Below are 72,089 nucleotides of genomic sequence, written 5' to 3'. Positions count from 1 at the left end.
GTGGGTGGGGAGGGTAAAAATGGATTAAGGGAAATAGGGAGGACGAGTGTTGGAGAGGAAAGGTAGATAGGTAGGGGAGGGGGAAAGACGAAGGCAGGGCGCCCGGGAACCGCCGGGTACCCGCTACCTAGTAGGTTTTATATATAAATACAATATATAATCACTATACTGACCAATTTGGTCATTAATTACTTTCCTCTAATTATTTTTAGTACTAAACTGTTGTTTAGACTGTTACCCACCTCTTCAATCACTATATTATTTATATATTATTTAGGTATATCTCCTGGGACCCGAAATTATTACTAAACTACAAATCTTATATTCGTGAAGTTATTCAAAGTCAAATACCTTAGTCTTGGTGGCGAGGTGGAGGCAGTCAGCGCTCGATAAGAAGTTGTCATATAATCTGTAACTCAACAGTTGGCATAGTGTTCAGGCCTGCACTATGCCAACATTTACCTGCATATGTAATTTACATGTAAGGATAGCGACTAATAGTTTGACGTTAGACTAAATTTCTTTCAACAGCCAAACTGCTTTGCCACAACTATGTTCACAGACTTAAATTCATTACAACTTTCTTTTCATTCTGATTGTCCTTTCAGATAGGCTAACTTGGTCATCTTGCTGATGTTGGTTTCAGAATCAACCAACACCTTGAATGTGTGTTAAATTGTCATGTTAATTACCCCTGTAATTAGTTACAATTAAGACTCCAAAACTTTTTAATGTATTGATTTATAAAGGAATATTTTAAGAAGCAATATACTTTAACCTTAAGGCTGTATTGGTGTCAGTCTCCAGCGGGCCCGTTGTTAACCACCGTATTGGACTTAGTGGGAAGATTAACATGTCTCAGGAGTTGATAGCTGCTTCTCGTCTGTAAAAATTATTCGCATTAGTTATCTAATTTGTAATTCAGTTATTAACAATGCAGCTACGGTCACTAGTTCTTGTGGTTTTAAGAGAAATCCTAATCTTCTAATAACTATTTTATATACCATTTCATCAAACCTATAAGAGAAAATGTTAGTCTGAGGCCTTTGTAGGGAAAAAGGCTTGGGGGTATGATACGGAAATAGGCTGGTCAGGATAGGCCTAAATTAAATGATTTACCAAAAAAAATTATTCACACCATCCTATTCGTTCGCTAATATTTTGTTATATAAAAGGGAAGAGGCAAAGTGGGGGGGGGAGGGTAAAAATGGATAAAGGGAAATAGGGAGGACGGGTGTTGGAGGGAGGAATAGGGAGGTCAGGTGTTGGAGGGGGAAGGTAGATAGGTAAGGGGGGAAGACGAATTAAGGGCGCCCGGGAACCGCCGGGTACCCGCTCCCTAGTAGGTCTTATATATTAATACAATATATAATCACTATACTGATTTGGTCATTAATTACTTCCCCTAATTATTTTTAGTACTAAACCGTTATTTAGACTTTTAACCACCTTTTCAATCACTATCTTACTTATATATTATTTAAGTATATCTCCTGGGACCCGAAATTATTACTAAACTACAAATCTTATATTCGTGAAGTTATTCAAAGTCAAATACCTTAGTCTTGGTGGCGAGGTGGAGGCAGTCAGCGCTCGTTAAGACGTTGTCATATAATCTGTAACTCAACAGTATAGTACAAATGTTCAGGCCTGCACTATGTCAACATTTACCTGCATATGTAATTTATATGTAAGGATAGCGACTAATAGTTTGACGTTAGAGTAAATTTCTTTCAACAGCCAAGCTGCTTTGCCACAGCGATGTTCACAGACTTAAATTTATTATAACTTTCTTTTCATTCTGATTGTCCTTTCAGATAGGCTAACTTGCTGATGTTGGTTTCAGAATCAACCAACACGTTGAATGTGTGTTAAATTGTCATGTTAATTACCCCTTTAATTAGTTACAATTAAGAATCCAAAACTTTCTAATGGATTAATATATAAATTAATATTGTAAGAAGCAATATACTCTTACCTTAAGACTGTGTTGGTGCCGGTCTCCAGCGGGCCCGTTGTTAACCACCGTATCGGATTTAGTGGGAAGATTAACATGTCTCAGGAGTTGATAGCTGCTTCTCGTCTGTAAAAATTATTCACATTAGTTATGTAATTTGTAATTCAGTTAATAATGCAGCTACGGTCACTAGTTCTTGTGGTTTTAAAAGAAATCCTAATGCTATAATTATTTATGTAACATTTCATCAAACCTATAAGAGAAAATGTTAGTGTTTGAGGCATTGGGGCTAGCCATAACTAAATTTGTAGGGAAAAAGGCTAGGGCGTATGGGTACAGAAATTGGCTGGTCAGGATAGGCTTAAATTAAGTGATTTACCAAAAAAAAATTATTCACACCATCCTATTCGTTCGCTAATATTTTGTTATATAAAAGGGAAGAGGCAAAGTGGGTGGGGGGGGGGAGGGTAAAAATGGATAAAGGGAAATAGGGAGGACGGGTGTTGGTGGGAGGAATAGGGAGGTCAGGTGTTGGAGGGGGAAGGTAGATAGGTAAGGGGGGAAGACGAATTAAGGGCGCCCGGGAACCGCCGGGTACCCGATCCCTAGTAGGTTTTATATATTAATACAATATATAATCACTATACTGATTTGGTCATTAATTACTTCCCTTAATTATTTTTAGTACTAAACCGTTATTTAGACTTTTAACCACCTTTTCAATCACTATCTTACTTATATATTATTTAAGTATATCTCCTGGGACCCGAAATTATTACTAAACTACAAATCTTATATTCGTGAAGTTATTCAAAGTCAAATACCTTAGTCTTGGTGGCGAGGTGGAGGCAGTCAGCGCTCGATAAGACGTGGTCATATAATCTGTAACTCAACAGTATAGTACAAATGTTCAGGCCTACACTATGCCAACATTTACCTGCATATGTAATTTACATGTAAGGATAGCGACTAACAGTTTGACGTTAGAGTAAATTTCTTTCAACAGCCAAACTGCTTTGCCACAACTATGTTCACAGACTTAAATTCATTATAACTTTCTTTTCATTCTGATTGTCCTTTCAGATAGTCTAACGTGGTCATCTTGCTGATGTTGATTTCAGAATCAACCAACACATTGAATGTGTTAAATTTTCATGTTAATTACCCCTTTAATTAGTTATAATTAAGACTCCAAAACTTTGTAATGGATTAATTTATAAAGGAATATTGTAAGAAGCAATATACTCTTACCTTAAGACTGTGTTGGTGCCAGTCTCCAGCGGGCCCGTTGTTAACCACCATATCGGACTTAGTGGGAAGATTAACATGTCTCAGGAGTTGATAGCTGCTTCTCGTCTGTAAAAATTATTCACATTAGTTATGTAATTTGTAACTCAGTTAACACTGCAGCTACGGTCACTAGTTCTTGTGGTTTTAAGGGAAATCCTAATCCAATAATAACTGATATAACATTTCATCAATACCAATAAGATAAAATGTCAGTTTTTTGAGGCCTTGGGAATAGCCATAACCAAATTTGTGGGGAAGAAGCTTGGGGTATGGTACGGAAATAGGCTGGTCGGGATAGGCCTAAGTTAGGTGATTTACCAAAAAAAATTATTCACACCACCATCCTATTAGCTCGCTAATATTTTATTTTATAAAAGGGGAGAGGCAAAGTGGGTGGGGGGGGGGGGGGGTGATGTTGGGTAAGGGGCTAGAGGGGGGAGTAGGGATGTCAGGTGTAGGAGGGGGGGGGGAGTAGGGATGTCAGGTGTTGGAGGGGGGGAGTTGGGAGGACGAGTGGTGGGGGTAATGACGAGAGAAGGGGGGGGGGTCCTCACGGGCTCCCCATAGCCTGTGCTACATGGACACATCGTTCTGAGTAGCTAAATCTAAAGCAACAGAGGGAAGGGCGCCCGGGAACCGCCGGGTTCCCGCTCCCTAGGTTTAATATATTAATACAATATATAATCACTATACTGACCAATTTGGTCATTAATTACTTTCCCTAATTACTTTTAGTAGTACTAAACCGTTGTTTTAAACTTTTAAACACTTCTTCAAATCACTTATTTTTTTATAATATTTAAGTATATTATTAGTATTAAGTATATTAATAAGTATTAAGTATATTTAAGTATATCTCCTGGGACCCCGAATTATTACTAAACTACAAATCTTATATTGGTGATGTTATTCAAAGCCTGATACCTTAAGTCTTGGTGGCGAGGTGGAGGCAGTCAGCGCTCGTTAAGACGTTGTTATATAATCTTTGTAACTCAACACTACAGTCCAAATGTTCAGGCCTGCACTATACGAGCATTTACCTGCATATGTAATTTATATGGAAGGATAGCGACTAATAGTTCGGCGTAAGAGTAAATTTCTTTCAACAGCCAAACTGCTTTGCCACAACTAAGTCACTAGTCACTAAGACTAATTCATAACGAATTTTTTCTTTTCATTCCGATTGTCCTTTCAGATAGGCTAACGTGGTCATGAGACGACTCAAATAGAAAACGAAACAGAACGTCACTTTTGTGAGCCGATTTAATTTCAAATTACGTCCAAATTTAGCCATGGCGCCGCGTATACCAGCCAAAAGTGCCGTTATTTTTAAGAGGACGGGTTGAACACACAGCAATCACACAGACTACACCAAAGGCGGAGGAACTCACGGTACACCTCTTCCCTCACTAATTTGACAATATCCCTGTGATATTGCTCAATATGTGCTCAACTCCGTAAACGTCATCTACCGGGCCACGGAGTATGCCACACATGACAAGCTCAACCACAGGATAACCAACACGGCCTGTAAACTCCAGGCCCACGGAATTCACTCTCACAACAGGGGTAGAAGGGCCTCCCATCGCAAGGTGCGACGTTGACACCAGTCCAGCAGCAACTGTAGGGAAGGTGGAGACGCCCACACCCCCAAACCCCCCAGCCGCTCGGCCAACAACCACCAACTACCGGAGGGCTCAGGCACCTGGTTGATGGGGTTCTGGGAGTTGTTCTACTCCCCAAGCCCGACCCGAGGCCAGGCTCGACTTGTGAGGAACGCATAGGTAACACTTCATTATACCCCACCGCAGCTAGGGCGCAACTCCTTACCACTTTAATTAGTTATCTTGAGGTTATCTTGAGATGATTTCGGGTTTTTTTAGTGTCCCAGCGGCCCGGTCCTCGACCAGGCCTCCACCCCCAGGAAGCAGCCCGTGACAGCTCGCTAACACCCAGGTACCTATTTTACTGCTAGGTAACAGGGGCATAGGGTGAAAGAAACTCTGCCCATTGTTTCTTGCCGGCGCCCGGGATCGAACCCGAGACCACAGGATCACAAGTCCAGTGTGCTGTCCGCTCGGCCGACCGGCTCCCAGTTATTATAATTAAGACCGGTTATACTTAAGACTCCAAAACTTTTAATGGATTAATTTATAAATGAATATTGTAAGAAGCAATATACTCTTACTTTAAGACTGTGTTGGTGCCAGTCTCCAGCGGGCCCGTTGTTAACCACCGTATCGGACTTAGTGGGAAGATTAACATGTCTCAGGAGTTGATAGCTGCTTCTCGTCTGTAAAAATTATTCGCATTAGTTATGTAATTTGTAATTAACAATGCAGCTACGGTCACTAGTTCTTGTGGTTTTAAGAGAAATCCTAATCCTATAATTATTTTATATACCATTTCATCAAACCTAAAAGAGAAAATGTTAGGCGTCCTGTTTGAGGCCTCGGGGATAGCCTAACCAAATTTTTCGGGAAAAAGGCTTGGGGGTATGGTACGGAAATAGGCTGGTTGGGATAGGCCTAAGGTAAGCGATTTACAGAAAACAAAAACAATTATTCACACCATCCTATTCGCTCGCTAATATTTTATTTAATAAAAAGGGAGAGGCAAAGTGGGTGGGGGGAGCAGGCAGAGAAGAGGAGGGAGTGGGGAGAGGAGGGAGTGGGGAGAGGCAGGAGGAGGGGGAAGGGTGGGGAGAGGCTGGGGGGGGGGAAGAAGGGGGGAGTACTGGGGAGGGAAGAGTGGGGGAGAGGCAGGGAGGGTACCCGGCGGTGCCCGGAGGCCCTTCCCTCGTCTTCCCCGCTTATCTACCTCCTGCCCCCCCCCCTCCAACAAACCGACATTCTGACTCTTCCCTCCAACCCCTTACCCCCGTATATATTATGTATATAATATAAACATAATATATATATTATGTATATATTATAATACAATTTTTTTTTTTATCTTTATTTAAAAAAATACAATATAAGTTACATATACATAAGTGTTACAAGGCAATTATACATTACAATTCTTAGTGAACAAGTGTTTCAGTAGTACAGAACAACATCTTTTAGAAAACCCCTATAAACGAGTTACAAAAATTGAATAATAAACTTACATTAAAATACAGGGGAAAATATTAAATATATTTTATATAAGCCTCAGTAAACCAATTTTCTATATCATCAGCGAGCATGAGCCTTAAACCCCAAATGTTATACCTGATCCTGCCTCGCAAGAACTTCAATATTTTGTCTACTGAGTAACCTTCCTGCCTGCCTATCCACACACAAAAAATGTAATCAGAAAGTAACATAATTATTGTATTCCTAATTTTCTTGCATTTTATGTCAATATGAAACATTAAAAACCTCATTAACTCCACTCTAATACTTGGTCCACATAAATCTTTAAGAGTGTCTCTAATCCAGTTTACAAGAACAACTTTCTGCTTACAGAAATAAAATATATGCATATTATTCTCAATTTCAGTACATTGGTCACACCTATTGTCGTCTTTAATGCCCAACATCAACAACCTATCATTAGTAGGAAGGGTCTCATGAATATAGCGATACAATAGCTCACGTTGTTTTGGGGCAATAAATTTAACATGAAGGTTTGCCCATATTACTTGCCAGCTAAAGAGTGGATATGCCTCCTCTACTCTAGGAACTACATTCGGTAGTATAACATCATACACTTGTTTACTGTTCATCATTAAAAAACCTTCAATATTACAAATCCGCCTGAGAACATCAATTGCACATGAATAAAAGTGCGGTGAAATAAAGGCAAGGTCAGTATACTCTGGCATACGTATCAAATAGCTAACACGTAATTTACAATAGTAATGTCCTAGTGCATTTACACTATCCCTCTGCATTATCTCCTTTCTAAAAGTAACACATAAGATTGCCAATGACTTATGGTACACATTCAGTATTCCTATTCCACCGTTTTTCTTACCTTTACATAGGGTAGTTCGTTTAATTGGCTGGTATCTACCATACCATACATATCTAAAAATAGTTTTGTCAATCTCTATAGCACTTTTCTTGTCTATGGGAAAGCTGTGAGACAAATACCACACTTTAGACAAAATTTTGCAATTGATTATTACAGCCTTCTGAAACAGGGTCAATTTCCTATTTGACAACATATTCGTTGCAACTATTATATTCCCACATAGTACTTGCCAATTCGTAACCAATGTTGTTTCATATGTTTTACACCAGCAAATCCCAAGAGCTTTAATAGACTCCACAACCTTGAACCATGAACCTGTCCAGTTAACCTTATTACACCAACTGCCAAGACCCATCATACACGTTTTGTTCTTGTTAATAACAGCACCTGTCGCTCGTTCAAAGTTGTCTAACTCATTCTGAACATTCACCACCGAGTCTTCTGTCGACACAAAAATAGTTGTATCGTCTGCATAACCAACAACAGGAAGTGTCATTGCATTAGGAAGACGAGGTGGAACAATAAAGTCATTGCTTTTTATTGCCAAGTACAGTGGCTCTTGAAATATAACATACAAAATCATTGAAAGGGGACATCCCTGACGTACAGATCGTTCAACTGAAAAAGGTTTACTTAAGACTCCATTGATACAGACGCTGCTCCGACACTCTTTATAAAGCATACGGATCCAATCAATAAATTCTCGTGCCACTCCTACCCTATCCAATATTGCTAATACAAACTGAACATCAACACGGTCAAAGGCTTTCGACCAGTCGAGGTTTATCATGGAGGAAGGAACATTATTCTCAGACACATAATACACAACATCCCTAATTACATTATTACAATTGATTATAGATCTTCCAGGCACACCACAAAACTGTTCCTTTGATATAAGTTTATCCATTGCAATCCTAAGTCTATTTGCCAACAGTTTCGATATTATTTTATAATCCTGGTTTAGTAGGGAAAGTGGCCTCCAGTTCGTTAGAATATGCAAATCACCCGTTTTAGGTATCATCTTAATAATCCCATGAGATTGTGACATGCTAAGCTTCCTATGCTGTATGCTATACTGCACCACTTGTACAAAGTCTTTACCAATGACATCCCATAGATAGAAATAAAATTCCGCCGGGAACCCATCACAGCCAGGTGATTTACCCTTCTTTAAACTCTTGACAACACTCCACACTTCCTGCTTATCTACATCTGCCAATAATGACGGGTTGTCATCCTGGGTTAAAACCCGTGTACATTTTCCAAGGAAATACTCCTGCATACCTTGGTCCACGTTCACTTTTTTGTACAATTTCTCTAATTCACCCCGAACATAATATACAATCCCATCCGTATTTGTCATATCCGTCCCATCACATGCTTTAATACTAGTTACAAGTGCTGTACCCTTGTTATTCTTGACTTTACTTAACAAATAAGGAGAGAGTTTTTCACCATACATCCTATCATTAATCTGGAGGCGAACATTGACTCCTTCAGATATTTCATCCCTCAATTTGTTAATTCTGTCTTTTAAAATGGTAATTTCCTCATACTTGTCTAGTCCCATATTGACCTTTACATAAAGTTGTTTTAGTCTTTGTTGGAATAAGTTTAACAGACCATATTTTTCAGCAGCCTTTCGTTTGGATACTTTCACGAAGAAACTTTTGCATGCAACTTTACACATGTCCCACCACTCCAATAGACATCTGAACTTACGTTTTTGCCCAACCAGATGTTCCCACAATACTTGAAAATTATCAATTACATCTCTACTCTGCAACAGACTGCAATTGAGCTTCCATGACCCTGTCCCCACTTTAACCTGATCGTCAATAACAAGCTTCACCACAACCATACAGTGATCTGAAAAGCTGACCGGAACAGTACTGCAAGAACTAATTTTATCATGGAACGAGTGCATATATAACCTGTCAAGCCTAGAACCATAATTCTGGCGAACATATGTGTATTCATATACACCTCCGTTAATGCTATTTGCATCCTTTAGACCAATACATTTCAAAAGTGTAATTAAAGCAGGAGATACACATGCGTTCGACTGAATGCTACAATCTCTCATAGAAGTGACACAATTAAAGTCGCCACCAAAAATAACGTTACGCGTATCATTTCTGAAAAAATATAATAACTCGTTAGAGAACAAGTCCTCCCTCTCTTTCTTCCTGCGGGTGCCAGAGGGAGCATACACATTAAGTACAGGAATTATTGTGTCAAAAAAGGAAATCCTAGCATATAAAACATTACCATTATCATCCATTTCAGTATTAAGAACCTTGATGTGGGCTTGCTTAGCAATCAATATCATCGTACCACCTTTCAACAAGGTCGTTGGATTTATCAATATTTCAAAGAAATCAAGCAGCACATCAAGTTTCTTAACATCTTGAACATTGTGTTCTTGCACTAAAAGTACATCCAAATTATGATATTTAAACAATGATAACAGCTGCAACTGTTTATTTCTACAATTGAGCCCATTAATGTTCAAAGTAGCACAATTAAAATTAATTGGCTTCACGAATGGAATTTGAAGAGAAACCAAAATTACCCTTTATCCGTCATTATCTCACTTGACACTATCTTAGTGTCATCTTTCCCTTTTCGAAGTTTAAGTTTAATATTTGCACTCGCGTCTCGATTCTGTTCATGTTCCACAAGATCCCACCATGTCTTATCACTGTTCTCTCTACCATGATCCTCACTCACCTGTTGTACTGTGCCCTCGCTACGTTTCGGTGACTCTTCGTGGCCTTGGTCACGGTGAACTTCAACGGCAACAACCTGCTCAATTTTTTCAGAGACTTTTAATTTAGCGGCATAGTCCTTCATACGTTCCAGATCAATACTCCGAGTAAATTTTTTCCGTTTCTTCCCGTGACTGGTTACAGAACCAGCCTTCACACCCTTAGCCTTCACACCCCCAGCCCTCACACTACCCCTACCCTTTCTATCATACCTTACTGAAGAGGGTGGAGTTGCTCTCTGCACAGACATTTCTACATCACTATCCACCATTGTGTCAGCCTCTACATCCAGTTGACAACCAATTACTTGTTCCATCGTCACCTCACCAAGGTCAGCACCACCGCCAGCCTCGCAGCTCTTCGCAGCGTCAGCACCTATGTTATGGGCGTCCACATGTATAGTGTCCAGACTTACCTCACCCTCACCAGGGCTACCAACAGCCGGTAAAGCGTCCTGAGCAGTGTCACCTGCACCCTCCTTGTCTGCATTACCTTCATCGTCCTGATCTAAGTTACCTTCACCGGCCTCATTCGCACTGGGAGTCACTTCCACAGATGTTTCACTTACAGAGTTGTGGGTTACTTCATCTACCTCACCTAGAACTACAGTATTTACAGCAGCGGGTTCATTTCCTGATACACTATCCTCTATTAATGGCGGAAAGTCATGTTCATGAAAAATGTTGATCCGTTCCGATGCCTCCACCTGGTAGGCAGCAGCCATGTGACCAGTACGCCCACACTTGAAACAAGTTTGCATTTGGCCATTGTATATAAACTTAATATAATGACCTGCTACTGACATTGATGATGGAATATTACGGTGAAGTTCCATCTTTACTGTTCGTGTTCCATTAAAACACCCTTTCCCTGGGCCATACGTATATTTATTAAAACGAACATTGTCCACTTTCCCATATTGTTCCAGTATGTGTACAATAGTTCCATTCAACATTTCAAATGGCGCATCCCTCACAGAAACGTATGTAAACGTTTTGCTCAAATTAAGCACTTGTACTGATCCTTTCCCATTAGGTAAACTTATAATGTCATCATCATACTTCTTAAGAAACTCTGAAAATGCCACATTGTTTCCAAATTTCAACACCACCCTGTTCCCTGGCAGTGGTTGGTAACCAAATATTTCTTCCTGCTTGATCTGTAACACTTCGAAGATCGTGGTGGATACAAGGTCGGGAGCAGCATGACAACTAAACTTGAGTCCTATGGACTCCTTGCGCTTTAGTGGAGGTGTGTAGGAGCCCATGATGGCACATATACCACCCCCAGCGTGACGTTATCCGCCCATCCGTCAACACGCCGGCCAACAGCGACGACAAACACGTCCACCCACCAGACGCCAGTAGCAGAGCGAAGCAAAGCACGTCTGCTCGCCACCACGTCCACGACGAGACTCCTCACCAACGTGTACAATTACTGATTTCTGCTGTTACCCCCCTTTTTTTATTTTTTATTCCTTCTTTCAACACAATTTACACCTAATCCCGATTACTATTAAGTTTTAGTCTAAGTGTTTTGTCCCCCACACCTTGCCCGAAATGCTATGAGTATTAGTGGCTTTAGGTATTGTATGTACTAGCTCTGTCTATAAATCCAACATTATGTTTGTAAATCAACTGTATGTACTTTTCCTGAATACAATTTATTTATTATTATTTATTTATTAATCAGTAAGTATTAAAAGAAGGCACCAAGCTGGGAAGGCTATGTAGCCTCATTGTGTGTAACAATAAACCAAATTTTTTTTAACAAAAAATGCACCTGTATGGTAAAACAAATCCTGTCAGCTGTAAAAATAATGATGCAGTTATTTAAATACAAAATATAATGAAAGAAATATTACTGGTTTATTTTTATCCTATCTTTTTGTACTGTACAGTATATCCAAGGAAGTGAAAAATTGAGACATAATGCACAATTTAATGAATGATTAGCATGGATTAGCAGTTCAAAAGAAATATGACTATTACATATCAGTCATATTAGCTATTAATACATTATATTTTAATTATTGCTTATAATTGATTATAATTATATTATAATTAATTATAGGCAATTATAATATAATGAGCAATTAATTAATTTCTTCATGAACACAATAAATATTTAATACAGAACGTAAAATTACAATTAATCAATAAAAATTCTTTCATTAGGCTACTGGTGCACGATCACAGCATATATTGCTCAGAATAATTCAAAATTCCTGCCCATTTTCTCCAAGCTTACCTTCAAATGTGGGATGATTAATTGTGGAAGGTTTGGGCTGGGCGAGAATGATAGATGGTGGTGAAGTTCATCACGTCCCTGGAAGACAGAAGATACCCACATGAGCCACAGAGACATTAGAAAGAATTGTTTCAGTGTCAGAGTAATTAACGGATGGAATGCATTAGGCAGTGATGTGGTGGAGGCTGACTCCATACACAGTTTCAAATGTAGATATGATAGAGCCCAATAGGCTCAGGAATCTGTATATTAGTTGACAGTTGAGAGGCGGGACCAAAGAGCCAGAGCTCAACCCCTGCAAGCATAACTAGGTGAGTATCAATTAATTTATATACTCACCAAGTTGTGCTTGCGGGGGTTGAAGTTTGGTTGAATTTGAATGTTATGTTCATAACAAGTTAAGCCATCGTGTTAAATGGTTTACACATGATAAATAAAAACTTCTAATTCCTTTGGAAATGTAAATGTTTAGTGCATGAAGTCAGCCTGCAAATTTATCATAAGTAATGCAGTTTATGAACTATACACCGAAAGAATGTAACTAGTACTAAATACAAATTATTGATTGTAATGCAAAGAAGTCTCCGTGGTGTAGGTGCAGTCTCCGTGGTGTAGTGGTAAGACACTCGCCTGGCGTTCCGCGAGCGCTATGTCATGGGTTCGTATCCTGGCCGGGGAGGATTTACTGGGCGCAATTCCTTAACTGTAGCCTCTGTTTAACGCAACAGTAAAATGTGTACTTGGATGAAAAAACGATTCTTCGCGGCAGGGGATCGTATTCCAGGGACCATAGGATTAAGGACTTGCCCGAAACGCTACGCGTACTAGTGGCTGTACAAGAATGTAACAACTCTTGTATATATCTCAAAAAAAAAAAAAAAAAAAAAAAAAAAAAGTAATCCTTCCGTATTAAGTTTTTTTTTATTATTATTATTATTTTCTACCACAGACGTGGCCAGACATTTACAATGCTAACCAGCATATATACATTTTCTTCTGTCCTCCATGGACAGGGTTAGAGATCTGTTAAACATATAGATCAGGGATTGATAGAACAATCAACCACAGAAGGTGATTGTAGTGCTTTTAAAATGTTAGGCTCAGCTACATACGTAAATACATAGATTTATGAATGCATTAATGTGAATTTATAATGGTGAAATGTAACCGTGATAAGTATTAGTATAAGGATATATATTAGGCTTTCTGTTGTCGTTGGACATATAAGTCAATAGCCTAAATATATTAATTATATAGCCTGTGGTTTAAATATAATATAGTAATAACTTAATAACAACCTCAGTGTATGACAGAAGGTTCACTTGCCAGTTGACCGAGAGGTTTACAATTTATTAATTACTTATTTAGCAATTATTCTAAATAAGTAATTGATTACTTATTTAGAAGTATAAATCAGTAATTTCTTACAGTTGTTCAAGTGATTGAATCTAGTTTATTTTAATACAACACACACTAGTTGATTTTGGTGATAATTCACATATATAGATAATATATATTAAAGCAAAGAATTCATTCGAACTGATAAAATAAGTATTTTAATAAAAAAAAGTGCCAAAAACTTCAACAGGAAGTTCTTTTGGTTTTTGAAAAGATAGACAGAAGAGTTAGATAAATGTAGAGTGAACAAAACGTTTATTCATATTGGATGATTTAATCTTTAAACTGGTATTTGTGAGATGCGTAATTCATTCTTGAAGGAAGATGAAAAATACCATTATATAATTTAAAAGTTTCTTCTCCGGTCTGTACTGCAGATCTGGCCTAGGCTTGGGAGCCGGTCGGCCGAGCGGACAGCACGCTGGACTTGTGATCCTGTGGTCCTGGGTTCGATCCCAGGCGCCGGCGAGAAACAATGGGCAGAGTTTCTTTCACCCTATGCCCCTGTTACCTAGCAGTAAAATAGGTACCTGGGTGTTAGTCAGCTGTCACGGGCTGCTTCCTGGGGGGTGGAGGCCTGGTCGAGGACCGGGCCGCGGGGACACTAAAAGCCCCGAAATCATCTCAAGATAGCCTAGCATAGAAAAAATATTAACATTCTTCTAAAAATGGAATTAGTGCTAAAAGTCGTACAATACGCCCCTGAACCTTTGCCAGAGAGAAAGAGAGATCTGATTGAAGAGTATTGGCCAAACACGGATCTAAAATTATGGAAGAAAAGATAATTCTTCCAGTAACGGACGCGTTTCAAATATGTAGAGCTTCTATGCCTTAAATTCCAGCCGGTTATGTACTCAGTCAGACGAGGGGGGGAAATTTATATTTTGGGCTCGTTTTTCCGACATGAAATACGACCAAAAAGAATATGTAAATTATGGTCTCATGTAATATAGAAAACGTGTCGCCATAGCTGGTCCCAAGAAATGACAAATGGTTTGCATGTGAGGAAATTTTAATATTCAAAGACCGTTTATACATACCAAATTCTTAATATGTATGTACTTTGTTTTTCGACGTGTTGAATTATATATGAAGGTGATCAAGTAATTCTTGGTTAGTTTCCAACCTATTCTTGCGTTTTCACAGTATTCATCAGTAGGTAATTTTTTGTAATTGACACACAAACGCACTAACACGCACATGCACACAGTAACAGAGAGATATAGAGATACAAAGAGACACGGACAGTGCGACAGAGGCATAAAGGCAGAGGCATAGAGAGAGAGAGAGAGAGAGAGAGAGAGAGAGAGAGAGAGAGACAGAGACAGAGACAGAGACAGAGAGACAGAGACAGAGACAGAGACAGAGACAGACAGACAGACAGACAGACAGACAGACAGACAGACAGACAGACAGACAGACAGAGATATACGGAGACAGACTGACAAACGGAGAGAAAGACATTCTCTCAAATATTATAGATACATGTGTGTGTCTGGTCTGAAGCTCCGATGATCCAAGAAAATGAAATGTATGTGATTCCAAATACTTCCAAGACTCAAGTGGTACTCCAACGGAGGCTCCAGGTCTCCATTGAACACCAGTGGCCTGTTCCTGAGGTTCTCCTTCATTGTGGGTGTTCAGTTTTGAAGTGGAATATATTCTTTTTCATAATGGAGTTCGCGTCGTACTGGAAAAATTAACTTATTTTTGGTTGAAATGTTTCAGATCATAAAAATTACAGAAACTGTTATGTTCAAAAAATGCATAGGAACTTTAACTCGGGATATTTGCAGACTTTTTGGGGCTGATAATTGTTTTGGAAGAGAATTTTCAGTCAGCATTCTCCAGTCAAACCTCTGAACTCTAAAACATTTACATCGAAAGATGTCCTTCATTTCTCTTCATATTTACAATGAATGTATACTTTGTTCCTGTACAATGTCCAGGAAAAATATAGGAGTTATCAATAGTTCCTTGAAGCCTAACGCAAATCAAACGAAGAAACATTACGGTAAATATGGAATTAATTTACATAAACTAATCGTTGTTTAAGACTATTTTGACTATTTGTAGAAGAAAAATATAATTTGAATTCAAATATTTGACTATTTCTCTATAAACTCAAAAAACAATTTATCAAGCATGATAAACATGCATATTTCTAAAAATGACTTAAAGACGTTTTAAAACATCACTCAAGGGATCTATAAGACTTTCTTAGACCGCTGTTTATAAAGTCACTGGTATATTTGGATACAATTAATTTAACCTCTCAAATACGCCGTTAACAAATTAAATAAGAAAACATGGCATATTTATAGCGAAAGTAAAGAAGAGTGTTGTATAAACTTCTCCAGCACTTTTCACCTTTCTTCTCATTCTCTTATGATTTCTTATTTTCCTCAAATTATTTATTTTCATTCGTCCCTAAAATTATCATCCACATCACCTAATCTATTGAAGGAGAAAGTTTATTTCATCCATTAACTATTTTCCGCGTCCTCTCTGCCATATTTCACTCATTATCTTTCCCCCAAAATTTTCGACGCTGGTAAGATTTATCTAACACGAGATTCAGGCCGATTTGGTAATGTGAAAAAAGTCATTAATGACTTGTGAACACGGCAAATAATGACTTGAATAATGCATGACTAGTGAACACGGCAAATAATGACTTGACTTGAATAATGCATGACGTGTTAACACGGTAAATAATGACTTGACTAATGCATGACTTGTGAACACGGCAAAAGCCTAACTTTGTCCAGTTTGTCAACACAACAGACAATTGACTTGAGAATGGTCCAGGACGGACCGAAACGTCGTCGTCCCTTCACCTTCTAGTGTGTGGTCTGGTCAACTATTTGGTAGCCTGGAGGAAGTTAATGACAGCAAAAATAATATAAAAAACACTTACAAACATGATAAGGAAAGTAAACATTCGCTGCTTTATGTGTTTATATGTGACCCTCGTTCTTGTGTAGCTGTGTTAACTGAGATGTGGAGTCCCGTCGTTATTACCTACACTTGTTTTTCTTCTCTAGTGTATCAGTGCAGTGTGTGGGTGTCGAACCTGTAAACCACTCCACCTCCACAAAATTATCCACTGAAACTCCTGTGTGCCATCACTGGGATTACCTTTTGCTGACTAATGACTTTGAATCAAGTGAATATCTCCCTGCAAATCAGACGGAAATCTGCATATAATTGTTTCCATTGGTGGGGAAAAGAGGTAGTGAATAAGGGAAGAAAGGAAGGTTGCACAATCGTACCCAAACGGTTATCAAGAATTATATTTCTCTCAGATATCTTTATCGCGTTACTTTCCTACCTCTTCCTTAGCTGTTATCAGCCTCCACTCGCCAACTACCCCATTCCAGTGTCTTGGAAAATATATTTGAAGCCTCGTTCGCGCCCCTTCCGTAGTCTTTCTCTTATTTTATCTTTCAAGTTCAAGTATGATTATTGAGACAAGAAAAATACATCTCAAAGGGATAGAGTAGTTTAGGCTATGTCTACCCCCCTTTCTCTTTCATGACTTCGACAGCATTCTCAAAGTTTAACTTCAGAGTGAAAATTTTGATGGAGACTTTGTGTGCTGGTATCCACTGCTGTTCCTTCAGCGAGACTTCAATAGCATTGGTAATAATTCCTTGATTTTGAGTGAAAAAAACTACACATTAGTCATAAATGTTGTTTTAAATTTCCTCGCATTGCTAGCCTAGCGTTGACTGTTCGACTCGCGCGGTTCAATAAATGCAACATTCACATACTACACATTCAATTCCTTCTCAACAGATCATAAACATCTAACCTAACTTAATCTAGGCCTTACTATTCACGAAGGAATAATACATAACAGTTATTCTTTATATTTAAAACAAAATCATTTTAATACACAATACGAATTTGACGAAAGTTTGACGAATAATTTGACCAAATTGTCAAAGGTTGACAGCAGCGACGTTGTCATAGACCCACATATCTATGACAGCTGAATGCCACACATGTGATGCTTGACGAAGAGTTCTGACACACCTGTCAAAGTTGCCGTGGACATTAACGCACCTGTGATGGTTTATAAGGCATTCTGACACACCTGCTTTATATCAATCTTCTCTATACTCAGTGATCACTGATCAATCCCTTCGCATCTAGTGATTAATCTCGTCACTACTTACCTAACAACATAGAGGGCCAATAAGATACTAATGATATAAGCCATATAGCAAAATATATTAACTACGTAACCTGTGAAGCCTCTGCAATTAAATTTACAATTGATTTATTATTATCATATCAAAAGTGAAAAAGAATATTATTGCCTAAGTGTAATGTCTCCTTATAGCTCAGCATGAAGCATAATTTTGAAGATACTTTGCAATTGAGGAAAAAACTTTACGTCTGACATCACCAGATATCACCTTGCGTCTGATAACACCAGATGACATCTTGCGTCTGACATCAGATAGCTGAATTCAACACCGATTCGCGACAGAAATTATAGAGAGAAGCACAGTAAAGGTTTTTTGGTTTATGTGTTTATATTTCACACTGGACAATGAGGAATGAGTTTACCAAGCTAGGGGGAGAGAGAGTGTTGACAACGTTGGGGATTTCGTATATTTTAATTTCTTGTGGTATATAGGGATTAGTAGTCGCTTTGGCTTTCTCTTGCCAGGTTCGTCTAGGAACGAGTATATGACTAAAGATCAGCCTGAATTTACAACTAGAAAGTCGTGCCTGATGAACTTAATTGAGTTCTATGACAAGGTTACTAAAAAATTCAGTCTGGGTTGACTGTATTTTCCTAGACAGTCAGAAAATCCTTGACATTGTTCTCTAAGACTGGCATAGAAAAATGAGAGGCAGGCTGGAATAACTGAGAAAACACGGACCTGGGTAAGAGACTACCTAAAGGACAGGTACCAAAATGTCACAGTCATTCAAGGAGGAATGTAAGAAGCGGGGTCCCAAAAGACTCTATCCTGGTACCGATGCTGTTTCTAATTGATGTGAGCAACTAATCTAAGTGAGCTCGTACATGTCAATGTTTGGTGATGATGGAGAGCTGGTTAGAAATGTAAAGCCAGAGAAGGACCTTAGGAAGTTAGAGGAGCACTTAGAGAAACTCCAGAAATGGTCAAATGGTTGCTTGAAGTCAATCCCCAAAAATGTACGGCAATGAAGATGGGAACGGGTGATAAGTTAACGAGGTTTCATTACCATAAGGGCTGTTGATGCCTAATCACCATCACCACAATCACCCCCCCTAGTACCTCCCCCACAACCACCTACCACCACCACAACCACTCCCCTAATACCTCCCCCACAACAAACTACCACAACCACAACCACAACCACCCCCTAATACCTCCCCCACAACCACCTACCACCACCACAACCACCCCCTAATACCTCCACCACCACCACAACCACTCCCTACCACCACCACACACACAATGCTCTCCCCTTAACAATTCTTCACTTGGGTTGAGCTCATTAGAGTTCACACCTTCAATTATCACTCTGTTTACCTCTGTTATTTTGGTCCAGCTCATCACTTCCTTCATCTCCCCTGCTTCTCCCCTCTCTACTTTCCCCCCAGGGAGGAGAGCACCCCAGTGGTGCCACTGGGGTGCTCTCACCTCTCTCACACCGGTGCTCCGGGAAAAACTTGCGTTGTGGAAGAGAGGTATGTGTTTACCTCTTCCTGTGTTGATTTATATGTGGATCCATAGTGTGTGTGTGTGTGTGTGTGTGTGTGTGTGTGTGTGTGTGTGTGAGGGGGGGGGATCGACCCCAGTCGTAGAAGTAAGTAGCCGTGAGCTGCAATCACTGAAATGACTCAAGTTCCCCTCAAGTTATGCTGAAAATCTTGTCACTAGCAAACTTACAAGTCTGTCATAAGCAGTTTTGAAGCTCCAACCTTAAACTGCTTCAGCCCGACGGACAACGTAAAAGAAAATATATATATATATATATATATATATATATATATATATATATATATATATATATATATATATATATATATATATATATATATATATATCACTAAGAACTCTTTGACCCGGCCAGGATTCGAACCCATGCCGTCCAGGATCACCCCTAAACGTACACAGTACCGTGACCACCGCACCAATGATCGTCTATTATTAGACGATCATTGGTGCGGTGGTCACGGTACTGTGTACGTTTAGGGGTGATCCTGGACGGCATGGGTTCGAATCCTGGCCGGGTCAAAGAGTTCTTAGTGATATATGGCTTGCGCGTTCATGCAGCTTTCTCACATATATATATATATATATATATATATATATATATATATATATATATATATATATATATATATATATATATATATATATATATATATATATAGGAACGTGCAAGCCATAGATCACTAAGTATTCTAAATAACCCGACCAGGATTCGAACCCATGGCGTCCAGGATCACTCCCAAACCTACACAGACATGCACGGGAGTAGATACGTTTGTGCACTAAGACATAAATATGGTCTTTCCTCCTTTATTCAAGCACTACGGCATTGTAGTGAGTTTCTCAATGTTCCAATGGTCGTTACAGCGATCGCCTTGAAGTGTTCCAGTGGTCTTCCTGAAGCGTCTAAGGTGTGCTGGGTTTAGATGAAGTGTAGTTCAGAAGAACTTCGGTTTCAACCCTTTTTACCCTGTCGTAGCTCAGTCGATTAAGGCAGTGTCTGGGATGCTCCCGGACGCAGGTTCAAATCCTCGTCACGGCCCTTGTGGATTTGTTCATTAGATGGAGTGTTTCAGTGGTCTTCAAAGTTATTCTGAGTGAAGAACTGTCAGGTAGCGACCTCTGGGAATCAGCCGGTGTGAGCGGGTTGATAAGCGCTCAGGATCACCTGAAATTAACTGATATGATAAAAGCCCCGGTTATCTGCTGATGGATCTTAGTTCTTATTTCTGTTGACCAGACCACACACTAGAAGGTGAAGAGACGACGATGTTTCGGTCCGTCCTGGACTCAAGTCGATTGTGAATGGTCAACAATCGACTTGAGAATGGTCCAGGACGGACCGAAACGTCGTCGTCGTCCCTTCACCTTCTAGTGTGTGGTCTGGTCAACATACTTTCAGCCACGTTATTGTGACTCATCGCCTGCATATTTCTGCAACAGGAGCGATGTTGCGATGTATAGAATTCTATAAAAATTCACCTATGTTAATCGAATGTGGATCTTGCAGCCAGGCATCTGGCCCAGCCAACAAGGCAGTAACTCCTAAGGAAGGCTTATCATCACTTACCCCCGCCCCCCCCCCCTCCACCACAAGGAGAAGTTACCATGAAAAGCCAAACTTTTAGAAATTCTTTCCCAAGAATTTAATGCCTCATAGAAAATGGAATCCTTGGAGCATGTTCTGAGACGTGTTTAAGAGAGCTCTTAGCTTAAGTCAGCCAGCTAAGACTTGTGTGCGTGTGTGTGTGTGTGTGTGTGTGTGTGTGTGAGTGTGAGTCTGTGTGTGTGTGCACTCATTTCAGGCTGCAGGATCAAACTGTTCGCGTTCCGCAATCATTATTACTCCTTGGTATCACGTACGTCGTTATCATGTCTGCTATAATCCTCCATTGTAGTGAATGGCCTTTATCACCCTCGTCTTAATCCCTCACCCTAGTCATTACCTTTATTTTGTTTCCCCTTTCAATTTCAATTTCAATATGGCGTTATTCTTTTGATCCTTTCCTTTATTTGTTTGCTTCTCTCTCTCCCCTAGTTTATCGTCTCTCCCTTCCTCATCTTTCCCTCTTTTTGCCTCTCACGTTTTCATAATTTTCTTCATTAATTTAGCAATTCGTCCTCCTAAGGTTTCCCCAATGTTAAGAAAACGGTCAATTTAAAGTAGTCTCCCCTAACCAGCCAGAGGACCCAAAACAGAAAACGGGGCAGTACGTTATCCACCATCACGGGAGACATCTCCCGTCACGCAGGGTGCAGTCGCGCCTCCACAGATCTCCAGTATCGGCTCTTGATACTGGTAATGGCTCAAAAGGGCCACCACTTACGGGCTATTCATGCCCATGCCACCTCTTGGGTGACTTAATCTTTATCAATCAATCAATCAATCTATTCACCATCCTTCATATCCTCACAATCCCCTCATCTTTCCCTCAGCATCCTACCACTCATCCCGTCATCTCTCCTCAGTAGGGTCTTCCCCTCTATTTTATCTCCGTGAGATAAAGTGTAGCCAAAACGGAGGAGCGCTCTGGCTAAGTAATGGCTGGAGGAATCAGTGCCAAAGTGGCATTACCGAGAGGCCAGCTGATGTGTGAGAGGGAGAGAGCAGTGTGGGGGAGAGGAGAGAGAGAGAGAGAAGGGTGTGGAGAGGAGATGGTGAGGCGTGAGGGAGAATAGAAGCATAAGTAGAGGAGAGGGAGTGAAGCATGGGTATAGGAGAAGTGTGGGAGGGAATTATCACAGGAAACGCCAAGCCAATACGTCTATGTAGCACTGGGAAGGGGTCAGGATAAGGATCTGGAATGGGACAAGGGGAAAGAATGGTGCCCAACCACTTGGACGGTCGGGGATTGAACGCCGACCCGCGTGAATAACATTGAACGGCGACCTTGTGATGAATAACATCACAAGGATTTAAGTATCTGAAGTTCCATCGAGGTGAAAACCACGATATTTAAGGCAATGAATTATTTTTTGAAGTTTTAAAAGCCAGGAAGAAAGGGTCTGGCTTATACACTATATGAGAAAAGATAAAATAATTAATCTTCAACCCACTTCTAAAATCCCAGTACTGATGCAAAAAACAAGACCTGACAGTCTATATGATCAAACTTGTCTGGATCTGCAGGCAATGAGTCACAATAACGTGGCTAAAGTATGTTGACCAGACCACACACTAGAAGGTGAAGGGACGGCGACGACGTTTCGGTCCGTCCTGGACCATTCTCAAGTCGATTGTGAGAATGGTCCAGGACGGACCGAAACGTCGTCGTCCCTTCACCTTCTAGTGTGTTGTCTGGATCATTTTAATATATTCATCTGTGCAGGAAGGAGAATATTATAATATTTTTTACCCCATGTATAATTATCAAAGTAATAACATCAATTGTGCAGAACACTACACAATTAGTCAAACGTATCACACAAAAGTGTTTTTAAAATATCTGACAAACTGTTTCAATCCAGCAAAGCCAAAACTCTTTGCATTAATTGACAGCTAAATATATCAAATAACTTACCAAACGCTGAAATTCTAAATCGTCATAACAGAATATATTGACTAAAAAAAATGGTTAAACAAGCATTTTTATTTAATTGGCTGATAAACTTTCCGGACAGAAAAAAACATAGTTTGGATAGAAGGATAGTTTGAGTTTCTATTTATTTGTAATGTGAATCTCGCTTCTATCCCTCGAAACATCATCCTATGAGTTCTCTTATTCATCTTTTGACGCTGTCCACGACGCCACTATCTACATCCATATTCGTGTAGCTCTATCCTCATCCCTATCACCTCAATTTTCTCTTTATATCCAGCAGCATCATCCCACTAACATCTCTAAAACTTCTCCCATCCTTACCACTAACATCTTCACTACTCCCTCACCTCTACATCAAAATCAAACGCCATCTTCTCCTGAGGCCAGATTCACGAAGCAGTTACGCAAGCACTTACGAACGTGTACATCTTTCCTCAATCTTTGACGTCTTTGGTTACATTTATTAAACAGTTTACAAGCAAGAAAACTTGCCAATCAACTGTTGTTATTGTTATAAACAGCAGTGAAAAATAATAAATCACTGTAAATCACTCGACGGTCGGCGTTCAATCCCCGACCGTCCACAAGTGATTGGGCACCATTCCTTTCCCTCCGTCCCATCCCAAATCCTTATCCTGACCCCTTCCAAGTGCTATATAGTCGTAATGGCCTGGCGCTTTCCCCCTGATAATCCCTCCCCCACACACTTTGAAGATTGATTAGGCAAAATAGTGCACTTAGGCAATGAATAGTGATAATCTTAATTACCACTATGTTTCCTAAGCTCTAAATCACATGGGATGCATCGTTAATTTGCATATATCCAGATTATTACCCCATTAATATTCAAGACACTCTCAAAGATGACTTGAAGCCTTTATATCCTGTTCCTATTCGCGCTCCACAAATATATTCGAAAATTAATATAATATTCGTCTGTTTTGTGAGTTCACTTCAGCTATTGTAGCTTTCAATTTTTTTCAATGAACTGATATTTTTGTCTATAAAATTCCATGAAATATTGGCTCATCCTCTTAAAATGAATAAGCACAAAATAACGATGTGCTCGAGTGTATAAATATAGTGATCATTGACCTTGTATAAATATTGTATAAATAATACAAGAGTTTTGTATTATTGTATATGGACAAAATCTGGAAAGTTGTTTAATATTGTTGTAATCTGACCTAATTGTTCTAGCCCTAATTCAAGATATCTGAAACCTAATTTAACAGCAGTTGGAGATTGTTGACCAGACCACACACTAGAAGGTGAAGGGACGACGACGTTTCGGTCCGTCCTGGACCATTCTCAAGTCGATTGTGAATGGTCGACTTGAGAATGGTCCAGGACGGACTGAAACGTCGTCGTCCCTTCACCTTCTAGTGTGTGGTCTGGTCAACATACTACAGCCATGTTATTGTGACTCATCGCCTGCATTTGTAACTTCTATTGGCTTGGTAATCAAATATGGATTTCTTTTCCCTTAGAGTTTTCTGTCATTTTTGTTTTTTGACACACTGTACTCCCCTACCTATAGTCTAGGGGTAGCTGCACAAATGCAGATGAACCTAATACATTAATAATAATAATAATAAAGTCCGTAAGTTACTAAGACGATATCAACTTACATTCTTTCTCAAGGTACTGAACAGAGACCAAAGAGCCAGAGCTCAACCCCCGCAAGCACAACTCGGTAAGTTCAATGTTGTGATCAAAATTCAAGTTTACGTTTATAAATCTGACGGAGCGTCTCACTTTGCGTCCATTAGACGTCGTTGTTACTTTGTTATCAAGGAATGTCGAAAGTTTCAGAAGAATATTAAGTTATGCTGATTTCTGGGCAGCGTACGGCGGAGTCGCTCTCTCTACGCTGGACATCCCGAGGTCTGTGATTATGTGAATTAAGGAGATTTGTTACTTTTGCTTAAGAATAATTTTACGGTTAATCGGATCTACTTTGCTAAGAAATTTATTGCTCTTTACTGTTTCTATAGAATCTATAGTCATTCTATTAGCCGGTGGCTGAGCGGACAGAACATTGGCTTGTGATCCTGTGGTCCCAGGTTCGATCCGGGGCTTCATCACTACACAATCCCCCCAAAAATGTCCAACCACTTTGGCTGGACGGTAGAGCGACGGCCTCGCTTCATGCAAGTCAGCGTTCAATCCCCGACCATCCAAGTAGTTTGGCACCATTCCTTTCCCCCCGTCCCATCCCAAATCCTTATCCTGATCCCTTTCCAGTGCTATATAGTCGTAATGGCTTGGCGCTTTCCCTCTGATAGTATCCCTTCCCTTCACCATCCTTCAGGCTGTGACTCATACGTCAGGCTGCGAGCAGCCGCGTCCAACAGCCTGGTTGATCAGTCCGGCAACCAGGAGGCCTGGTCGACGACCGGGCCGCGGGGACGCTAAGCCCCGGAACCACCTCAAGGTAACCTCCCTTTCACCCAAGCCACTTTGTAATAAATTCCGAAATAAAATTACCATGTCCGGCCGAATATTTTCTATGAGAAAATCCCAAACGCGAATTGCACTTTGAATAATTTACAAGAAGGATCTGGAATATTTCACGCCTCTTTGAAAACTTGTTTTCGTCATGAAATTTTCATTAATTTCTTTATTTTGGTGCCGAGATATCACCTGTTATCGTGTAGGTGAGGGTGTACCTTGAGTTGGTTTCGGGGTTCAGCGTCCCTGCGGCCCGGTCATCACTCAGGGGTAGGCAATATTGCTGTATCTCTGCTAGGTGGCTTTTTAATCTACGATGCGCTATATAGAAACATGTGACACATGAGTTCCCTTAACCCCATCGACGGTGTCACTTCATGCAGGTCGGAGTTCAATCCCCCACCTGTCCCAAAGTAGTTGGGCACCATTCCCTTCCAACTAGTCCCATCCCAAATCCTTATCCTGACCCCTTCCCAGTGCTATGTATTATTGCAAATGTATTCTGTAGTTTCAGCAGCTACTGTTGTATATGTTGATGTATGATTTACGATGTATAGATAGGGAAGGTGGCGAAGGGTAGGGCAAGTTTTGAGAGGTGGTGAAGGGTAGTGAAGCAGTTGAATGACTGGAAAGTTAGTAAATAGACCCCCCACCCCCTCACCCGGCGGTGCCCGGGATAGTAATAATGACATTATACATAAAAACATTATTTAACGAACACGTTTACAATGATGAAGATAGTCGCATGTAGCGTAGATGGTTACAATGATAAAAACTACGAGCAGGTAGGATAGGCTACAATGATGAAGGTCAGAACATAAATATGTGTATAATGATAAGTGTATAATGAAGACAATGTCACCCCGAGCACACACTAGCTACATATAAACATGCATTTAATAACATTTCCTCTAATTCCCACCTCCAAAAAAATATAATTTTGAATTCATTGTCAACAGGTAATCGAACGTTTGAATTCATTGTTCCTTTGAATGCATCATTCGCATTAATTGCATAACAGACAGACATCATTTATATTCATTGTAGACTAACAAGCATTCATTCAGGGGATAAATTTACTTAATGAAAATCAACAAGAATTTTACATGACAAAGTGTAGTGATGACGAGGACAGGTGTGTAGTTATAGGTGGCCAGGGGAGGGTAGTTATAGGTGGCCAGGTGGTAGTTATAGGTGGCCAGGTGGTAGTTATAGGTGGCCAGGGGGTGGGGTAGTTATAGGTGGCCAGGTGGTAGTTATAGGTGGCCAGGTGGTAGTTATAAGAGGCCAGGGGGGTAGTTATAGGTGGCCAGGGGGGTCGTTATAGGTGGTCGTTCTGTCCAACCACTTGGGCTGGACGGTAGAGCGACGGTCTCGCTTCATGCAGGTCGGAGTTCAATCCCTGACCGTCCACAAGTGGTTGGGCACCATTCCTTTCCCCCCGCCCCATCCCAAATCCTTATCCTGACCCCTCCCCAGTGCTATATAGTCGTAGTGGCTTGGCGCTTTCCCCCCTAATAATTTCCTCCCTCTCTCTCAGTGGTCATGGGATGCAGCAAGATGCTTAGGATAGTCGTCTGATATCTCCTAGTTCTCAAAATTCTATGGTTATGAGAGGAGATGATGAGGCTTCCATGATAACATCTAAATCTGATATAGTATTACATTTATAAACAATTTGTCTTTAATTCCCATCAACCACTTAACACAGAATATTGACCAACGATCAGGCCAAAATATTATGGCCAGAATGGAAATTTTTTTGGATGTTAATTTCATGTCACTTTCTCTAACATTTAAGCTAAGGAACTCTCTCTCTCGTGGCCTTGGGTCAGATTCACAAATGCACTTACGAACGTGTTCATCTTTCCTCAATCTTTGACGGCTTTGGTTACATTTATTAAACAGTTTACAAGCATGAAAACTTGCCAATCAACTGTTGTTATTGTTATAAACAGCCTCCTGGTGCTTCGGAGCTCATTAACTGTTTAATAATTGTAAACAAAGCCGCCAAAGATTGAGAAAAGATGGACAGGTTCGTAAGTGCTTTCGTGAATCTGACCCAATAAGCTGCTTTAGGACGAGTGTGAAGCCTAATGCCTAATACAACTCGACCATAAAATGAGAATATTGGATTTAGTGACTTCTGATCCGTCGAAAATGGCTTCCAATTTACTTACCATGGGATAAAGTAAAGGTAATACTATTAGTGTAATGATAAAAAATAGTAATATTATAATTATTAAATATATTACTTGCGACAATAATTTTAGTTTTATTATTAATGTTATTTTTATATGTTAATATCGTCAAGTTTGTAAGTAGAAATGTATTTTTTTCTGAAAAGTTATTTGTTGCAATTGTACTTTTATACTTCAAATGAATACTACTGTGTCTTTAACAACACGTTTTGTAGTTATAATTTATGCAATAATATGCAAATTAGAATTAAAGTGAGAGCAACTCCATTAATGTTTTAGCTTAACCTTTTATAATTAAAGTTATATGGAAATTATTTCCCTCAGTTGGGTCTTATGAAGGATTAGTGAAATTGGCAACAGCTTATCCTATTAGTTTCAGGATGTCATCAAAGTAGATTAAAATCATTTTGAGACAATGGAGTGACTTAGAGTTTCCGACACTTGTCTTAGGCTACAATGTAGTTCAAATCACTCCATTGCGTCAAAATGATTTTCATTGATTTATCACATCATTCTGATTGCATTGCAATCAGAGTAGCTGTTGCAGTCGAGTGATCTCACACTGCTCTAAGTGCCTCGGAGGTACTGACGTAGAAGTACCGACAGTACTCATGCCACAGTATTATGTCAATTTTTTGTTTAAATAAACCGGAAGCTTCCTTTACTTAAGAAGTTTTTAATGAGGAGCAGAAGTTTCCAGTCTCAAATCTTTTAAGCTTGCACACACCAGTACTTTATGTTATATTCTCACATATAATAATAATTACAATGAAATAAATATTATTCATTATTATTTATATTATTAAGTATTATTTATATAAATATTTATGTAATATAATATATATATTATTTACTTTTTATTTTTATTTATTATGTAAATTTTAATTGTTATTTTTATTTATCACTATGAGAATATTATTACTATTTATTTGTTATTTTTATTTATTATTATGTAAAAATTATTATTATTATTTTAGTAATGATAATGTGTTCTCACAGACATAATAACAAACAACAAAAATTCACACTTGTGTATTTGTAAATTTATGTAAATTCCTTACATAAATTTTACAAATACACAAGTGTATGTGTTTACCCTTTTTTACAATTACTATTAATACTTTCAGAAACATTATCAGCAGCTGTAACAATGATATTATTGGTAATGTGGGATCGTGCGTGTGTGTGGGCGTCAAAAGGTCAAACACATTTACGCTCTGTAAATATAAACCCAAAAAATTCAACCAAGAACGCTGCAAAATAATTGCATGCAATTAATATTTGTTAAATACTTAACCTTCAGCGTTGTTGTACGTTGTGGCTCTGACCTTCTCCATCTCTCTCGTTAATCTGGCTTGATATCAACAGCTAATCGTGTTTAACGATAATTTGTATGTTAGGAAAACGTAGATAAGGCATTTAAGGTTTAACTGCCCTAGATATACCCGTACGGCCATTATATTCCTTATTCACCAATTATATATCCCAATTATATGTGAATGTTGCAGTCACGCAAGTAACAATCTCGTTAATCACGCATGTAACAATCTCGTTAATCACGCATGTAACAACCTCGTTAATCACGCATGAAACAATCGTATTCCTAACCTTCTCATCAACAACTAGGTGATACATGACAATATTTCTTGACTAAATTTGCATAACAACCTTGTACTGGCGGCAGTTGATGGTTGATGGAGTGTCATGTTGGCTTATCTTATAGTGCCAGCCTCTCTCTCTTCTTCATTGTTGTCCCTTCCTTCATTCTCCTCTCTCTCTCTCTCTCTCTCTCTCTCTCTCTCTCTCTCTTCTTCCCTCCCTGTACTTCTCCTTTTCTCTCCTCACTACATGAATTCAAAAAACTTCATGGTAATTTTGTTGATAAGGTGTATTCCACATTCATATCGTTGATTCTATATTATTCGAGCATGTTTTGTCGATTGGGAAAGAGAGAGAGAAAACGAGAAGAGGGTTAAACGGAGAGAGAAAGAGAGAGAGATTACGTGGGAGAGAGAGAGAGACAAACGGACAAAGACCCGGGCACCGCCGGGGTCTCCCCCCTCTAGTTTACAATTAGGAATACGTATATCATCAACACCAATAATCAGGAACATTTATGTAGTCAACATTTATTGCAAAGAACTTATTGCAAAAATATTGAGAGTATTAGGCTTCAACTCTTACCTTGTTTTTGACAAGGTAAGAGTTGAAGAGCCTTATATATATAGAAGATATATATATATATATATATATATATATATATATATATATATATATATATATATATATATATATATATATATATATATATATATATATATTTATATATATATATATATATATGTGCAGATTTAATCTTAGTTTAATAAACAAATTTTCATCACCATACAACAACAAAAAATTAATAAGAAACTAATTAACACCTCTAAGATATAAACACAACTTCAACAATAATATAGATATGAAAAAAGCTGGTCATGCATATAAATCTTTGTTGACCTGAATCTCTATTTATTCTTGTGAAGTAATGAATCCAGTGCAAGTTTACGTTAGAGCATTCAAAACTTTCAAAACCATCAGCATTTATTTCATACAACTCTCAATAAGTCTCAAGGCGTCATACGTATCAACTTTTCCACAATCTTGTGAAATTTATAGAGTCGAGAGAAATTGGACTCATGACTTTCATTAGACTTGTCCTCTGAGTTCCCCCATAAGACTGACGGGAGAATGGCCAACCAGGAGAAGAGTGAGCGAGGGAATACCCAGAAACACCTCCAGTGGCGGACGAGGAGTCACAATAACGTGGCTGAAATATGTTGACCAGACCACACACTAGAAAGTGAAGGGACGACGACGTTTCGGTCCGTCCTGGACCATTCTCAAGTCGATTTTCTGAATGGTCCAGGACGGACCGAAACGTCGTCGTCCCTTCACTTTCTTGTGTGTGGTCTGGTCAACATCTCCAGTGTGGTGGCGCTGAAGGCCTCTGCTCCTAAGGAGCTGTCATCCTTCTGATGCTCGTGGTATTGTGGAGGTTGTGGTGGCGGTGAAATCAGTAGAAGCGCTTTTGTCGTTGTTGTGGTGGAGTTGGTGGGAAGGATTTTGTGGTGAAAATGGCTAGAGGATTATGAAATTTAATTCGGTGTTGGTTCTTGTGGTGCCAGTGGTAGGGATGTTATTATTTGTTTTCAAATAATAACATTTTTCAAAAGCATTTTCAAAACATAGGTGAAAATGCTCACCTATACGGTAATTAGAGCATGGAATAGCCTAATGACTGAAGCCGTCAAATTCTTTCTCTCCGTTGAGACTCCTAAAATTAGTGTTCCTTAAGTAAATTTAAAGTAAATTATGTCTAACACAATGGTGCATTTACTAACCAATAAGTGTACCGCACTTTTATCTTAAACATAGGCTACGAATAATGTAAATTCCCAGTGTATATATAGCGATAAGTGAGTCTGTATAAACATAATTAATTTATTTTTGATGTTATTAAGGGTCTTGTAGTACAGTTGGCTTAGTCCTCGACTCACAAGTCGCTTTAGGTATTGTATGTACTACCTCTATCTTTAAATCAAACTTAATGTTTGTACTGTAACTCTACAACTATGTATGTACTTTTCCTAAATAAATTATTATTATTATATGGGATCCAGGGTTCGATTCTCGTGCAAGACAGACACATAGTTGGGTACGTATGTCGATGACCAGGCAGTAAGTACAGAACCATAAGAGTACCAATCGTTACATCGTTAATTACATCAGTTGTTCAACCTTGTGGGGGCCACGATATAACCCCAAAATATATACACATAGGCTTCCTGTCCCCCGATATCAATAAGTGTAATAACTATATCTACAATCATACTTATATAATACACAATGAATTATATATATTTGTTTTTATTTATAAATGCAAGAGTTTTTTCATTCTTGTAAAGCCACTAGCAAGCATATAGCGTTTCAGGCTGGTCTTTAATCTTAATTTTTCCTGGAATACGACCCGCCAAATCGTTTAACAACCAGGTATACCCATTCACTGCTGGGTGAACAGAGGTATACGTTTAAGGATTGGCGCCTAGTTAATCCTTTCCGGCTAGGATACGAACCCAGGTCATATCGCTCACCAAGTGCGGGGCGAGTGTCTTACCACTGCGCCACGAGGACTGGATTCTTGTAAAGATTTTTTTTAATAACTTAGTTTTGTCTAATGTGTTAGTATTATGCATTCCAGAGAGAGCCCTCAGCTACCACGAATCCATAACACAAATGATAGTACAAGGCAAATATTATATAACGTGTAACTACACTTCAAAAAAAATTATTAAACAATGTTTGCCTATTGTCTTCACTAATGTTTAACAAGTTTTTAATACGATATATATAGAGGAGTTTCCTATAAAATAAACGTCTGTTAATAACCGTTTTTTGTTATACTGTTGCTATAGAAAATGAAACTTTTAGGGCTGTCTAAAATATTTAAACGCTACTGAAATACCTTCGTAAACTTGTAAACTAACGCAAGTGAAGAATTTCAGCATTTACAATAAAATTCATCAACACGGTGTAAATACTGATATATTAGTTCTGTGTCTATATATTATGCATTCTAAAGAGAGAGCCCTCAGCCACCACGAATCCATAACACAACTGATACTAGAAGGCAAATATTATATAACGTGTAACTACACTTCAAGCTAAATTATTATACAATGTTTGTCTATTGTCTTCACTAATGCTTAACACAACGTTTTAATATGATATTTATAGAAGAGTCTCCAATAAACTAAACGTCATTTGAATAACCGTTTTTTGTTATACTGTTGCTATAGAAAATGAAACTTTTAGGGCTCTCTAAAATATTTAAGCACTATTGAAATACCTTCGTAAACTTGTAAACTAACGCAAATGAAGAGTTTCAGCATTTACAATATATCTTAAAATTCATCAATACGGTGTAAATACTGATATATTAGTTCTGTGTCTATATATTATGCATTCCAGAGAGAGTGAGTCCTCAGTCACCACGAATACATAAACATAACTGATACTAGAAGACAAATATTATATAACGTGTAACTACACTTCAAACTAAATTATTAAACAATGTTTGCCTATTGTTTTCACTAATGTTTAACAAGTTTTTAATACTATATATATAGAGGAGTCTCCTATAAAATAAACGTCTGTGAAAAACCGTTTTTTGTTATACTGTTGCTATAGAAAATGAAACTTTTAGGGCTGTCTAAAATATTTAAACGCTATTGAAATACCTTCGTAAACTTGTAAACTAACGCAAGTGAAGAATTTCAGCATTTACAATAAAATTCATCAACACGGTGTAAATACTGATATATTAGTTCTGTGTCTATATAATATGCATTCCAGAGAGAGTGAGTCCTCAGTCACCACGAATCCATAACACAACTGATACTAGAAGGCAAATATTATATAACGTGTAACTACACTTCAAGCTAAATTATTAAACAATGTTTGTCTATTGTCTTCACTAATGCTTAACACAACGTTTTAATATGATATTTATAGAAGAGTCTCCTATAAAATAAACGTCATTTGAATAAGCGTTTTTTGTTATACTGTTGCTGTAGAAAATGAAACGTTTAGGGCTCTCTAAAATATTTAATCACTATTGAAATACATTCGTAAACTTGTAAATTAACACAAGTGAAGAATTTCAGCATTTACAATATATCTTAAAATTCATCACTACGGTGTAAATACTGATATATTAGTTCTGTGTCTATATATTATGCATTCTAAAGAGAGAGCCCTCAGCCACCACGAATCCATAACACAACTGATACTAGAAGGCAAATATTATATAATGTGTAACTACACTTCAAACTAAGTTATTAAACAATGTTTGACTATTGTCTTCACTAATGCTTAACACAACGTTTTAATATGATATAAATATAGAGAAGTCTCCTATAAAATAACCGTCTGTAAATAACCGTTTTTTGTTATACTGTTGCCATAGAAAATGAACCTTTTGGGGCTCTCTAAAATATTTAAACACTATTGAAATACCTTCGTAAACTTGTTAACTAACGCAAGTGAAGAATTTCAGCATTTACAATAAAATTCATCAACACGGTGTAAATACTGATATATTAGTTCTGTGTCTATATATTATGCATTCCAGAGAGAGTGAGTCCTCAGTCACCACGAATCCATAACACAACTGATACTAGAAGGCAAATATTATATAACGTGTAGCTACACTTCAAGCTAAATTATTAAACAATGTTTGTCTATTGTTTTCACTAATGCTTAGCACAAATTTTTAATATGATATTTATAGAGGAGTCTCCTATAAAATAAACGTCATTTGAATAACCGTTTTTTATTATAATGTGCTATAGAAAATGAAACCTAAAAGGCTAACTAAAATATTTAAATATACAGGGCTATTTAAAACACTTTACTGCTCTCTAGGAACAGGACCAAAACTTGCTCGAAGTGGAATCACCGTTTCGGGCGATCGAGTGGCAACACGGAAAAGTGTATACTCTTTTCACTGTGCTGACCTTAATTTTCAATGTACATATTTCATTTTTGTACCAATGTGTTCGCAATAAAATGTTCTAGAAGAACATTACATTCTTTTCACTGTCGTGACCTTAATTTTCTGTGTACGTATTTAATTTTTGTACCAATGTGTTTGCAATAGAATGTTCTAGAAGAATATATGTATAAAATGTCACACAAGGATGCGTTAGACCGGCATTAAATAAAGAAACTTCGTCGATTACACTCGTGTCAACAATACAATAGTTTTACCACGAAGATACAAGACAATGCCGTTCTCTTAAATACGCTAATGTGGCTATTAGAGAAAACGTTAATTTTATGGCAAACATCCTCATACTATCCCCAAGTCGATCGGATAAGAATTGAATTTTATAGAAATATTTGTTCGTCAGACTTAAAAATAGGTCACCCGCAGATTTTCAAGTGACCCCCGGCGGACCCAATTCTGGGTCCGCCGGGGAGGAAAGAGATAATTATTAATTAAATTAATTAATTCATTAATTAAAATATTTGGTTTCAAGGAGTTGTCATAGCCAGGGGGTGGTAATTAGGGACGAGCTCCAATGACTTATAAAATGCTCCCATACGGCATGCGTCTCCAATAGCCTCTGACAACCAAGTCCAACTCCTGGCCTGCACGGGTGGCTTTAGTCTTTAAGTCCGGCGGAACTGCTTTACTGACAGGAGAGGGGAAGAGGGCGTGCCTCTGGCGCCTTAAAATCAGCTGCTCCGGGTAGATGGGATTCGATAGCCTGGGAAGGCAGCCCATCTAGGGAAACAAAACCCTGATTTCAAACCTCTGCTGCCTTGCGGCCATACTCCTTTTTTGGGAAAGGCTTCAGGAGTCAACCTCGAGGTAAAATTAGATGTTGGAGCCCTTAAGGCAGTACGTCGTTGACTTCGACCTCGTTCTGGCAGCTCCTGCGACGGTGCTGGAACCATGTGTATTGGCGTCGCCTTTCCATTGGATAATTTCAGCAACGTGGAAAGGGGGGGGGACCTGCTGCATGGGTAACAGCTTCTCCTCCATATTGAACGACCCTGGCTTTGCGCCTTGGAAACCAGAGCGCAGCTCCATAGTCTCTCGAGACTGAAGGATGATTACTACTATGTCTATATCATTATTTATTTAATTAATTGTATTATCAATTCTATTATGTCAAGGGACAGGGAACCAGTGTTATAATTCATAATTTGTACAACCAGTGTTATATATATACACACTTTATGTCGAAGTCCCCCGAACGTTTCTGTCTCAAGATTAAAACCCGAAACTTCCGTCTGTGAGTCAAGAACAGCTGTTTGAAAGACATTAATTTACCTGAAAACCGTCTCAATTGGGGAGAGAAAACCGGTACCTTATCAATGATTCTTTTTGTTGACCAGACCACACATTAGAAAGTGAAGGGACGACGACGTTTCGGTCCGTCCTGAACCATTCTCAAGTCGATTGTGATTTCAGCCACTTATTTCAGCTACGTTATTGTGACTCCTCGTCTGCAAATGATTCTTTTTACCAGTGGCCTTTTCCACTGCAGTAGTCTTGTTATTTGTAGCATCGTGTACTCTCCTAGCTGTACTTGTCGGGTGGCGCTTCGGCTCTTTGGCCCCGCCTCCTGTCAACCAACTGGTGTATAGATTCCTGAAGTGTATGTCTCCCCTCTTGCTGTCAATGACAGTTTGTCTCCTAACTGGAGACAAGAGTAGAGTGTGTGTTGCTTCTTGCGTCACACGATATTACCATAAACAGTGATACCACTGGTACTTAATTAACAACGTGCTTTCCCAACCCATAGTGTCTATACATAATGACATAAATAAAAGTATACATAATGTTTAAATACATAAATAAATAAACAAACAATATAAAAAATATAGATAAAAATAATATAAAAATAAATAAATAATAATATAAATACTCTATATAAATAAATAAAATACTTTATAAATAAATAAATAAAGAAAATAGCGACCGTTATACACCCAATAATGACACATTTATCACATTACAAAAATCAGTTCACTATCACCACTGATAGATGAACAAATGCGTGTCTGGGGGCGCCGGTACTATCACTGAGACTGGCAGCCATCACTTCACCATCCACTATTATCAGTGATACAGTGTCCCTCAGCCTGTCTGCTCGCTAGGTCCCCCGGAGTCCATAGCGAGTCGTAGGTCAGTCCGGCAGCGAGGCTCGTGTATTCAGGCGCTTCGTCGCTGCTCGTACAAGCCCAAGCAACATTGACCAACCCCGAGAAGACACGCAATTTAGCTGAGATCAACAAACGCTGGTATGATGAGTTACCTGTTGCGGGTATCACAGGTAGATAGGCGTCTATGTAAGCAGGTAGATAGGCATCTATATAAGCAGGTAGACAGTCATCTGTGTAAGCAGGTAGACAGACGTCTGTGTAAACAAAGAGACAGGTAAACAAACCAACATATAATCAGCAGCATAAAATTACCCCATAAACAGGCTCATTAATCGCATATAATACAATTAATCCATACTCATGTGTTGATTATTATCTGTTGACTCTATTATGAAATACGGAACGAGGGAAAATCAGACCAAAAATCAGAAGTATATATGTAACCCAATATATCCAAAATAAGTATATATGTAATCAGACCAAAAACTGTGCTTCGTATCTGGCTACTAAGTGAGTGCTTTAAAGCTTGGGTGAACAAGTGTAGGTGAGGCTTTTAAGAATAAGTTCAGATAACAGTCTCCGTGGTGTAGTGGTAAGACACTCGCCTGGCGTTCTGCGAGCGCTATGTCATGGGTTCGTATCCTGGCCGGGGAGGATTTACTGGGCGCAATTCCTTAACTGTAGCCTCTGTTTAACTCAACAGTAAAATGTGTACTTGGTTGTAACAAGGATTCTTCGCGGCGGGGATCGTATTCCAGGGACCTGCCCGAAACGCTACGCGTACTAGTGGCTCTACAAGAATGTAACAACTCTTGTATATATCTCAAAATAAGGCTGCAAATAAGCAATGTGAAATATCTCACTTTATGACAATTAGAATTGTCACTTTATGACAAACAACAATAAAATAGTAAATATATCACTAAATAGCATAATAATCAAAGGCTTCAGCTTACAGACAGACGTGATCAGCTTAGTGAGAGACATAATCAGCTTAGAGTACCTGGGTAAAGAATGGCAGTGTCACTGTGAGAACTCTATCTCCGTGATGTTATCTTCAGTTATCTTAAGGTTCAGTTATCTTCTTAACTCATGCCCTTGAGGCAGATATCTCATGATGTGAGAAATCTCTTGGTCAGCAAAATCAATAAATAAATTTGATTTATTTATTTTAATAAATATTTTTTTTTTGCAGATAATACAATTATTTCGCTTAATAAGTCAGTACACGACCAGACCATACAGCTTATCTCTTTCGACTCCAAAGAGAGAAAGAGACAGAGTATTAATGTCTCTTTCGACTCCAAAGAGAGAAAGAGACAGAGTATTAATGTCTCTTTCGACTCCAAAGAGAGAAAGAGACAGAGTATTAATGTCTCTTTCGACTCCAAAGAGAGAAAGAGACAGAGTATTAATGTCTCTTTCGACTCCAAAGAGAGAAAGAGACAGAGTATTAATGTCTCTTTCGACTCCAAAGAGACATTAATAAATTTTAAAGTTCTGTGTATTCAAAATCGTAAATTTCTCAACTGTAAATTAATGTCATTGTATATTAGCATATTTTATATATTTAGGGATCGGATAGGAGTAAGAGTTTAGGTTCAATTGACAATTATTTTTTCTGATGAATGTGGGCGAAGCATTTACTGAGTTGCTTCGAGAAATGTTCGAACGCCATCAGTTCTTAGTGTTTAAAGCGATTTTCACTCATAAACAGGGCGTGTGGCTACTGGACTAAAGAGCATTTGGCATTTGTTGATGAGGACGAGTTGAGACCATGCCAGTGACCGACTCAGGATTGCCGCCCGGCATCACGACTCCAAACAACAGTTTAGAGATCTCTCAAGTGTGGCTGGAGGTCATCCTTGGGGAGTTCGAGTCGAGGACACGTCCAGGAACTTGTGTAAAAGTTACCTCCTTCCAGGTCAACCCAGGTCAGTTACTTGCTGCCAAGATTCCATCATCTGACTATGCTCTTTCAAGTTACAGTCATTCCCAAAGCAACTCATCTTCAGAACATTGGCCCAAACTGATTATAAAACAGTGCTTCGTTCACGTTCTTTGTTCGATCCCAGCTTATAAGTCTTATTTAGCCTTGAAGGGATACCGGTTATGTCCGGGGTTTTGTCTCTATGTCTCTCTGTGTCTCACTCCCTTTTCCCCCTCTATCACTTTCTCCCATTCTGTCTCCTCTCTCTCTACTATACCCCTCACCCTCCACTCAATATCTGAAGTCACTTAATATTTAAACTAATGTTAAAATCTATGGAATCGTGGCTGAACATTTCACATTCATAGACTTCGACATGGAGAGGCACTGGGGTCTCAGAGATCTATGGCTGCAAGTTCAGCTCTAGCACATATATTCATTTTGCTAACAATGTACAGTGAATATAAGGAACATGTTATATTATTTTTTATATCCCGTAGGTACCAAGCCGGGTGAAAACTTCAGCTCGGAGCTGGTGAAGTTGGAGGTGGAAGCGATGGTGACAGGTGACAACATCACCACACCTGCTCACTATAGCTTAGTAGCCAAGTTCCTCAGCGGTGAAGCTTTTGTTAGAGAGAAGGTGAAGTATGTCAATGGACACCTGAGGGAGTTTCTTATCTTCTCACAGATAATCTCAGAACTGAATGCCTTTCAGGCCAAGTTAGCAGGTAATAAATATCGAATAGATATCCCGGCCTTCGTCTACGGCAGGAGTTCTGACGATTCCCACGTGGTGATTATGGAAGACCTCAGCCCCTTGGGGTACGAAACTGTGGACAAGAGAGATGGTCTGGACCTCCAGCACGCGCTTATGGCCGTAGACCGTCTGGCCAGACTCCACGCCGTCTCGTACGCCTACGACAAGACCCACGACTTCATAAACAACTTTCCCATTCCAAAGCTCACTGAAAACTATCCTAACATGATGACATCACTTATGACTATTGTTCTAGAAAACTGTATAAAGATTGTTGAGAATAAAGATAACAAAAACTTGACGGAGAAAATAAAAGCGAGCAAAGAAAATTTACTAACATTGTACGAGTCTCAAATGAAGAACCAGGATGTTCAAAATATCATTTGCCTCTGTCATGAAGATTTCTGGACCAATAATATGATGTTTAAACACGGAGATCGGACGGCCGATGGTCAGCGAACTATCGAAGGCATGATGCTTATCGACTGGGAGGCTGCCCGCTGGCACAACCCGGTGCTCGATCTCCAGTTTATGGTCCATAGCTCCACAACACCGGCCCTCCGCAAGGTCCACCTCGAGGAGCTCCTCCAGCAATATTACTCCATCTTCACCGCTGCTACAAACGCCATGGGCGCCCCTATCGCTAACTGGAACTACCAACACTTCAAGAAAGAGTGGCGGAGCACATACCCATTTGGCCTTCTCTCAGGTCTATTCGTAAACTCTCTTGTACTGAGCAAGGCTACTCACTTCAGGAGCAACCCTTCAGCTACCACGACTGGAGTCATGTTCACGATTACAACAATGTTTTACAGGATCGCTGTACCTATTCTGATGAGTCCTGCGCTACAGTTCATAGTCCGGGCCTCCATGAGGATGGCATTTGGTAAGCTTTACGAGGAAGTGATAAATGGAAACAACGAACTCTTGGCTTCTCGGATTTGTGACATGCTTATTGAAGCTAACGATAATGGCGTTTTCGATTCATGTTCAAATTAGCTTTTATTGGATTTTAAGTGCTAACGGTGTCAATAACATTTATGCAGCATGGGAGAACGAAGGATTTAGCGTTGCTGAAGGAGCCAGAGAAGCAGTTAAGTGGGCAAGGGAAAGATGCTTATGTTGAATTGAATCTTGAAGATGAATTCAAGGAGCCTTTCGCGGACCTGAGCTGCCAAGGAGGAAGCCCAGCACTATACCAACTCTACAGGTGATGATATATAAATCACGTCAAACTATGAGAACTGTGTGCTATATTACCTCACCCACACACTTACAGAGAAGCAGGTACCAATACCCTTCCATCTTGTTCTGTGAATCATGGAAATAAGTATCTTGACATGCTCTCAAGTGGGTGGGAAGGGAGGGAATTATCAGGGGGATAAGCGCCAAGGCATTACGACTATATAGCACTTGGAAGGGATCAAGATTTGGGATGGGACGGGGGAAAGGAATGGTGACCAACCACTTGGACGGTCGGGGATTGAACGCCGACCTGTATTAAGCGAGACCCCTCGTTCTACCGTCCATTCCAAGTGGTTGGACCAATGTGGAAGGATGATGGATGTATGTTGGCCTCAAAGTCTTCTCTTATATCCCATTATTAACAGACTACTGGGCTTCCATCTTAACAGATCTGGTACTTCACCTTTTAGACAGTCATGGCGTGACCATTGTTATCTGTAGCTTCATGACTTCTGAAGCTTCTATACAGACACAAAACCTCTTGGCCTCTTTTGCATAACCAATATCTCTATGTTTTTATCTTTATTTTATGTTGAATTTTAAATTATCCATCATTAAAATAAACATTTTAAAAGATTTATATCCTTATCTTTTCCAAGAATGTAGCTCTGTTTAATATCTATATCTATAAAATAAAATATCGGTCTGTTTGTCCGACGTTACAGGTCAGAGGCTTGTGGCTAGCCTCACTCAAGTTTGCACATTAATTGCTGTGGGGTACATGCCCAACATGGGCTAGTCAGGGTCGACACCAGTGAAATCAGTACAGCGTGGCACAGTCTTATAGTGAACCCCTCATGTCGATTCTGGCTTTGTTTACAACTTCCCTACTGGCACAAATATCTCAAAACAAAATACTAAAAATATAATGTCTATCTGTCTGTTCGACGTTAGTGGCAAGATACTTCCAACTACAAACCTTACCGAACTTTGCACATTCACTGCTTTGGGGTACGTGCCCAACATGACCGGATCAGGGTAATCACCCTTGAAACATGTTTGGGGTGACATGGTCTTAATTAACTATTAACTCCACTCTGAAAACAAAAAATTAAACCTACTATTTTTCTCAAAATATCGTAAAATGTTAAGCATTAATCTCGGGAAATTGAGAACAATTCTACTCATTGTACTTTGTTAATAACAAAGAAAATATATTATGTAAACGCCATTCGTCCCAAAGAGCTTTCCCATATGTCCAATTTTCCCTCCCCTCCCCGACCCGTTATAACTAGTCTCTCACCTGGTCACGCCCTCACTAAGACACAGACAGACAGGTATAAAAAAGACAGAGACCAAATAATATAGAAAGACAGAGAGACTGATACAGAGAGTCAGAGAGAGAGTGACAGAGAGGGGAGGGGAGGGGAGAGGGAGAGGGAGAGAGAGAGAGAGAGAGAGAGAGAGAGAGAGAGAGAGAGAGAGAGAGAGAAAGTTAAAGAGTTACACAGAGGAACACAGCTAAACAGAGAGTGTCACATAATTAGAGACATAGATATAGAGGAAAGAGATGCAGATATTGAGACATAGAATTAGAGCCAGAGAGAGAGAGAGAGAGACAGACAGACAGACAGACAGAAACAGACTAAGAGTCGGAGACAGAGACTAAAAGCCGGCGACAATAAAACAGAGGTATAGAAACATAGAATGATACACAAAGGCAAAGATAGAGACAGAGACACACAAATAAACAGGTAGAACAAATAGAGAAACACATAGAGGCAATATCTCTATATAAACCTGTCTGTGTGTTTCCATGGGGGTCTGAATGTGGCCCAAACACGCTGTTCCCTTTTGAGTTCTGCTCATCCCAACAAGCCTATGTTAATCCCATACCCCACACCATTCCCTCTGCAAATTTGGCAGAGCCTATCCCCAAGCAGTTTTTTTCCAGCATTGAATAAACAAACATTCTCTTTTACTGTATAATATATAAATATATATACTTTATATTTGTTTTTTTATATATTACCGATATGTTTATATTATAATAACTAAAGTTGTATTGAACTTGCTTCTCATATACTGGGTAGGACAAAGGTTATTCTTTCCATAATAGTATTTGATCAACTCAATATATAAAAATTAAAAGGGAAAAAGTTTCAAAATGAATAAAACTCCATTTTAGTTTTTAATTTTGTAAATTCATGTATTTTTATTAATTTAGTTATTTTCTATTATTGAAATTTTTACATATGATTGGGTTCATAGAATAATATTACGGTACAGTGACCTCTGGGTAACTCTGTATAACGAGGTGGTCATATTAAACGAACTTGACATTGTACGAGCTGGAAACACTGTATTTGGTATATCATACTGAACGAGCTAAGGGCATACTGAACGAGCTAAGGTCATATAGAACGAGCTAAGGTCATATTGAACGAGCTAAGGTCATATTGAACGAGCTAAGGTCACACTGAACTAGCTAAGGTCATATTGAACGAGCTAAGGGCGTGCTGAACGAGCTAAAGTCACACTGAACGAGCTAAGATCATACTGAACGAGTTAAGGTCATATTGAACGAGCTAAGGTCATACTGAACGAACTAAGATCATACTGAACGAGCTAAGATCATACTGAACGAACTAAGGTCATACTGAACGAACTAAGATCATACTGAACGAGCTAAGATCATACTGAACGAACTAAGATCATACTGATCGAGCTAAGGTCATACTGAACAAGCTAAGGTCATACTGAACGAGCTAAGGTCATACTGAACGAGCTAAGGTCATACTGAACGAGCTAAGGTCATACTGAACTAGCTAAGGTCATACTGAACGAGCTAAGGTCATACTGAACGAGCTAAGGTCATACTGAACGAGCTGAGACAGCGTTTCACTGCTGCAGTAGAACAGAACGTTTCTCATCCTTCTCTCAGTCATTCACACGTTCAAGTAATGTGAGAAAAATCACAGGAAAATTTTAATTCTTCCCGGATTTATTTTGTATAAATTAAAGTTGGATTCATATGTCTTTTGGTGCATTTATCTTAGAGTACAACATGACATAGGGGCCTCGTAGCCTGGTGGATAGCGCGCAGGACTCGTAATTCTGTGGCGCGGGTTCGATTCAGGCACGAGGCAGAAACAAATGGGCAAAGTTTCTTTCACCCTGAATGCCCCTGTTACTTAGCAGTAAATAGGTACCTGGGAGTTAGTCAGCTGTCAAGGACTGCTTCCTGGGGGTGGAGGCCTGGTCGAGGACCGGGCCGCGGGGACACTAAAGCCCCGAAATCATCTCAAGATAATCTCAAGATAAGACACTCGATAGAGCTCTGATAGTGTCCAATATCACACCTTCCTGAGTAATGTGACTTGATGTTGCCAATCAGAGATGTCATGGGACGGTAGGATTCGACGATTCGGCGCCTGATTGGGGCCCGAGAATCATTACTCTTTTGTCTAATGTCAGAGTAGACATATACACTTCCTCCATGCTCTATATTCAGCTTTGAGTTATTATCTATTGAGACCCGTTTGTTGGACTAAATTACTGAGCAATGTCAGTCTTATCTGAGAGAGGAGTACTAGACAGCTGCAGGAGAGCTGATAGACAGCTGCAGGAGATCAGATAGACAGCAACAGGAGAGCAGATAGACAGCAGCAGGAGATCAGATAGACAGCAGCAGGAGAGCAGATAGACAGCAGCAGGAGAGCTGATAGACAGCTGCAGGAGAACTGATAGACAGCAGCAGGAGATCAGATAGACAGCAGCAGGAGATCAGATAGACAGCAACAGGAGATCAGATAGACAGCAACATGAGAACTGATAGACAGCTGCAGGAGAGCTGATAGACAGCAGCAGGAGATCAGATAGACAGCTGCAAGAGAGTAGATAGACAGCTTCAGGAGAGCAGATAGACAGCAGCAGGAGATCAGATAGACAGCAGCATGAGAACTGATAGACAGCAGCAGGAGATCAGATAGACAGCAGCAGGAGATCAGATAGACAGCAGCAGGAGATCAGATAGACAGCAACAGGAGATCAGATAGACAGCAACATGAGAACTGATAGCTGCAGGAGAGCTGATAGACAGCAACAGGAGATCAGATAGACAGCAGCAGGAGAGCAGATAGACAGCAGCAGGAGATCAGATAGACAGCAGCAGGAGAGCTGATAGACAGCTGCAGGAGAACTGATAGACAGCAGCAGGAGATCAGATAGACAGCAGCAGGAGATCAGATAGACAGCTGCAGGAGAGCTGATAGACAGCTGCAGGAGAACTGATAGACAGCAGCAGGAGAACTGATAGACAGCAGCAGGAGAGCAGATAGACAGCAACAGGAGATCAGATAGACAGCAACAGGAGATCAGATAGACAGCAACATGAGAACTGATAGACAGGAGCAGGAGATCAGATAGACAGCAACATGAGAACTGATAGACAGGAGCAGGAGATCAAATAGACAGCAACAGAAGAGCAGCTACACAACTGCTGAAGAGCAGCTTCTGAAACTCATTTGATTGAGATATATTTAACTCCACTACAAGACATACAGAGAGACAGCAAACAGGCTCAAGTCACTTGAATACTCTCCCCCCCAAAAAAAAAATATTCAGTCACACTTGAAAGGAAAGTAAAAATGACTTCCATCTCTTCTCTTGGATTCATTCCATTGGGCTGAAGGAAAATAAACATAGACTCCATCCTACAAGCAGAACTCAGCTCACGTTGCTCCCAGACCCGCAGAAATTTCTCTCCTTTAAGATAAACAACAACTTCTTTTTGACCTCCTAGAGCATTTCGCTTCATAAGTATTTGCAGAAAAAGCGATATTTCTATTAATTTTCCCGGTGGAAATGTGTAAAAAAATGCTGGTTATAAGTTTGCTAGAAAGCAGCGAAGGAGGACTTACCTACACAGGCCTCCTTACCTGTCGTGGAGTTGGGACAGAGAGAGGGAGAGATGGGAGAGAGTGGGAGGGGAGAGAGAGAGAGAGGAGGGCACGGGGAGGGAGAGAGAGAAAGAGAGGGAGTGAAAGAGCAAGCTGGAGGTAGAGTCAGTTGGGCTTCAGCCTTGTTGTGAGTCGGACGTGTGTGTATGTGTGTGTGTGTGTGTGTGGAGGCTGTGTCTCACACACACACACACACACCCCTCGCTTAAGGGTACCGAGTTCGCTACCACAAAACACCCTTCGACACCCATAAAAAGGACTTTGGTATATTAAGTGTTGGGTCTCCTACACTGAAAATACAACTAAGCCTCACTATACTCAGAGTGATTTATTAAGGAAAACAATTATTGAAAAACCCTCACCTAAAATTTTTTTAGGGGTATTATAACAGAGGCAATTGTAATCGTATTCAAAGCAGGAAAATATACAGAATACGACAGGACAAATGACCTGCAGGAGTTAACTAAATTTTCTCCCTCTACAGTCGCATCTTGCGAGACATTACTCACCACTGAGACATTCTACCTTCGCCTCAAGAAATTCACACATTGGAAAATTTTTCACAGCAATATATATATATAAATATATATATACACATTTTACAGGCGAGTCTTTAAGGACAAACTTCCTGGACACACATCTGATCATAGACTATTATACTCGCAAATATATGAAATAATATTACTTTTACCAACCTGGTAAAAAAACAAACTTAAAATCCACCTATCTCTTTCCAGCTGACATTATTAAAGTCTTGAAAATCCTGAGAACTTGGTGAAATAAAGTTTGGGAATCTTCATGTAAACATTGTTTAGTTTATTACATTACATTCCACTGTGAGCAGCTTCTGCCTAGACGGTGCCACGAATATATTAATATAGTGATATATATATATATATATATATATATATATATATATATATATATATATATGTGTGTGTGTGTGTGTGTGTGTGTGTGTGTGTGTGTACTCACCTAGTTGTGTTTGCGGGGGTTGAGCTCTGGATCTTTGGTCCCGCCTCTCAACTGTCAATCAACTGGTCAACAGATTCCTGAGCCTATTGGGCTCAGGAATCGGGCTGTGTGCGTGCATGCATGCGCTCTCGCCTATTTATACTAACCTATTTGTGCCGGTAAGATCGAGCATAAGCTCTTGGGCCCCACCATTCCAGCAGCCGGTTGTCTAATGCAATGACTCCTGACCAATTTCCTTATCATATCTTCTTTTAAAATTATAAATGGAGTGTGCTCCTTCAGTCTGCTTCTTCAGATCTTTTAATTTTCTGATTTCTCTTAGGCAAAAGAAAACTGTTTAATATTCCTTTTGCTCATTTGAGTCTCAAGGTTTCATCCGTGCTCTGATGTTGAATTAGTGTTCATTACGAACTTTTCCTCTTTTTCAATCCCTTTAGTATTTGCAAAGGAGTCACGGTAACGTGACTGAAGATATGTTGACCAAACTACTCATCATAAGATGAGACGACGACGTTTCGGTCCGTTCTGGACCGTTATCAAGTCGACTGTGAGTAATCGACGGACCGAAACGTCGCCGTCTCTTCATTTTCTGATGTGTGGTTTGGTTATATCCGTTAATATTTCATACGTCTCTATCATGTTTCCCCTCCCTCTCTCTCTCCTCTGTTCTAGCTGTCGTCAGACTTAGTTCTTTCCGTCTCTTTGTACTCAACTCGCAATTCTGGGACGAGGCTCGTCCTCAAACTTCTAAACCTTTATGGGTTTTGATATGTGTTCTATTAGATAGGCCTACACGATAGGACGGCATACTGTAAGACTGGTCTCACGTAGGTGATGTGACGCGATCTAAATGCCTCCTTATTTAATGTGTTTGTGTGTGTTTGTGTGTGTGTGTGTGTGTGTGTGTGTGTGTGTGTGTGTGTGTGTGTGTGTGTGTGTGTGTGTGTGTGTGTGTATGTGAGAATCACGAAGAAATTTTTACTCAATGAATAATATGAAAACATTTTAACATGAAGGAAAATGACTTAAGATGCTTCCTTGTATTTCAAACCACGTTCAACACAGTATTCCGAAGAAATATTACTATCTATCCGATATATTAATATTTCCGAAAATCATATTATATATGCGCATGAGAGAGAGAGAGAGAGAGAGAGAGAGAGAGAGAGAGAGAGAGAGAGAGAGAGAGAGAGAGAGAGAGAGAGAGAGAGAGAGAGAGAGAGAGAGAGAGTTAAACATTATATGTAATTATAATTTCCTTAGTATTTTGTATATATAACATTCATTACAGTCGTTGGTTTTAAAAAATTGCGTCATCGCATTAGCCTTCAGATACAGGAAGCAAAATGTTCAGGCTTGCATTACAGGGTTACAGAGCTGCCTGCAAGCGTCTGAAGAATAAATCAAATTCATCCATTAATTTTTACAACATATATAGTCATTTACTGCGTGAATTATTTCCATTTACTCCTAATTTACACGATGTTATTTACAGTGTATCATTATTTAACATTTACAACTTTCATTGGTACTATTTACAACAAGTGAGCATTTAGAACCTCATTATAAGCATATATGCTCATAATAATTTACATTTACACAATGTGTTATTTTTATTTCTACCTTGTATCATTACCATTTACAATCTTCATTATTAATATGTCAAAATTGCATTACAAAAATTTTCAAATTACATTATTAACATTTACAACTTATTTTTTTTAACATTTACAACTTATTTTTTTAACATTTACAACCTTTCTTATTTTGCCATCTTCCTTATTAACATCAACTTGCATGAATAACATTCTGCAACATAATCATTTGTCTCATCGAATCTCCAATCATCATGTGATTGGTGATTATATTTGATTGTTTAGACACTTGTATACTAACAGTGAATGACTGAATGACTGAAAGGTGTCATTTAAGTTAGGAAATAATGTGGTGAATGTGATTCAGTGTGGTCCCATTTTTTTTAAATATTATTAATTTTTTCATTTCATATGAACTATCTCAATGTTTTAATTACACTGGATCAGTGGAGAACCATAGGAAATTGGACCCACATGTACTTTAGAGTTAAAAATGTAAAAATTTCTTTAACTTTCCCCCCAAAAACGTTCACAATTAAAAGTTTGTTTGTATCTGCCGGATAAAAAGTATCTGCCGGATACTCTGCCGGATACTCTGCCGGATAAAAAGTATCTGCCGGATACTCTGCCGGATACTCTGCCGGATAAAAAGTATCTGCCGGATACTCTGCCGGATAAAAAGTATCTGCCGGATACTCTGCCGGATAAAAAGTATCTGCCGGATACTCTGCCGGATAAAAAGTATCTGCCGGATACTCAAAACCAAACATCCGGCTCAGATGTGATGGCCAAAACTCATCGACAATATTGTCGTCGTCTCCTCTTTTTCTTAGCGTCTGGGGTAAGAATGCCACCAAGTTTTTTTGAAGGCACTGCATGGGTTCTAGACTAATTGAAACAACAAGAGACTCAAAAGTTTCCAGCTTGCTTGTCCAGCGCCTCTGTACCTTGCATCTATAACATTTCAAACTACCATCAATAACACCCTACATCAATAATACTTACCATTTTACATCAACAGCATTTAGCACCATGCATCAATGACGTATTTTGCAATAAAGTTCCCAGCTTTAAACCACATAAAGTATGATTTTCACGTTAAAAAATATAATCTTGAAATTTCCTTCGTAATATCAACAAGTCACGTTGATAGGAATATTTAAATACTTATCGTCTTTTTCTACTGTGAGAATTCGCCTTCTGTGTTCTGGTGGAAGTTTACTGTGTGAAAATTCGGGTGAAAATATCCTCCCAATGTCTTCAGGAAGCAAGTGGGTCTTTTTGTAAATCCAAGTATCCCGTGAATAATATATAATATATATATTATATATATATATGCGGAAAATCCACAGAGAAATATGAACGTAAGTGAACGTTTCGGCCTGTTAAAGCCTTTGTCAACACCAGACTGTAGTGTTGACAAAGGCTTTAACAGGCCGAAACGTTCACTTTCTTTCATATTTCTCTGTGGATTTTCCGCATAAAATGATCAGTGTTTTGTGATCATCAATTGCATATTTTATATATATATATATATATATATATATATATATATATATATATATATATATATATATATATATATATATATATATATATATATATATATATATTGTGTCTGTGTAAATCACAAAAATTAACACTCGATGAACAATGTGACATTCTCAGACCACGAAGGAATGATTAAGGCAGGAATTTCCTTAAGTACTTTCATATTTAATGATACATCTTCAAAAGAATATATATATATGTATATATATGCTCCTGGCGTCCGGGTAAGTCAGGTGTCTAGACCTGGCCCTTTTCAAAGCAACAAGAAACGCCCAAATTGTTAAGTAATCATCTTGAGTAATTGTGTTTCCATGTATTCGTTATAGAGTTTCTGATAAGGATTGTTCTTCCCATCAGAGAACTTCCTTTGTATTGCTCTTTAATCAGACTAGACTGTGTAGGTGCGAGTAAGATTAAGCCTGATGTGTCTGTCTCAGTTACTGGGCTTTGATGGTTACCTTGAGGTGGTTTCGGGGATTAGCGACCCCACGGCCCGGTCTTCGACCAGGTCTCCTCGTTGCTTGGACTGGTCAACTGGTTAGTGTCACCACTTCCCTAGACCCGAGTCACTTCCCGTCAATGCTACTTTCTACTTATTATTTGCTACTTACCGAGGATATATACACAAAAGAGGCTTCAAAATATATAAAGAAAAAAATATATTCAGCGCCAGAAACATGAAGGAAAAAGAAACTATCAGAGGGGGAAAGCGCCAAGCCATTACGACTATATAGCACTAGGAAGGGGTGAGGATAAGGATTTGGGATGGGACGGAGGGGAAAGGAATGGTGCCCAACCACATGTGGACGGTCGGGGATTGAACGTCGACCTGCATGAAGCATGAAATTAAATTATAATGAAATTGTAATATAAATTTTTTTTTTTTACCCCTTATTCGTTTGCATGGATTAATATATTATTAGTTATGCATTTGCTTTACTTCAGCAGGAATTAAAATAAAGTTGAAGAAGAAGAAGCAAGAAGGACTTCTTTTCTTTACTGTGTTCCTAAAGGACTCTTGCACCACTGATCACCTAAACTATTGCACTGAAAACACGAATCTCAACCAGAGAAATTGCAGTAATTAACCAGTTTTCAAGAAGAGATTTTGAGCAATGATACTAAACAGATTCCAAAGATTACGACTTCATGTCTCTGAGAAATGAGTTTTAGTGAAGGGTGTATCGATGAGTGTTGAAGTTACTGTGGTTGAAGTTTCTGTGGTTGTAGGTGGTGTGGTTAAGGGGGCTCTAACTTGCGAAAGAGCTGTAGCTATGCAAAAATGGCGTGGGTTCCCCCTTACATCAGATAAGTTATACAGCCACAATTTCATCATAACCCCTGATGGATTGTGAATATTTGGGGAGCTAAGTAGCTGCGAACAGTTACAGAAACCATCAGTTAACAGTTATAAGTACTAGGCTAATGTGAATAACTGGAGTAACAAGTTACTTTGAAAAAAGTGAAGAGGCTACAAGGCAAAGAAAAGTGTTTCAACCTCATACTGAGTAGCATTGGAACTCAGAACTTCCCTAACTATCTTGGTAATTAGCAATTGCTTCCAGAGAGGCTCCAAAGTTTTTAAGAATCACAGAGTACTTGCCAGAGAGCACAACAAACTGGAATGAGTCAAGACAGCAGCTGGAAGTGTCATATCCAGCTGTTGTGTCTGAATGAAACAGCTGGAAGTCTGATTTGCCGTTGGTGTGGGTGAATACAACAGCTGGTAGTGTAGTAGACAGCTGGGAGTGTAGTGACCAGCTGTCAGACCAGTTTGAGGACACAGGAAGATGGATACGACAGCACACTACACCCTCCTCGCCCTCCTCCTCCTCACGCCCCAAGGTAAGTCAGCTATAAAGTGGACAAGACTCCTGATAGGAGTCTCCTGAGAATTCCTCCTGCGTCCTACCTCTCAGAGGGGCAGAGGAAAGTAACGTAGAGGGAATATTTCCTGGAAACACTTTTTTCCCTGGAAGTATATTTCTCAAAGAACTTATTCGACACTATGTACCGGTGTCGATGTTTAGGAAGGATAATTAGGCACTTCTCCCACCTGCTCTTATCGGCTTATTTCTATCTATATATCAATTCCTTCATGTTTATTATCTTATTTCAATCTGTCTTATCTTCGTAGCTGTTCTAAATAAACTAATTTCATGTGATAATTTTGCAATTTGTAAGTGATTTTATCTATCTGTATTATCTAAAAAAATCTGTTTAATAATTGCATAATTTTGTCGATAAAGTAAAACAATAAACTTATATGCTATAATTAAAGTGCATTTTCCAGCACTTTTATTTTTTATTATTAAGATAATAGGGCTCAACAGGAGTAGACCTCAAGTTCCTGTTTAAACTGTAAGTTAAGAACTGATATTCAGTATCAGCTTATCTGAAGTTTGACCCTAGGAACAAATTTATTTATTTAACTCGTTTGTTTTTTATTTAGAAAAAAACTTTGTTTAAAGTTAAATTACTATTACATTAGAGGATAAAGCTGGATCTTTATTTGGATCCAGCTTTATCCTCTTAAAGCTTTATCCTCCTTTATAAAGTCTTTAATTGGTCGAATGAGTTAAGTGCACGTGTATACACCTTTTAGGAATAACGAATAGTGCCATTAAAAATGAAATCGACCTGGAAATAAGAGTCTGGTTGATCAGACGACAGCCTGGTGGAAACCGGGTTACGGAGCGATTGATCCCCGGAACCTCCACAAAGTAGCCACAAGATATCCATGTAAAATCAAAAATATAAAAACCTTCAAAGAGTCTTGGACTTGGACTCACAAGAGTCCACAGAGGGACTCTTAGACCAGAACCATGCTTCAGTCACAAGAGAACGACAAAGAAATTAATGAAATCCTGAAAGTTCAGTATGAAACTATGTTTAGCTTCCCCAATGAACAACATTAAAGTTGAAGATCCAGACTTGAGAATGGTCCAGGACGGACTGAAACGTCGTCGTCCCTTCACCTTCTAGTGTGTGGTCTGGTCAACATACTTTAGCCACGTTATTGTGACTCATCGCCTACACTTGAAGATCCAGACATCTTTATAAAAAACGATAGCCATAATTTGATCAAAATAAAACCGATATTCATACGATCGCAGCAAACTTTGATTGAGAAAGTAACAACCATGTACTCAGCTGAGAGTACTAACTCCTTGAACTCTATATTAGTACAGAAATGGAAGGTACAAGTAGAACGAGTGTTCACGAGTGTATGGGGACAAAATACTGGACATGGGAGAGATACCAGAGGCTCCTAAATCACCAGATATAACTCCACTCCACAAGGGAGGTAGCGAAGAGTTGGCTAAAAATTAAAGACGGGTCGAATTAGCATCACATATAATTTTAGCTTTCCAAAGTGCTAAGGAATCGAATCTCCAGTTTTATGGAGGACAATGAACTTCACAACCCAAGGCACGAGGGATTTAGAGCAGCAAAATCATGTTTCGCAATTAATTGACCTAAATAATTCACGGAAGCATGATAAATGCTTCCGGGAAATCGTAGTGACTGCACTGTCCAAATGTATTCCGTCTATTTTGGAAAATGCAAAAATGTTGTTGACATGCACATTGCAAAGGACTTGTATAAATGTGGACGGGGGTGATAACCCATAATACTAAGTCCATAGTGATAGGCGTCCATCAGTCTCAGGAGACTATGGAGTTGTGCTCTGGTTGTCGGTCTGGAGTGGCCTCTCCAGGCCGCAAAGCCAGGGTAGGAGAAGCTGTTACCCATGCAGCAGGTTCCCCTGGGCGCAAAGCCAAGGCAGGTTGATACAGATAACAGAATTATTGCGAAATATATTAAATTTCCTCTCACACAAAATGTAAACAGTGAGTCCAATCAAATAAATTCAAGTACTATGACATTTAAAAGCGCTGTTCCCCAGGGCACGGTACTTCCACAATTGTACTTGCTTAGTACCGTGTACTATATAGTATTAGTACTTGCCCAAATACATGGTACTTGCACCGTACTTAAACAAAATGACGTAAAACTTCATATCATCGTTTGCATTTAATGTAAAAATCAACATGAAAATATCTTATATATTAGACACTGAATAACCGACAGTCTGAAATCAATAAAGTCTTCAAATGGGCAACATAAAATGATTATTGTAACAGTGATAAATTCCAAGAAAATAAACACAATACAGAATACAAAACACAATCATATCTGGCCGAAGGAACGCAATATGCAGAGGAGCCGGAAATGATGATATCAAACGAGCTAACGAGCATAACAAAGCAAACAGAACATTTTCCAGGAAAAACAATGGATAGGATGATGAGAATCTTCATTTTCAGAATTTCTCTCACACTGTTATTACTATTTATATCGCTTTTGATTTCCAGGCTTAAGTATTGCTCAGTATTAATTTCCTATTTCTCTCTCTTCTTTATTCTCTCTCTGTCTTTGTCTCTCTCTCTTTTTGTCTATATCTCTTCCCTCTCTTGCTGTCTTTGCCTCTGCCCCTCTGTCCCTCTTTTTCTGTCTCTGTTCTCTCTCTCTTTCTCATTATGTATATATATGATATATACAACGATAATTATATATTATAATATATATATATATATATATATATATATATATATATATATATATATATATATATATATATATATATATATATATATATATATATATTAAGGGTATCACCTCTGGTGCAATTGTAGGGACCCATAGCCTTGGAGAAGAGAATAAAGGGTATTCAGAGAAGACCTTGTGGATAATCACAGAGCACTTGAATATTTTCTTCTCCTACCACCCCTACTTTCATATTATTTAATGCAATATGATATCTTTATTTGATTAATTGTATTACATTGTGATATGTTTTACAGAAAATACATATTGCAATCACTGTTCGAAGACCTCATCCAGGTCTTCGGAGACGGGGTTTGTGCCAGGCATTATAGACTATTTTCAGACAATATGAATTGTCTAAAATGTCGTATCAATTTAATATAAATGTAATTGAGGTAATTAAGATAAAAATTGAACTGGTTGAAGCACCAAACCTGTCCACCATTTTGTCGATTACAGTGTCAAGACACAAGTGTTTATGTACCATTAAATATAACGTAAGACTGAGGCTCTGCTCGAACAAATGAGCAGCGTTCTCCAAGGGTTGTGTGTGTTTCGTAGATTGCAACACTTGTTTTTAGTCAAAACAAAAATCAACTCAAATATGGAGAACGAGTATATGACTGAGCAGAGACGAGAATGCAAACTGTGTATATATATATATATATATATATATATATATATATATATATATATATATATATATATGTATATATATATATATATATATATATATATATATATATATATATATATGTATATATGTATATATATATATATATATATATATATATATATATATATATATATATATATATATATATATATATATATATATATATATACTGACACCTCCCAGCAGTTACTCCCAAGTACCTATTTACTGCTGGGTGAGCACAGTTTTTCAGTGCTAGGAAACATGCCCCTTTGAGTCTTGTGTCTTAAGCAGGAATCGAACCCGGGATTCCACATTTTGAGTCAAGAAAGAAGGGAAATGAAAGGGAACTATCATGGGGAAAGCGTCAAACCATTACGAGAATATAGCATTGTAGAAGGAAGCTAAATATACTACAAGTCACTGCTCTTGGTAAGGTTACAGGAGACTAACCATCCGACTCTGCTCCTCAGGTCTGTCAAAGGGGACGTTCAAGGGAGATTACGACTACACTGATATCTACTACTACCAGGAGTCAGGCATTGAGCCTCCTACCTTTCTGGCCCGACCTCAGACCTTCACTGTGGAGGTGGGCCAGTCCGTCATCATCCCCTGTGATGTGGAGAACCCAGGTACGTGGGTGTGCTACCTTTAAACCCAGTTCTGTAGGTGTACACTTCTAGCATCAAGGCTTATAGTGTTCAGTTCGACCTCCAGGTACGCTGGTCTTCACTTCAACCGCCAAGGTTTCTTGATGTACACTTCTTTCTCCTGATTTCTTGGCGTAACCTTTCGCTTTCAGGTCCTTTGGAGGTCCCTTCGACCTACAGGTCTTATGGCGTGCAGGTTATGAGTGAGATCGTAGGTCTCATTTCCATTTCGACGTCGATTGGTCTATATTTTCATCTCCAGGTCTGCAGGTACTCACTCCCACCTCTCACTTCCTAATGAGCACTTCGATTTGTTTCTTCAATATCCTGCTATAAAACCATATACACTGACTGTGTGTCATTAAGCTCAGTGTAGAGTGTACACGAAGGGCCGCTTATGTCTCTCGACATCGTCCTGTGTATGGCATGTCCATCGAATTGAAACAAATCGGAACAATTGTATATGGGATTATTTTTGCTCTATACTATTGAGCTGTTTCCACCTGTGTCTTGCTTCCTCAGGCGGGCGCAACAGGCTAATCATCAAGAAAGTCCCAGCTAACGGTGGCAGCGAGAAACTGCTATCAGTGGGCACCGATAAGGTGACTCCAGACCCCAGAATGGCTGTCGACGGCTCCAGACTCACCATCTCCCACACGCGACCCAGAGACGCCGGCACTTTCATCTGTCAGTTCGACCTGGAGCCGCCTCTTCAGCTGAGGCACATCCTGGATGTCCAGTACGCGCCCTCTGTCAGATCCCTGGTGCCGCCAGAGCAGAGGGTCGCTAAGGGCCACAATGTGTCCTTGGAATGCAAGGCCCATGGTAACCCTGAGCCCATCATCCGCTGGTCTCGTAAAGAAGGACATTTGCCCTCTGGAGACCGCGTCCACCAGGTTAGTGAAGGCGCAGATGGTAACATACATGCGAAGCGATACTGAGAAACATCAGTGTGATAGATTTAGATTTTCCTGCATTATGTGTTAATAGGGCTGTTACACATGAACGAAAATGGATAAGCAACTTATCTACCAATGATTGATCTTTAAGGGTGAAAATACAGTGATTAGGGGATATATGGAGAATAGGTGTGAGTGGAGATAAGAAGGGTGAGTGTAATCAGTGATGAAAATGGTGTAAAGATGTTTACAGTGATAAAGATAGTGAGTTGTGAAAATGGTTACAGTGATGAGACGAGACATGGAAAGTGTATGTGTGAATTGGTGACAGAAGTGGGGTGTGTATGTTTATGTGGTAGACAGGAAGGGTGTATGTGGACAGAGAAGGGAAAGATGTGTAGATTTTTGCAGTGATTAAAAACCCGTGAAGTGAAAATGGCTACAGTGATTTGGCGAGACTGGGAAGATCTTTCAAAATTAAACACTCAAAGTTTCTCAAAAATATATAAATGTTAGTTTTACATACATACATAGAATTATTTTGCACAACAATGACCTGCCCTGACGTTACCTGACCTGCTCTGACCTGCCCTGACCTGCTCTGACCTGCTCTGACCCTCCCTGACCTTCCCTGACATGCCACGACCTGTTCCGACCTTCCCTGACCTGCTCTGACCTGCCCTGACCTGCTCTGACCCTCCCTGACCTTCCCTGACATGCCACGACCTGTTCCGACCTTCCCTGACCTGCTCTGACCTTCCCTGACCTGTCCTAACCTATCCTGACCTGCCCTAACCTGTCCTAATCTTCCCTGACCTTCCCTGACCTGTCCTGACCTGCTCTGACCTGCCCTGACAGGGGGAGAGGCTGGCCCTGGAGGCGGTGGATCGCCACATGGAAGGAACTTACCTCTGTACCGCCGACAACGGCATCGGAGAACCCGCCTCCGCCGCCATGTCCGTCACCGTCGAGTACCCGCCAGAGGTCACTGCGGAACAGGTGAGTCCCACCCCCCCTGGCACCGTCGAGTACCCGCCAGAGGTCACTGCGGAACAGGTGAGTCCCACCCCTGAGTACCTCCCGAAGGTCACTACAGACCAGGAGACCAGGTGAGTCAAATGGACTCAGGTCGTGTTGATTGAATGAAGAGAATGATGTTAAAGGTTCTATTAATTCTGAGCACATGTGGAAGATAAGCTTGTACTTTGTCGAGATATTAAAACCGTATCCCTCTCTCTCTGTCTGTCTGTCTGTCTCGCTCTCTCTGTCACCCTGTCTGTCTGTCTCTCTGTCTCTCTCTCTCTGTCCCTCTCTCTCTCTCTCTCTCTCTCTCTCTCTCTCTCTCTCTCTCTCTCTCGCTCTCTCTCTCTCTCTCTCTCTCTCTCTCTCTCTCTCTCCCTCTCTCTCTCTCTCTCTCTCTCTCTCTCTCTCTCTCTCTCTCTCTCCCTCTCTCTCTCTCTCTCTCTCTCTCTCTCTCTCTCTCTCTCTCTCTCTGTCTGTCTGTCTGTCTCTCTGTCACTCTGTCTCTCTCTGTCTCTCTCTCTCTTTCTCTCTCTCTCTCTCTCTCTCTCTCTCTCTCTCTCTCTCTCTGTCTGTCTCTCCCTCTCTCTCTCTCTCTCTCTCTCTCTCTCTCTCTCTCTCTCTGTCTGTCTGTCTCTCTGTCACTCTGTCTCTCTCTGTCTCTCACTCTCTCTCTCACTCTCTCTCTCTCTCTCTCTCTCTCTCTCTCTGTCTCTCTCTCTCTCTCTCTCTCTCTCTCTCTCTCTCTCTCTCTCTCTCTCTCTCTCTCTCTCTGTCTGTCTGTCTGTCTGTCTGTCACTCTCTCTCTCTCTCTCTCTCTCTCTCTCTCTCTCTCTCTCTCTCTCTCTCTCTCTCTCACATGGTGCAGACCATTGTGAGGACAGGAGAGGGGGACAAGGTGGAGCTAGTGTGTGTGGTCCATGGCCGCCCACCGCCAGACGTGGTGTGGACCCACAATGGCCGCCCTCTACCAGACACCATCATGGACACCCAACTCCACCTACCGCAGCCGGAGGCCCACACCCGCACCACCCACCACACCCACCTCAGCCAGACCAAAATGGCCCATCGACACACCCTCACTATCAGCTCCGTGACGGAGGAAGATCTCGGAGCGTATATGTGTATCGCTGAGAATACTCAAGGGGAGAAAACCGCTCTCATTCAGATGACAAGTGAGTCTGATTCCTTGAGTCTAAGTGTGTCGTTGGTAGATCAGATCTCATAGGATGATCTGAGGCCTCAGATCAGAAGTGAGATGTTTGCTCTGATAGGTCTCATTACTCAAAGCCCGTCTGGAATACTACTAATATATGAAATCTATAGGGAATAATACATATATATGTAAGCTATAGGGGATACTACATATATATGTAAGCTATAGGGGATACTACATATATATGTAAGCTATAGGGGATAATGCATATATATGTAAGCTATAGAGGAATACTACATATATATGTAAGCTATAGGGGATAATGCATATATATGTAAGCTATAGGGGATACTACATATATATGTAAGCTATAGAGAATACTACATATATATGTAAGCTATAGAGAATACTACATATATATGTAAGCTATAGAGAATACTACATATATATGCAAGCTATAAGGGATACTACATATATATGTAAGCTATAGGCAACACTACATATATATGCAAGCTATAAGGGATACTACATATATATGCCAGCTATAGGGAACACTACATATATATGTAAGCTATAAGGGATACTACATATATATGTAAGCTATACTGAGAAGGGAAGGTTTGAACGCTTGAACATGATATAAATTGTAATTCACAAAATAGATATACAAGTTTTGCCTTATATGAATAATCCAATTAGCTCATATTGCAGTGAGGATGATGCTCATATTAACTGCTAGAAAATACAATGATGGTATTTTGAGCTGTGAGCCTCCTCACTATTCCCTCCCCCACACCACCAGACTTCCTGAAGCTGGCACTATTAAACCCAACTCCTACACTTCCATCACCACCATTTGGTCACCACTTGGTCCGGGAGACATCTCCCGTCACGCAGGGTGCAGTCGCACCTCCACAGATCTCCAGTATCATCTTTTGATACTGGTAATGGCTCGAAAGGGCCACCACTTACGGGCTATTCATGCCCGTGCCACCTCTTGGGTGGCTTAATCTTCATCAAATTAAATCATCAATCTTCCATCACCATCAGATGTGCTACTTCCAGATGCTGACACTATCAAACTCACTTATCTCTCTCCAAATGCTAGATTTCCTTCCCTGATAAAGACACTAACTCCACACACACACACACACTCACAAGGACGTTCCAGGGGTCGACTTTCGTCTCTGTTCACAGAAGATTGTAAAGCCTTTTCTCCCCCTTTATCTTCCCCCTGCAGGTCTGCCCAAGCCTCCACAGGTCACTAGCAGCCCCAATGGTGGAGAGAGCGACAAGTACACACTGACCTGGGAGACCGAGAGCTACTACCCTATCACAGAGTTCCTTATCAGGTATCGCAGGACCCACCTAGATACGTGGCAGGTAAGTCTCTTCCTAACCTAAGATTCCTGCAACCACAGAACCCAACTGACATTAGAGGACTCGATATTGGGTCATATGTTAGTTGCTTGACACACGACATCCATCTACACAATGTTATGTATAATTATAGCGGGTGGTAGGAGAACATGTGTGTGTACTCATCTATTAGTGCTTTCGGGGGTTGAGCTCTGGCTCTTTGGTCCCACCTCTCAACTGTCAATCAACTGGTGTACAGATTCCTGAGCCTACTGGGCTCTATCATATCTACATTTGAAACTGTGTATGGAGTCAGCCTCCACCACATCACTGCGTGTGTGTTTGTGTGTGTGTGTGTGTGTGTGTGTGTGTGTGTGTGTGTGTGTGTGTGTGTGTGTGTGTGTGTGTGTGTGTGTGTGTGAGTGTGTGTACGTGGGTGTCCCACTGGCCTTCCCCCGGATGCTGCATATAATTTGATGCAATTTGGGAGTTTGTTTGGGAGTGCCAAGTTAGCGGGGTTCGAATCCTTCTCAAGCCTCCTACATGATTTTCTCACTGATACATTAAGTTAATGTGATGTCATTGTGCAAGTGTTTATCATCAGACATTTCAAGAAATTATCCTATATCCTCAAGAAGATACTTTACTTATATCAGAAACATTATAGGTCCAAATAATATACCTCACCTTGTTATTTTAGATTAAGCTTCTCAGAGCAAAAAGTTCCAAGTAGCACGGGCTATGGTGACCCCGTAATAACTCTCATTTTTTCTGTTGCTTACATACCCACGTTTCCAGTGGAGCACCTTGCCTGTTACCCCCCCCCCTGCCTGTTTCTCCAACTTATGCACCAGCTCAGGGGTACTGTGTCAAAGGCTTTCTGACACACTAAGAAAGTGCATTCTAGCCAAACTTCTTATCTAATTTTTGTCTCCTGGACATAAAATTCTGTTAACCCCTGCATGGTTGTGTTTTTTTTTTAGGGAGGGGGTAAGAGAAGAATTTATAATGGTCAAGCGTAACGCAAATTCTAAGGGGAATTTCAATGGGAGATTCACTTCCGACTGATACCCATTAGAACACAAACATTGAAGCCACACAACTAGCATATACCGTGTTTTCTATCTCCATTAACTTTTAGGATTACCAGGAAGTCAATCCCTTCTCTCTTACCACCATAAATGGCTTCCATAACATCGTAAGTCTACTCTCCCCCCTTCTCCTCTCCCTTCAGCAAAAGAACCACGAAATGATGATAGCGATGACGGACTCGTGGGAGAGTGTGTCGCGCCCTGTCGACAAGGAGGTGCTGACCCGAGGCACTCATCACGATTTAGCTTACACACTCGACCCTCTCGACGTCGCCACAGACTACGTCGCCGTCGTCAGGGTCAGAAACAAGTACGGCTGGTCCAAAGAGTCTGAAAACTTCTCCTTCTCTACCAAGAAAGGTGAGTTATGTAAATACCCGAAATACCTGCCCGAAACGCTTTGCGTAATAGTGGCTTTAGGCATTGTATGTACTAGCTCTATCTGTAATCCATCAATTTTTGTATCTTACCTTGTATGTATGTAAATTAAATAAATAAAAAAATATTTATTTATTCATATTTATTTAAATATCTACTATATGCAGACGAGGAGTCACACTAACGTGGCTGAAATATGTTGGCTAAACCACACACTAGAAAGTGATGGGACGACGACGACGTTTCGGTCCGTCCTGGACCATTCTCAAGTCGATTGTGAGAATCTAGAGACGTGAGAATGGTCCAGGACGGACCGAAACGTCGTCGTCCCTTCACTTTCTAGTGTGTGGTTTGGTCAATAATACCTGCTATACCTTCAGCTTAAGTTTACAAGCGGTTGGAAGTCGAAAATTCCATCGGTAGACTCTTGTACCAGGATATTTTATTTTTTTATCTTTATTTAATCAAATACAATATAAATCATATGAAATAAAATAGTAACTCACATGTCAATAAAGTTATCACCTTCCTCTACATTAATAATAAAGCTCACTGCTGATCTTTACTATCAACAACGTCTTTAAAACAGACTAAACTTTCCCGCCTTCAATTCTATTTTTAAAACTACAAACATGATCAAACTTCAACAGTCCACAACTTTTGTGCAACAAACGTTTACTGCAACTTTATAAATATGTAACTTTACAACTAGTCAACTTATTACAAATGTTGTATACATACACGTTATCTTGAGGTTATCTTGAGATGATTTCGGGGCTTTTTTAGTGTCCCCGCGGCCCGGTCCTCGACCAGGCCTCCACCCCCAGGAAGCAGCCCGTGACAGCTGATTAACACCCAAGTACCTATTTTACTGCTAGGTAACAGGGGCATAGGGTGAAAGAAACTCAGCCCATTGTTTCTCGCCGGCGCCTGGGATCGAACCCAGGACCACAGGATCACAAGTCCAGCGTGCTGTCCGCTCGGCCGACCGGCTCCCTGACGTATCTCTAAACATGACATAACATTTTAAAAACACCCACGTAGCCTAACCCAACCAACCTATCGTAACCAATTCAACAAATTTCATACCAATTAATAGTCTTTGAAACAATACCCGCATCCATATTCTCTGTATATATCTGAACGACAGTGTAATATCAGCTTTAAAAACATATTCTAACTCGAGCAACCTGTTATATAGGCAATTTGTCCATTCTAACCAACTCACCCATCTTAACCTAACCAATTTAATGGCTACGAGGAGTCACAATAACGTGGCTGAAGTATGTTGACCAAACCACACACTAGAAAGTGAAGGGACGACGACGTTGCGGTCCGCCCTGGACCATTCTCAAGTCGAAACGTCGTCGTCCCTTCACTTTCTAGTGTGTGGTCTGGTCAACAACTTAATGGCTGTTATATAACAATGCTACACCAGCTTCCCCCATAAATCCCCATTGTCACTTTTAATGCTGTTCCAAATACACTGACAGCCTGCCCAAAAGGCTTGGATTTAGAACCCCCCCAAGGAGGGAGTATCATCTCTGGCCAGCACTTAGTAGAACTTCTCGAGATTCGTTGTTATTGCAATGTTCACCTGAGTAATATATACAATATTTCATTATGCAACAATCTTGCAATTAAAATTTTTAGCTATTCTCACTAGCATTAGGTGTTAAGTCATCATTATCATATCTGTTTATACTAGTAGAGATTGAAAGACATTGTTGGTGAGAGAATAGAGCAAAGGATACTTCAATCTGTTTTTGGAGTGCAATTTGTAACTTTACTCATCAATGCTATGACAAGCAACCCTCATAGGCCTAAGTTTTTTCCCCTCTCACTTAGTTGCAGTAGTTAATTGCACTCTGCCTCATTTAGCTCCTCTAGGATAAGATAAAACTCTTAAGTAAATATCCCTATTAAATATATATAAATATATAAATAAATATCCTTATCTGCTTACTTTTTACATACCAGGAGCAGAAAATACTATACAGTCATCACACACATTTACAAGAATTACTATTTACAAGATTTACAGGTTACAGGGACTGTGTACTGTGCACTTGAGCACAGTGCACAGGTCTTGTTTGAACACAAGCTCTATTTTGAGACCTTATCAACCCATTAACTTCCAAGGTCTGCCATTGAGTAGGGAAGGGAAGGGAACTATCAGGGGGGGAAAGCGCCAAGCCATTACGACTATATAGCACTGGGAAGGGGTCAGGATAAGGATTTGGGATGGGACGGGAGGAAGGAATGGTACCCAACCACTTGTGGACGGTCGGGATTGAACTCCGACCTGCAAGAAGCGAGACCGTCGCTCTACCGTCCGACCCAAGTGGTTGGACCATTGAGTAGGGAGAAAACACAACTAGCACCAAGATTTACAAATGTACCATTATTTACTGTACTCTGATTTCACCTATTTTCCCTATAGCTTCAAAATAAAATGGAAAGGTACCATTATCGGAACATAATCAGATGTTCACTCCTGGGTAAATATATTAATTAAAGTTTATAATATTCCCGTCACAAGGGTTGGTAGCACTGAGCCATGGCAATTACTGATAAGTAAATGCACAATCGTTCCCACTCACACACACACACACACACACTCAAACACACACACTCACTCATGCCTGCTGGCTGCACGCACACACACAACCTAAGGCTACTCACAATACAAAAGGTTCAATTACTTAATAAACACATCAAACATAATTGAAAAGTAATCCAGTATCATTTATTTCCGGGAATTATATGAACGTAATAGACAGTCGATACTTGACAGTGGCAAGGAATGTAACATGGGAATAAAGTTAGGGCCTAGTGTATAATTTGGGAATTCATATAACCGGGGGGGGGGGGAGGGGGGGGGGTTATGACATCCAATTCCATTACTTCAGGAGTAAACTGTATTTTTAAAAAGCTCATTTGTATTTAATACCTGCCCCATTACTCGTATCCTGTTCTAATACTCATATCCCATTCTAATAGTAATACATCGTTATGAGGTATTACTGCCTATTATTTGTAACTAATAGGTAAAAGAAAGGTTCTCTACCTATCCTCCCAAAACAGCTTAATGCATCTTAAATCATCTCAAGGGTTGAAACAAGGGATTCAGGTCCTTATCCTATTTCATTATAGCTTCTCCAAGTAACCTAACTAATCAAGACAGAGAGAGACATACCTAATTACTGTCATTCCACACTTCACCTCCAATGCAACATTGTATCTCCCTTGGAGGTTATGAGGCAAGCAGAAGGGAACTATCAGGAATAAGGATGTGGGATGGGACAGGAGCGGGGGATGGAATGGTCGGCCCAACCAGTTGGACAGTCGGGGGATTGAACGCCGACCTGCAGGAAGCGAGACCATCGCTCTACCGTCCAGAGCGATCTGTGTGTTTTGGGGATGGACGACAAACAGGGAAGCATGGGGAAGGAATAGTGAGGGGGAAGAGGGGGGGGGGAAATAGAGAAATAGAGGGGAAGGGGTTGGGGGGGGTAGTGTAGTTAAATAGGACGAGAGGGGGAATAGTTGGAACAAGGTAGGAGGAAATGGTATTCAGTGTTCACTGTTCAACACTTTCATGGTAATCTCGTACTTGTAGCTTTCATTAGCGTGTGTCAGTCCACTGTGTCCCCGTGCGGCTACTTAGTCAATGTTTCTGTATTTTGTGTAGTGTAGATGGAATATTTACTCAATACACTTGCAATTATTGAAGTGTTAGTGAAATTAATGATTGACTAAGTAAAAGTGCAGGCGATGAGTCACAATAACGTGGCTAAAGTAAGTTGACCAGACCACACAAACTAGAAGGTGAAGGGACGACGACGTTTCGGTCCGTCCTGGACCATTCTCAAGTCGATTGTGGCCAGGTCCGTCCTGGACCATTCTCAAGTCGATTGTGGCCAGGTCCGTCCTGGACCATTCACAATCGCCTTGAGAATGGTCCAGGACGGATCGAAACGTCGTCGTCCCTTCACCTTCTAGTGTGTGGTCTGGTCATCAAAGTAAAAGTATAATTAGCTTTCAAGTATGGATGAACATCCTCAGAGAGAGAGAGAGAGAGAGAGAGAGAGAGAGAGAGAGAGAGAGAGAGAGAGAGAGAGAGAGAGAGAGAGAGAGAGAGGTAAAGAGGGAGAGAAAGAGATGAAGAAAGAGAAGGGCTTACAAGACATTTTTAGAACCTGTCCTCCTCCTGTTCCTTGCATAACTTTGTTCCTAACTCTCTGTCATCTTTCAGTTATGGCTGTACAACAGTCGACGAGCGGAACGAGGTGGTCGGAATCATCCTCAGCTGTCAGCCTGCTCCTTCCAATCCTCTTCACCGCCATGGAGACATTTGCCCATCTACTGAGAAACTTTCACCCGATCTCCTTTACCCAATGATGCTTCGCCGACCACAGACGAAGTCTTGTACCACACCCCTGAGAATTTTGACATTCGATCCAGCCAATTAATAGTGAAAATCTCTTCAAGACACGAAAGAAAATACTGCTTGCTGATGCAGGAGGATGTGTTAGAATTCCTCTTAGCTTCAGAGATAATGACTCTTTGTTATTTTTGGTAGATATACTCATAAAGATAATTTAATATCTTTGAGTTTTTATGACGACACGAAGGCCATTAAACGCTATTTGCAAGTGATATGACTGACAATTAGTGTCTTTGCGAGGGAGTTCAGACTTTTGGACTTGCGAGTGGCGATTGATATGCTGGAATATTGGGGTAACTGAGACAATCTGTCAGTGTTGTGACTTTCTTAAGAAACTTCAAGTGTAGTTTGTGTTTCTCAAGGCCAAATTGGAAGTGTTTACACCTGGGACAATAAATTCCAGCCTCGCTGTGCTCATCCCAGTGTTTCCATCAGTTGAAACACAGCTGTTTTTGCTGTGAAAATTGTGTGCATCTGTTATTTCAAGTACATAAAAACAGTCACAGAACAAATTTTCTTTGTGTGCATTCCTCAGCAACTGACCAGAGGAATTGAGTGCGTCCCCAACGTTTGCGTTTGAGTGCAAACGCACTCAAACGAGTTACTTTTTTAACCATGTTTTACCATAAAACAGTCTTTAATCATTGTAATCTCTTAATAACGTGCCACATCGTATGACCTGTTAAAAAGCTAATGCAATGTTAAAACCCCCCCCCACCCCCCAAAAAAAATTAACATGCTAGTCAGAATGGAGGATAATAAATCCTTTACACCTTTTGTGGAAAACAAAATATCAGCTATTGTATGTTGTCGTCCTTGTTGTGCAGTTTTGTTTAGCTATACCCACACTGTAAGTCCACTCTCCCTCCTCTCCCTCTCCTCTCACACAAAAGTGCACCACTAAACAGCATATGTTTTATTTATCTACATATTTTTAATAAAGAAAAAAATGGTTTAGTAAAATTTTTATTAACCCCGAGGTTCCCAAAGGCTCGAAATACCAGGAATGGAATTTTTCATTCAGATCGATAATCTAGTGAAAAATATGAATAGGTTAATATATTTTGTGAATTGTTTCTTGTTTCCTGATACAAAAGTCAGGCATAGGTCGAGAAGGGCTCAACATACAGATGAAGAGAGAGAGAGAGAGAGAGAGAGAGAGAGAGAGAGAGAGAGAGAGAGAGAGACAGAGAGAGACAGAGAGAGACAGAGAGAGAGTGAGAGAGAGAGAGAGAGAGAGAGAGAGAGAGAGAGAGAGAGAGAGAGAGAGAGAGAGAGAGAGAGAGAGAGAAAGAGAGAGAGGCAAAACCTCAAAGGAAATAGAGAGGAAGAAAAGGCTCAACTGATAGACAGAGTCAGTTTGAGAGTTACGATAGCTCAGGAAAACTACCCAGAGAGTTACGATAGCTCAAGCAAACTGCCCAGAGAGTTACGATAGCTCAGGAAAACTGCCCAGAGAGTTACGATAGCTCAAGAAAACTGCCCAGAGAGTTACGATAGCTCAGGAAAACTGCCCAGAGAGTTACGATAGCTCAAGAAAACTGCCCAGAGAGTTACGATAGCTTAGGAAAACTGCCCAGAGAGTTACGATAGCTCAAGGAAAACTGCCCAGTTACGATAGCTGAAGGAAACTGTAAATAAACATCTAAGGAATTAACAAAGGAAGCAAAAGAGTGACAGAGTGTAAAGAGCTCAAGTAAGAGGGACAGAGAAAGGGACTCAAGAGTCAGGAAAGAAAAAAGACGGAAGAGCTCAATAAGTGAAAAGGAAAAAATTTTGGCAGCCCAAAAAGGTTTCACGCTTCTAAATATATATATATATACAGCCACACGTCCTCACAATGCCTAATGGTGGGTATAGTTATCTGTGCTTGGCACCAGGAGTCAATCATGGCACTTGTGTCAACAATGGCGGGTCTGGGGGTGCCAGAAACTGTGCCAAAGGGTGCCAAAAGTGCTCAGTCACACACAGAGATCACACTAACGTGATGCATCAAATGAACAAATCCACAAGGGCCGTGACGAGGATTCGAACCTGCGTCCGGGAGCATCCCAGACACTGCCTTAATCGACTGAGCTACGACAGGGTTAAAAGGGTTGAAACCGAAGTTCTACTGAACTTACTGGATCAGTTCAGTGTGGCACCTTAAATAAGTTCAACACCAACGAAGCCAAAAAATGGAAATTTCATAATTTTTTTTGCATATTAAATTTTAATGAAACTCAATAGCTAGGGGAAAAAAAATTAATAAATTAAAAAAGTTTTCATCTTCGTCATTATATCCTTCCAGTTAGCATTATTAAAATGTATTTTTTTTATTATAATTAATTTGCTCTTTATTATTATTTTATTATTAATAATATTATTGCTTTTATTAATATTTTTATCAATTATTATTTTTATTATTTTTTTATTAATACTGTTATCATTTTTAACTTTAATTGTCTTGAATACTGAAGATAGGTCAGTGTAGGTACATAACTGTACATTGGTGCGTCACTGTAAGGGCGTCACTGTAAGGGCGTCACTGTAAGGGCGTCACTGTAAGGGCGTCACTGTACATTTGAGATTCAGAGAAAGACGGTCACAATAGATGAGCGCCTTGGGACAGGAGAGAGAGAGAGAGAGAGAGAGAGAGAGAGAGAGAGAGAGAGAGAGAGAGAGAGAGAGAGAGAGAGAGAGAGAGAGAGACCCATATCCTGAGTGCCAAGCTCCACATCTTGCCCCAAGCACTGTGTCTAGGATGACTGAAGTGGTTGTGCAGCTGACTGACGTTCTCCATCTCCTTAAAGCGCTTGACGTGGCCAAAGCTGTGGGCCCAGATAAGGCCAGCTCATGACTACGATGGTGCTGACCTCATGAGAGAGAGAGAGAGAGAGAAAAAGAGAGAGAGAGAGAGAGAGAGAGAGAGAGAGAGAGAGAGAGAGAGAGAGAGAGAGAGAGAGAGAGAGAGAGAGAGAGAGAGAGAGAATAATTTCCCTTGAATTTGTATCCAGTTCAGGAAGGATTGATTGGACACAAATCCTAACTGCAAGCTCCTGTTCATCCAGCAATAATTGAATGCCTGGATGGTAATTGATTTCCGAGTCGCGTTCCAGGGGAAACCTAGAAGATTAAGTCTTACCATGAACTATGAGAAAGGGGAAAGCTCTCAGCCTGCTAACAAGAGTCTTACCATGAACTATGAGAAAGGGGAAACCTCTCAGCCTGTTAACAAGAGTCAAAAAATATTCCCACTTCAATAAAAAAAACAAAAACAAAATTCTCCAAGCTTTTTTGCCAAAGGTGGAATGGGAATGCATACACGAAAAACAGAAAAAAACAGAAAAAAATCCAAAAACAGCCAAGAGGACGGGATAGTCTGGGAGTTTCTATGAGATTTGGGAAATGATCCGACCAAGAATGGCTGCACTTACGTGTGGGAAAGGAATGGCACCAGTTACGGCTTGGGGGAGAGGATGATGGTGGATAGGCAAGTTGTGGTGGGATGGTGGGTGGATGCTCGTAGGAATAGGAGGATGGTGGTTCATGGGGGAAGTGCAATCCCTGGAAACACCAAACCGAAACTGTCTTTATTTTCCGCTTGTTACAACTTGTAATAAAGTTGTTACATCTTGGCTTAACGTCTTTATGACGTATTAGAACGTTGTTACAACTTGCTGTATCGGTTGTTATAACTGGTTAGGTGTTAAAACTTGTTCCAACGTTGTACCTACGTTGCAGTTTCGGTGTGTGTTTGGCTGGATGGGGTATTTAGGGTATTTATGGGGTTCAAAGTACGCCTTGCCTAGATCAAGATGTGAAGGAATCACACTAGATAGGTTAGTAACTAATCCCTTCCTTGTGTAAACTAATGTCTCATGTGGGGAGACTAATCTGTAAACTCCTGTGTAGAGTAATGTGTAGTTCTCCCAAGGGGGAGACTAATGTGGAGGCTCTCCCCTGGGGTGAAGCACACCAACAGTTCTCCTCCTCCTTCAGAGGAAAGCCATTAGTGAGGAATGCCTTGTGGGAATTGCCACCGGCAAAGCCCAAATTTGCTGCAGCAGTAACAACAGCTGCCACAAAAGTAACCGCAGGGAAAAGCAGCACCAGCAATTACAGCAGTAGCAACAGATACAGCAATTACAGCAGTAGCAACAGATACAGCAATTACAGCAGTAGCAACAGATACAGCAATTACAGCAGTAGCAACAGATACAGCAATTACAGCAGTAGCAACAGATACAGCAATTACAGCAGTAGCAACAGATACAGCAATTACAGCAGTAGCAACAGATACAGCAATTACAGCAGTAGCAACAGATACAGCAATTACAGCAGTAGCAACAGATACAGCAATTACAGCAGTAGCAACAGATACAGCAATTACAGCAGTAGCAACAGATACAGCAATTACAGCAGTAGCAACAGATACAGCAATTACAGCAGTAGCAACAGATACAGCAAGGACAGCAGTAGCAACAGATACAGCAGTAGCAACAGATACAGCAGTAGCAACAGATACAGCAATTACAGCAGTAGCAACAGATACAGCAAGGATAGCAGTAGCAACAGAAAGGGCTGTAGAAGCAACAGGAACAGCAAGAACAGCAGCATCAGCAACAAGGAAACAGGAACAGTAAGATGAACAAACACATTAAAGGGTTGGCAGAAGAGAGAGAATAAACAAAGCTGTTGATATAGAGGACAAAACCAAGCAGGAACAGAGACACAACAAAGACACAGAGAACAAACACACACACATCAAAACAACAACACCAGCTATGCCACACAAACCATGGCCCCCCCTAAAACTAACAAACAACAAAGCCACAATCAATCATCCTGACAGTAGACTCGTTAAACGGACGAAAATATAAGTATACTCGGATGATAACATTCAACCAGCAACATTGCCGAAGGGAAACTCGCCATCATAGGCACTACTAGCTATAAACAGTAACTGTGAAAGGGGAATACCTTACAGCAGAACTAGGAGCGATTGTAAACAGTTGTGACTAAGAACAAATCCACAAGGGCCGTGATGAGGATTCGAACCTGCGTCCGGGAGCATCCCAGACACTGCCTTATTCGAATCCTCGTCACGGCCCTTGTGGATTTGTTCATCTGATGCATCACGTTAGTGTGATCTCTGTGTGTGAAGTTGTGACTAAGTTCAGAGACAGCACGATCACCCAGCAGAAAGTAGCATCGGTCCGACAAGGAACCATGACAGGTAGCGTCAGACTAGCAAGGATCTCTTCAAGTAACGTCAGACATTCAGTGGCACACCACAAGTAGCACCAGGAGGAGTGCCATAGGGAAGACAAACTAGAGACATAACTATTGATGGCATGACAGAATGCAACTCATTCTCGCACTTTCTTACAGTCAATACTGACTTATTAAATAAGTGCATATGTGACATACTTATTTATTGTGAGTATTTTAGTTTACCTTGAAAAGCTTCATAGAAAACACCGACCTTACCTAACCTTCTTAGTATGTCAAGATAAGCATCTTATTGCTTCGTAATTACAATTATTACTTAACCTATACCTATAATAGGTATAATATAATAGGTATAATAGGTAGGACGCCCCCTGTTACCTAGCAGTAAATAGGTACCTGGGAGTTAGACAGCTGCTACGGGCTGCTTCCTAGGGGTGTGTAACAAAAAGGAGGACCGGGCCGCGGGGACGCTAAGCCCCAAAATCATCTCAAGATAACCTCAAGATAACCATGAAATCATGACAAATACAGAGATGGCAGAGCAGAAGGGAATAAAAACAGGTGCAAAAAAACGGAAATAAATAACTGAAGATGAAATCAGACTCAAAAATCAGTATAATAATATTATTTCAACCAGGGAAATTATTTACTTATTCCCATAAAAACTTATTTAATAATTAAATAAGCAAATAATTATTAAAAAAATGCTTCAAGTCAGGAAGCGTATAAGCTTACTTAATAATTAAATAAGCAAATAATTATTAAAAAAATGCTTCAAGTCAGGAAGCGTATAAACTTACTTAATAATTAAATAAGCAAATAATTATTAAAAAAATGCTTCAAGTCAGGAAGAGTATAAACTTACTTAATAATTAAATAAGCAAATAATTATTAAAAAAATGCTTCAAGTCAGGAAGCGTATAAACTTACTTAATAATTAAATAAGCAAATAATTATTAAAAAAATGCTTCAAGTCAGGAAGCGTATAAACTTAATTAATAATTAAATAAGCAAATAATTATTAAAAAAATGCTTCAAGTCAGGAAGAGTATAAACTTACTTAATAATTAAATAAGCAAATAATTATTAAAAAAATGCTTCAAGTCAGGAAGCGTATAAACTTACTTAATAATTAAATAAGCAAATAATTATTAAAAAAATGCTTCAAGTCAGGAAGCGTATAAACTTACTTAATAATTAAATAAGCAAACAATTATTAAAAAAATGCTTCAAGTCAGGAAGAGTATATAATATTGTGCCACAGGACAATAAATAAATTAAATAGAGAGTTGTTTAGTGGAGAATGACATAGAAATATGTAAGGCACTGACATAGAGCTTCCTAGATATGTTTATCTTAGACCCTGAGATCATCCC

The 72,089-nt window shown here is 39.8% G+C and overlaps 4 protein-coding genes across 4 annotated transcripts in view; 3 read left to right on the top strand and 1 right to left on the bottom strand.

Annotated features, from left to right (window-relative positions):
* Positions 1 to 36,213: 36,213 nt before the first annotated feature.
* Positions 36,214 to 40,786, top strand: LOC123746728 (uncharacterized). The gene is made up of 3 exons (XM_069330635.1): positions 36,214 to 36,411; positions 37,991 to 38,207; positions 38,704 to 40,786. Exons 2-3 carry the CDS (start codon positions 38,051 to 38,053, stop codon positions 39,960 to 39,962), a joined length of 1,416 nt encoding a protein of 471 aa, XP_069186736.1. The 5' UTR covers positions 36,214 to 36,411; positions 37,991 to 38,050; the 3' UTR covers positions 39,963 to 40,786.
* Positions 40,787 to 45,245: 4,459 nt separating this feature from the next.
* LOC123746656 (protein amalgam-like) lies at positions 45,246 to 66,462 on the top strand. Its single transcript, XM_069330633.1, has 9 exons — positions 45,246 to 45,320; positions 50,179 to 51,075; positions 54,970 to 55,128; positions 55,669 to 56,042; positions 56,904 to 57,044; positions 57,934 to 58,240; positions 59,462 to 59,604; positions 60,815 to 61,031; positions 65,308 to 66,462. The coding sequence occupies exons 2-9, from the start codon at positions 51,021 to 51,023 to the stop codon at positions 65,451 to 65,453; spliced, it is 1,542 nt and encodes a 513-aa protein (XP_069186734.1). The 5' UTR covers positions 45,246 to 45,320; positions 50,179 to 51,020; the 3' UTR covers positions 65,454 to 66,462.
* Positions 66,463 to 69,490: 3,028 nt separating this feature from the next.
* On the bottom strand, positions 69,491 to 70,325 carry LOC138367935 (angiomotin-like). Its single transcript, XM_069330217.1, has 2 exons — positions 70,301 to 70,325; positions 69,491 to 70,062 (listed from the first exon to the last, which is right to left on the bottom strand). Exons 1-2 carry the CDS (start codon positions 70,323 to 70,325, stop codon positions 69,491 to 69,493), a joined length of 597 nt encoding a protein of 198 aa, XP_069186318.1.
* A 1,735-nt stretch (positions 70,326 to 72,060) lies between these two features.
* LOC138367934 (collagen alpha-1(X) chain-like) overlaps positions 72,061 to 72,089 on the top strand; it is a 1,011-nt gene continuing 982 nt past the window's right edge. The window contains exon 1 of the mRNA XM_069330216.1: positions 72,061 to 72,089. This exon is cut by the window's right edge and continues 982 nt beyond it. Within this exon, the coding sequence (XP_069186317.1) occupies positions 72,061 to 72,089 (29 nt within the window).

This window comes from Procambarus clarkii, chromosome 24 (assembly GCF_040958095.1).
Source record: "Procambarus clarkii isolate CNS0578487 chromosome 24, FALCON_Pclarkii_2.0, whole genome shotgun sequence".
In the NCBI taxonomy this organism is placed as follows: domain Eukaryota; kingdom Metazoa; phylum Arthropoda; class Malacostraca; order Decapoda; family Cambaridae; genus Procambarus; species Procambarus clarkii.
The sequence above is the reverse complement of the archived record's forward strand: the minus strand, read 5'-3'. Positions and strand labels throughout refer to the sequence as shown.

What these genes read in the sequence shown, in the direction of transcription:
- LOC123746728 (XM_069330635.1), top strand. Translation starts at nt 38,051, where the DNA reads ATGCCAGTGACCGACTCAGGATTGCCGCCCGGCATCACGACTCCAAAC. An exon ending in CTCCTTCCAGGTCAACCCAG is followed by an intron (nt 38,208 to 38,703) that starts GTCAGTTACTTG and finishes TATATCCCGTAG; the next exon opens with GTACCAAGCCGGGTGAAAAC.
- LOC123746656 (XM_069330633.1), top strand. Translation starts at nt 51,021, where the DNA reads ATGGATACGACAGCACACTACACCCTCCTCGCCCTCCTCCTCCTCACG. An exon ending in CGCTCTCATTCAGATGACAA is followed by an intron (nt 58,241 to 59,461) that starts GTGAGTCTGATT and finishes TTCCCCCTGCAG; the next exon opens with GTCTGCCCAAGCCTCCACAG. An exon ending in CCCACCTAGATACGTGGCAG is followed by an intron (nt 59,605 to 60,814) that starts GTAAGTCTCTTC and finishes CTCTCCCTTCAG; the next exon opens with CAAAAGAACCACGAAATGAT.
- LOC138367935 (XM_069330217.1), bottom strand. Translation starts at nt 70,325, where the DNA reads ATGATTGATTGTGGCTTTGTTGTTT. An exon ending in TGATTGTGGCTTTGTTGTTT is followed by an intron (nt 70,063 to 70,300) that starts GTTAGTTTTAGG and finishes TTGCTTCTACAG; the next exon opens with CCCTTTCTGTTGCTACTGCT.